This window comes from Zingiber officinale, chromosome 8A (assembly GCF_018446385.1).
Source record: "Zingiber officinale cultivar Zhangliang chromosome 8A, Zo_v1.1, whole genome shotgun sequence".
NCBI lineage: Eukaryota > Viridiplantae > Streptophyta > Magnoliopsida > Zingiberales > Zingiberaceae > Zingiber > Zingiber officinale.
This window is the reverse complement of record NC_056000.1, coordinates 22,653,000-22,725,088: the sequence shown is the minus strand read 5'-3', so window position 1 is coordinate 22,725,088 and position 72,089 is coordinate 22,653,000. Positions and strand designations below refer to the sequence as shown.

The 72,089-nt window shown below is 42.8% G+C and overlaps 2 protein-coding genes across 3 annotated transcripts; both read left to right on the top strand.

Annotated features, from left to right (window-relative positions):
- Positions 1–25,167: 25,167 nt before the first annotated feature.
- LOC122010602 lies at positions 25,168–30,528 on the top strand. The gene is made up of 3 exons (XM_042567120.1): positions 25,168–25,582; positions 28,627–29,441; positions 29,548–30,528. Exons 1-3 carry the CDS (start codon positions 25,168–25,170, stop codon positions 30,526–30,528), a joined length of 2,211 nt encoding a protein of 736 aa, XP_042423054.1.
- Positions 30,529–44,134: 13,606 nt separating this feature from the next.
- Positions 44,135–50,902, top strand: LOC122007970 (rop guanine nucleotide exchange factor 14-like). 2 transcript variants are annotated; one of them, XM_042563515.1, is made up of 8 exons: positions 44,135–44,453; positions 45,135–45,216; positions 48,308–48,721; positions 49,005–49,159; positions 49,238–49,312; positions 49,447–49,722; positions 49,840–50,187; positions 50,374–50,902. In XM_042563515.1, the coding sequence occupies exons 2-8, from the start codon at positions 45,150–45,152 to the stop codon at positions 50,680–50,682; spliced, it is 1,644 nt and encodes a 547-aa protein (XP_042419449.1). In that variant the 5' UTR covers positions 44,135–44,453; positions 45,135–45,149; the 3' UTR covers positions 50,683–50,902. The 2 variants fall into 2 exon arrangements, with proteins under 2 accessions (XP_042419449.1, XP_042419450.1); XM_042563516.1 differs by lacking the exons at positions 44,135–44,453; positions 45,135–45,216 and adding an exon at positions 46,422–46,510.
- The last annotated feature ends 21,187 nt before the right edge of the window (positions 50,903–72,089 follow it).

The window sequence follows — 72,089 nt, the reverse complement described above, 5'->3', positions numbered from 1 at the left end:
ATAACCTCAAGATAAACTTAGATATGATTTCTGGTTTGTCCAAAGATTGTTACAATTTATTGTAATAATGTTGGTGCAGTAGCAAACTTGAAGAAACCATAAGTCTATAAGGAAAGTAAACACAATAGAGCGCAAGTACCACCCAATACGAGAAATCGTATAAACGAGGAGAAGTTGTTGCTGCCTAGATTGCATCAGGTGATGACCTATAGATCCTTTCACTAAGGTCCTTAAGACAAGAGCTTTTGATGGGCATGTTGAAGGGTTGGGAATCAGATGTATGACAGCAGATATGACAGCTTAGTCTTTTAATATAAGTGGGAGATTGTTAGAGTATATATTAAAAGCCTAGCTTTTGGTATAAACATTTATCTAGAAATAAGAATCACATTGGTCAAATGTCTACATTTATGATAAATGTAGTTGCTCAATTAATTTATATTGTAGATAACATGGTGTGTGGTGTCACATACAGAAGATCATGTTATCGGTTCCTTATAAATTATAAACAGTAGCTCACGACCAAGATGGAAAGGAACAAACCATTGGAAGGTCGTAGTGTAATTAGGTATTAGTTTATCTTAACTATATAATTACACTAGTATACTTAGAGTGTATTGAGTAGGACCATTTGAGGTTGTTCCTTTTATACTGACTTTATAAAGGAACAAAGACCTCAGTTATTATGGAAGTGTGTGCTCTTAATCCTAATATAATAACAAGCACATATATTTGATATTTATTTCTTTAATTTATCAATGGGTGAGATTTAGTTCGATAAATCAATAAGCCCGATAAGTTGGGAAATGATATCACTTATAGTGTGTGTTGTTGATTATAGAAGGAAACTGTGTCCTAGTGATCTAGGTTGAGAATGTCCCCAAGAGGAGCTCATAAGGATTGTCATGTTAAACCCTGCAGGTGGACTTAGTCCGACATGACGATGAAGTTGAGTGGTACTACTCTTGGAGCTAGATATTAATTAAGCGAGTTGTCAGTAACTTACTTAATTAGTGGACATTTGTTATCTTAAACACAGGGAGACTAACACACTCATAATAAGAAGGAGCCCAAAATGTAATTTGGGATTGGTGCGGTAGTTCAATAATAGTTCTCTAGTGGAATGAATTATTATTGATAAAATTAAGTTGTGTGTTCAGGGCGAACACGGGATGTAATTTCATCCGGAGACCAAAACCAATTCCTCCTCTCGGTCCCTATCGTAGCCTCTAGTATATAGAGATTTATACCCACCGCATACCCACCTTCTTACCCATCCAATGGGGCCGGCCAAGCTAGGGCCGCCCAAGACCAAGTGGATGGGCCATGTAGGTGGCCGGCCAAAGCTTGGGTCCCAAGCTTAGGTGGCCGGCCACTAGAATATTAAAAAGGATTTTTATTAAAATTATTTCTTATGTGGATATCATGATTTTAAAAGAGAGTTTAAAAATTAAAAATTTCCTTTTATAGCTTTCTACAATAGATTAAGAGAAGAGATTAATCTCTTTCCTTATTTGTAGTTTAAAAGGATGGTTTTAATTTTTGGTAAAAACTTTCCTTATTTGTAAATCATCTACATGTTTAAAAGAGAGTTTAAAATTTGAAATCTTTCCTTATTTGTTGATTAAAGGAGGATTTTAAATTTTAAGAAAACTTTCCTTTTTAACCATGTTCATGATTTAAAAGAAAGTTTAAAAATTCTCTTTTATTAGTTTCTACAAAAGATTAAGAAAAGATTTGATATCTTTCCTTATTTGTAGATTAAGAGAGATTTTAATTTTTAGAGATAGCTTTCTTTTTATCCACATGTTTAAAAGAAAGATTTTAATTTATTAAATTTCCTTTTTATTAATCACCATGAAGGGAAAATTATTGGAGAAATTTTTTATAAATTTTTGGAGACAAATTAGGAAGTTTTAATTAATTAAAACTCTCCTTGTTTATAGCTTGATGGTGGCCGGCCATGTAAATTGAGAAAAGGAAAATTGTTTTTAATTAAATAAAATTTTCTTTTTCATGGCAAAAGAATTAAGGAAGTTTTTAATTAAATTTCCTTATTTGCCAAGACCAAGGATTATAAAAGAGGGGGTAGAGAAGGCTACATGGTGAACAACCTCTATTATTTCTCTCCCTCTTTTCCTTGATGTTGTGGCCGGCCAACCTCTCTTCCTCTCTTCCTCTTGGTTGTGGCCGAACCTTCTGTATTGGCTTGGAGCTCTTGTGGTGGCCGGATACTACTTGGAGAAGAAGAAGAAGAAGGAGAGAGAGCTTGTATCCCTTGGAGCTTGGTTGGTGTTTTGTTCTTCGTCCTTGGTGAAGCTTCTTTGTGTTGGCCGAACCTAGCTAGGAGGAGAAGAAGGTGCTTGGTGGTTTCTCATCTCAGAAGATTGTTGCCTACACAACGTCCGAGGTTAGAAAAGGAATACGGTAGAAGATCAAGAGGTCTTTCTAGAAGGTATAACTAGTAATTTTCTTTCCGCATCATGCTAGTTATTTATGGAAATAATACCAAATACAAGAGGCTTACGATTTTAGTATTTCGAATATGTTTTTCGAAGTTGTGTTCTTTTGTTTTATTTTTCCTTGTGATTTGATTGTTCTTTTCGGTTAACCTAAAGTTATTTTAGGAAATTAAATATTAGATTTCTATAAAAGGTTTTGTCTAGTCGGTGGTGGTTGCTCCCATATCCAAGAAGGCCATGTGCCTTGCCACGTCAGTACTGGGAACCAATTATAGAAATTAATATTTAATGGAATTAATAACTTAAGGTGATTTGGGTCGAACGTGTTAAGTTCCGCAGGAGATCCAAGTCAAAACCTAAAAGAACGAATAGATTAAGTTTTGGATCAAACGTGTTAAGTTCGCAGGCGATCCAAATTTAATTTAAAGAACACATGGTAGCTAGGAAAAGGTTCAGATCTTTGTACAAAATTTTTGTACAGTGGAACCTCTAGGTTTTCCGAGTAGCAACCAACAATTGGTATCAGAGCTAGGGTTTTGCCTCTGTGTATTTGGTATTAGTTTAATTATGCACATGTCATACATAATTAAGGCAGGTTAATAGTAGGATGTGCTAACTTTGTGGATGCAAGATCCAACTATTATGGCTTATAGTTATTATGTGTGTGATTGGACCCTTGGACATGTCAAGGGCATTTTATTGTGTGTGCATGATTGTATTATAAAATACAGCAGGAGCTGTATTTAGTTTTATTAGGATTTTATTTTTGATCTAGTTACATGAACATTCCTTTTATGGAATATAGGATCGATGGATGTAAATTTTATTTTATGTTCGATCTAGTTTACATGTACATTCCTTCGAGGAATATAGGATCAAAATATAAAATTCTATTTATGTCGCGGATCGAATCTTGCAAAGCGTGGAACCTTCTAAGGACCAGAGGCGCAACGGAACTAGGAGCAAGATGGATGCGACAGCTAGACCCGGTGGAAGTGGCCAAATATGGCAGCAGCTTGGGATGACAACACACGGAGGACAACAAGAGATAAAAGTCATAATAGTTAAAAATTAGATTTTCTATTTATTGCTTTTATATTGTGCTGTGTGTGCATGTTAGTTTACATATTTAGTAGGCTAGCATAGTTAAAATTCCTCATTTATAAATAACTAAGTGGGAGAGGGATTTTTAAGTAAATCCCATGGTCTCCATTACTGGTTTGTAAGTGATGCAAACAAGCTTGCGCGTTGGCTCTGAGTGCCTTCCTCCATAACGGATGAGCTTGTTTGTGGATCACTAGAACAGACTTCCATTTTTGGATGACTATAGGAAGTTAATTAAGAGCGTGTGATCTTCCCCAACGGAAGGGGCATAATCTTATTAATGGACTTAGTGTCAAGTAATGGTATACACTTAGACACATCTAATAGTATCCTCCCCATCGGAGTCATTGCTACTATTTGTGTGACCAAATGATACCAACTATTAATTTTATTTGTCAAAAAGTTAGGTTGACAAGATAATAAAATTAATGGGTTAAAACCCTTCTTTTACAAATGTTGAATTTGTATACGTCCACACTAACGTGGCATGCAAAATTCACGGTGTTTGAGGTGTTGGTGAATTTAAATAATATTGTTTGAGGAATCAATATTTTTTTTAAATTCAAAAGTTTTTGACCAAATATTTGATCAAAGACAGATCAACTATTAATTTTATTTGTCATAAAGTAAAGTTGACGAGATAATAAAATTAATGAATAAAATCTCCTCTTCGATTTTGTATACGTCCACACTATCGTGGCATACAAAATTCATGGAGATGTTTAAGGAGTTGATCTTGACCAAGTATTTTTGTGATTCTTAGGATTTAAAATATTTGTCAATCCTCTAGTAGTCATACTATAAGAAAGACTTAGTAATCCCAATTGTAATGATTGGAAATAGGACTTGGACATTAAGGTAGACTGTCTTCTTAAAACTAAGAACAATATAGGTGTATTTAATTCATTAGTTGAAACATGTTTAGTGGTGTTATCTACCAGAACCTGGAGTGTAGATACAGATGCCATTAATCATGTCCGCAATTCATTGCAGGGTTCCAGGAAACCCGGCAACTAAATGAAAATTAAAACATCGTCTACATGGGCACTACTGTAAAAATGGTAGCTGTTGCAGTGGGAGATGTTTATCTTTTGATAAGAATAAAACATGGATTTTTGAGTAATTGTCTTTACGCACCAAGTTTAGAAAGAACTAGTTTTCCGTTTCTAAACTATTCAAAGAACTTGATATTCTGCCTCTTTTAAATAACAAAGTTGTTATTAAGAAAAAGAGGGAAGTTATCTGCTCTGGTACGTTGGTTGGCAATTTATAAATCCAATAACTCTCACGATACAACAAATGGAAATTAGTAACACATCTTCTAACTTTAAGAGAAAGTAACCTTCGAAAATGAACCAATTATATCTTTGGCTTCTAAGGCTAGGTTATATTGACTTGAGTTGGATTCATTAGTAGTGGAAATCTTTCCAACCTACGAGTCTTACTTGGAAGGAAAAATAACCAAGAAGCTTTTAAGTCTAAGGGGTATGGAGTCAAAGATATATTGGAATTGGTTCATTCTGATTTGTGTGATCCTATGAGCATCCAGGCAAGAGGTTGTTTCAAATATTTCATCTATTTTATAGACAACTATTTGAGATACGGATATATTTACTTGATGTGCCGCAAGTCTAAGTGCTTTGATTAGTTCAAAGAGTACGAGGCTGATGTGGAGAAACGACAAAGTAAAAGTATCAAGACACTACGGTAAGATCGTAGTGGCAAGTACCTCTTGGGAGAATTTAGGAGTCATTTATCAGAAGTAGGGATTCAATCCCAACTAACTGCACCTGGTACACCCCAACAGAATGGTGTAGGAAAAGGAAGGTATAGGACTCTTATGGAAATAAGTAGATTGATGAGTTATTAAGAATATTATCAAAATCATTTTAAGGATATACTCTGGAAACGGAAGTGAATATAGTACCTTCTAAAGTCAGAACTCTCTACTCATATAGAATTGCTGAATAGGCGTAAGCCTATTTCGAAGCATATTCGGATTCGGGTAGTCCAGCACATATGCAGAAGAGAGATAATGATAAGTTGGACAGGAATTCACTTGTTTGTGGGTTATCCTAGTGAAATGAAAGTAGGTTTATAGTCTTAAAAATCAGAAGGTCATTGTTAGCATCAATGACCGATTTTTAGAAAAGGACTATGTAATAAACCATGTGCCCATAAGAAAATTTGTTCTTAAGGAAATAATAAAAGACATGTCTAATCTAGTACCAACTGTACAAGATGAGATACCATAAGAAAACTGCAACACGTATCACAAATGATACACAATTGAAGAAAGTGCCTTGTCGTAGTGGGAGGGTTGTTAGGCAACTTAAAAAGATTCATGTTTTGGGAGAGTTTTTTGACTCGATCCCTGGAGGACATGAACCTGATCTCCGGACATATGACGAAACACTCCAAGATAAAGATGCAACATCTTGGCAAAGAGTAATGAATAACAGAATTAGAATATATGTATTCTAATAAAATCTGGAAGCTTGTAGAACCACCAAATGGTGTAAAAGCCTTTGGGTGTAAAAAGGTCTATAATAGGAAAAGAGAGATAGACAGAAAGGTAGAAACTTTCAAAGCAAGGCTAAATGAAAAGGAAACTTTTCACCGGTAGCCATGCTTAAGTCTATCCGTATTCTTTTATCTATTTGGTAAGTGGATGTCAAGACAGCATTCCTTAATGGAAGTCTTGAAGAAAGCATCCATATAAAGCAACCAGAAGGGTTCATTGCAAAGGGCTAAGAGCATCTTGTGTGCAAGCTCAATCAGTCTATGGACTGATACAAAGCTTCAAGGTCTTGGAACATCCAGTTTATCAAAGTAATCCAGACCTTTGGATTCATTTAGTAACTGGATAAGTCTTGTGTATACAAAAGGTGTGATGGAAGCGTGGTGGTATTTCTTGTACTATACGTAGATAACATTTTTGGTAGTTGGAAACAATATCAAAATATTGTCAGAAGTAAGGGTATGGTTGTCCAAACAATTCGATATAAAGGACTTGGGAGAATGTATATATTCTTGAGATCAAAGTAATAAGGGATCGCAAGAAAAGAATATTTTACTTATTCTAAGCTTCATATATCGGAAAAATCCTTGCTCGTTTTAAGCATGCAAAACTCCAAGAAAGGTTTCTTACTTTTTTAGGATGGAGTAACTTTATCTAAAGATATGTCTCTGTAGACATCAAAGGAGATAAAGGAAATAAAGGCAATTCTTTATGCTTCGGCTATCGGAAGCCTAATATATGCTATGCACGAGATCAGAAATCTGTTTTGCCAAGGGCATAGTTAACAGATATCAAAGTAACCCTGGACAAGAACAGTGGACTGCAGTAAAACATATATTGAAGTACCTTAGAGGCACTAGAGATTATATGCTAGCTTACAAGACAGTTAATTTGGTCCTAGTGGGTTGCATGGATTTTGGCTTCCAATCGGATAGGGATAATAATAAGTCAACATCGGAGTTTTTGTGTTTACTTTAGGAGGTAAAGTCATAACTATGGAAGAGTGATAAGCATAGGTGTTTTTCTGGACTCCACCACAGAAGCTTAGTATATGGCAAGCCTCTGAGGTAGCCATAAAAGCTGAATGACTCAATAACCTCAAGATAGACTTAGATATGATTTCTGGTTTGTCCAAAGATTGTTACAATTTATTGTAATAATGTTGGTGCAGTAGCAAACTTGAAGAAACCATAAGTCTATAAGGCAAGTAAACACAATAGAGCGCAAGTACCACCCAATACGAGAAATCGTATAAACGAGGAGAAGTTGTTGCTGCCTAGATTGCATCAGGTGATGACCTATAGATCCTTTCACTAAGGTCCTTAAGACAAGAGCTTTTGATGGGCATGTTGAAGGGTTGGGAATCAGATGTATGACAGCAGATATGACAGCTTAGTCTTTTAATATAAGTGGGAGATTGTTAGAGTATATATTAAAAGCCTAGCTTTTGGTATAAACATTTATCTAGAAATAAGAATCACATTGGTCAAATGTCTACATTTATGATAAATGTAGTTGCTCAATTAATTTATATTGTAGATAACATGGTGTGTGGTGTCATATACAGAAGATCATGTTATCGGTTCCTTATAAATTATAAACAGTAGCTCACGACCAAGATGGAAAGGAACAAACCATTGGAAGGTCGTAGTGTAATTAGGTATTAGTTTATCTTAACTATATAATTACACTAGTATACTTAGAGTGTATTGAGTAGGACCATTTGAGGTTGTTCCTTTTATACTGACTTTATAAAGGAACAAAGACCTCAGTTATTATGGAAGTGTGTGCTCTTAATCCTAATATAATAACAAGCACATATATTTGATATTTATTTCTTTAATTTATCAATGGGTGAGATTTAGTTCGATAAATCAATAAGCCCGATAAGTTGGGAAATGATATCACTTATAGTGTGTTGTTGATTATAGAAGGAAACTGTGTCCTAGTGATCTAGGTTGAGAATGTCCCCAAGAGGAGCTCATAAGGATTGTCATGTTAAACCCTGCAGGTGGACTTAGTCCGACATGACGATGAAGTTGAGTGGTACTACTCTTGGAGCTAGATATTAATTAAGCGAGTTGTCAGTAACTTACTTAATTAGTGGACATTTGTTATCTTAAACATAGGGAGACTAACACACTCATAATAAGAAGGAGCCCAAAATGTAATTTGGGATTGGTGCGGTTGTTCAATAATAGTTTTTTAGTGGAATGAATTATTATTGATGAAATTAAGTTGTGTGTTCGGGGCGAACACGGGATGCTTAATTTCATCTGGAGACCAAAACCAATTCCTCCTCTCGGTCCCTATCGTAGCCTCTAGTATATAGAGATTTATACCCACCGCATACCCACCTTCTTACCCATCCAATGGGGCCGGCCAAGCTAGCTTGGAACCCAAGCTAGGGCCGGCCAAGGATGGGCCAAGTTAGTGGCCGGCCAAAGCTTGGGTCCCAAGCTTAGGTGGCCGGCCACTAGAATATTAAAAAGGATTTTTATTAAAATTATTTCTTATGTGGATATCATGATTTTAAAAGAGAGTTTAAAAATTAAAAATTTCCTTTTATAGCTTTCTACAATAGATTAAGAGAAGAGATTAATCTCTTTCCTTATTTGTAGTTTAAAAGGATGGTTTTAATTTTTTGGTAAAAACTTTCCTTATTTGTAAATCATCTACATGTTTAAAAGAGAGTTTAAAATTTGAAATCTTTCCTTATTTGTTGATTAAAGGAGGATTTTAAATTTTAAGAAAACTTTCCTTTTTAACCATGTTCATGATTTAAAAGAAAGTTTAAAAATTCTCTTTTATTAGTTTCTACAAAAGATTAAGAAAAGATTTGATATCTTTCCTTATTTGTAGATTAAGAGAGATTTTAATTTTTAGAGATAGCTTTCTTTTTATCCACATGTTTAAAAGAAAGATTTTAATTTATTAAATTTCCTTTTTATTAATCACCATGAAGGGAAAATTATTGGAGAAATTTTTTATAAATTTTTGGAGACAAATTAGGAAGTTTTAATTAATTAAAACTCTCCTTGTTTATAGCTTGATGGTGGCCGGCCATGTAAATTGAGAAAAGGAAAATTGTTTTTAATTAAATAAAATTTTCTTTTTCATGGCAAAAGAATTAAGGAAGTTTTTAATTAAATTTCCTTATTTGCCAAGACCAAGGATTATAAAAGAGGGGGTAGAGAAGGCTACATGGTGAACAACCTCTATTATTTCTCTCCCTCTTTTCCTTGATGTTGTGGCCGGCCAACCTCTCTTCCTCTCTTCCTCTTGGTTGTGGCCGAACCTTCTGTATTGGCTTGGAGCTCTTGTGGTGGCCGGATACTACTTGGAGAAGAAGAAGAAGAAGAAGAAGGAGAGAGAGCTTGTATCCCTTGGAGCTTGGTTGGTGTTTTGTTCTTCGTCCTTGGTGAAGCTTCTTTCTGTTAGCCGAACCTAGCTAGGAGGAGAAGAAGGTGCTTGGTGGTTTCTCATCTCGGAAGATTGTTGCCTACACAACGTCCGAGGTTAGAAAAGGAATACGGTAGAAGATCAAGAGGTCTTTCTAGAAGGTATAACTAGTAATTTTCTTTCCGCATCATGCTAGTTATTTATGGAAATAATACCAAATACAAGAGGCTTACGATTTTAGTATTTCGAATATGTTTTTCGAAGTTGTGTTCTTTTGTTTTATTTTTCCTTGTGATTTGATTGTTCTTTTCGGTTAACCTAAAGTTATTTTAGGAAATTAAATATTAGATTTCTATAAAAGGTTTTGTCTAGTCGGTGGTGGTTGCTCCCATATCCAAGAAGGCCATGTGCCTTGCCACGTCAGTACTGAGAACCAATTATAGAAATTAATATTTAATGGAATTAATAACTTAAGGTGATTTGGGTCGAACGTGTTAAGTTCCGCAGGAGATCCAAGTCAAAACCTAAAAGAACGAATAGATTAAGTTTTGGATCAAACGTGTTAAGTTCCGCAGGCGATCCAAAATTTAATTTAAAAGAACACATGGTAGCTAGGAAAAGGTTTAGATCTTTGTACAAAATTTTTGTACAGTGGAACCTCTAGGTTTTCCGAGTAGCTACCAACATTAACTTCTAGTTGACTTTTTGGTTCGGGTCTTCCGTTTCGGTCTCGCTCGCATTGGTCCAGATCTTCTGCTCTTGCTCTACTCGCTTAGATGATCTCGGCCATCTAGAATAGGGCTCACCCGAACCCAACTTCCGGCCTTCAAGCAATCTTTCGCTCTGGCTTCTTATCCCTCAGAAATGTCGCGTGCCTCCTACTTATCCACCCGCGTATTCTTCCGCAGCACCTCGTCCCTCAGACGCACCAAACTTATCGGCTCTCTTCCGTGTCGTCATTCTCGCTAGCTGTTTCTTTTGCTTGACTTCTTGTGCTCCTAAGTTTCTGTACACTTAGACACAATGGTTAAATACCAACAGGACCTAACCTGACTTAGTTGATCACATCAAAACTACCTTGAGGTACTTACATTCTCTAGCCTTGGAGGATTCCCCCTTGTCATTTATACTTGTAATCGTTGCATGTGACTTTCTTTTGGCCTTAGGGAACTCTACTATGACATACCCACCAAAGTGCTCTATGAGTAACTTCCCTTTACCCTTATTTGATGAAGATTGGTATCTCAAATCGGATCTATCACTATTGGGTCTTTGACTACCCATCATCATACCTAATCTCATAGATCAAACATTAAATCTTTCAAGGGATTTCTCTAACCGATCAAGCTTTTCCCTTAAAGCTTGATTCTTTACTTCTAGGTTCCTAATCCTAGAATTAATTTGTTCACCATAGACATTCTTAGACCTATCCTTCCTAGGCATGTGTCTCCCTTTCTTAGGATTAACACCTAGGTCTTTCACTACCTTCTTCTCCTCAGGCAAAGTGGATTATTTTTTGTTATGTCTAACCTTAGAGTATGATTTCCTAGGGTTATCCACCTTGTTAACCTTTTCCTATCATTATACCTAAATCTAAAATTATGCATGGATAAATAACCTACATTATTATCTCTCGTATGCATGTTCCTAAAATTTGAATTAATATTAGAATTAAAGATCAAGTTAGGAATTACCCTCCTACCTACCATTGGAGCTCCCCCTTGATATGAGAATTCACATAGCTTCATTCTTCTCCATTGCTTCAATTGCTCCATCTTGTTGAGCACTCCCTTCATTGGCCACTTTGTGTGGTAATATTCCCTTTCACTACACGTGAAGTAAATGATGTATCACTTCTTTTTCTTGGAACCACCCTTCTTATAGTTCGCATTAGATTCTAAATGAACTTTAGTGGATACAGGGGTTACCTCCTTTACCTTCTTGAGCGAAGGACATATACTCTTGTAGTGTCACATTTTCCCACACTTAAAGCACTTGATGTGGTTCTTCCCTCTCTTCCCAGTAGATGAAGTTGAGGGTTGAACTTCCATGACTACTTCTTCACTCACCTTGGATTCTTCTTCCTCTTTTGAAGACGTGGACGGTTCTACTTCTTCCCCCTCCGAAGTTGTGATCGATTCCACTTTTTCCTCCTCATCAGATGTTGAACACGTATCAACATCTGATTGCTCCTTCTCCTTCTCTTAGACCAATGAGCCCTTCCCCCTTAGGCTTCTCCACTTCTTGGACTTGTGTATGGTTTTCATGAAGAGTAACCACCTTGCTCCATAGGTCATGAGCACACTTGTACTTACCTACACACAATACCATATTAGAAGGCAATAAATTAATTAAAATCCTAGTTATCTCCTTGTCCGCCTCTAATTCCTCCCTTTGCTTCTCGATCTAATATCGAGGTCGAAGATGCTTCCCCTTCTTGTTCGTCGGAGCTTTGAACGGCTCCTCCAACACTATCCAATGGTTCCAATCCATTTGGAACCATGTCTCCAAGCACTTCCTCCAAGAATTGAAGTCTTCATGCTCATATGGAGGTGGGATCCGGATATCCCATCCTAGCAGTCTATCTGACTCCATCGTCTTCCTCTAACACTTGATTATATAGGCGGTTAATCTTTCAAGAGTGCTTCTCGCTCTGATATCAATTGTTGAGACCTTAATCACCGACTAGACAGAGGTGAATAGTCGATCATCCATTTTGTTCGCTTCCTATACTTGTTAGTGCAGTGAAAATACAAATAACAAGTACAAATATGAAAGCTAACCTAGAAACAATAAAGAAAGAAAGCAAACCACAATTACACATTTGTTTAACGTGGTTTAGAGATGATGTTCCTGTTGGTCCCCTATGGCCAGCAAGAGGGGGTGAATTGCTTTAAAATAAAAACTCAAACCTTTCTCGACTTATACTTGATTAATACAAACACTTGTACAAAAAGAAACTAATTAGCAAAAAGAACGTTTACTTGGTTTGCAATCAAGGGATTGCTAATCCAAAACGTTGAAAGCTCACTAACAAATCTCCTTTAGGTGGAGAAATCTTTTATAGCAATTAAAGCACTCGAATACAAAACTATACAGAAAGAAAATTATTTACAAGTGTTGTCACTAACTACTGAGATTGGGGTTGTATTTATAGTACTGATCTGGGAGCTTGAAAGGGTTTCAGGTGCCTAAGTGTGGATAGAATTTTATCCACGATGTAACGGATCGCAACAGGTGGCGTTTCGATAAGATTTCTGGTCCAAGTGCCTAGACCGGGTTGAGCCAGCTTTCGACCAAGGTGCGGCTCGGGGCGCACTGGCTGGCCTCGATGGTCCGGGCTAGCTCCGGTGGTTTGGGTGTCCGGACCAAAGTCACCTCTATGTTGACTTTTGGTCTGGGTCTTCTGCTCCGGCTTCGCTATCCAGAATAGGGCTCACCCGAACCCATTTTTCGGCATTCTCGAGCAACCTTCCGCTCTGACTTCTCGTCCCTTAGAACCACCGTGCGCTTCTTTCTTGTCTGCTGGTGTACTCTTTCGCAGTTCCTCGTCCCTTAGACGCACCGAGCTCGTCGACTCTCTCGTGTCGTCCTTCTCGCTAGCTGCATCTTTCGTTCGACCTCCTATGCTCCCAAGTTCCTACACACTCAGACACAGGGCATCAAACACATAACAAGACCTAACTTAACTTGGTAGATCACATCAAAACTACCATGGGGTACTTACAATCTCTCCCCTTTTGATGTGAGCAATCCAAATTAAGTTAGGGAAAATTAAAAACAAATAACAGGAAAATATCAAGTATAATTTTTGTAATTAAAAAAATATGCAAAAATCAAGATGATACCCTCCCCCTAGATTTACATCTACTTCTCCCCTTTTGATCACATTAAAAATAGGAGTATACCATGAAAGTAACTTGAAATAAATTTAAAACAAAGTCTAAGGGATAAAAAATATAGTGACTAATATCCAAAAAAATCAACAAGTTTAAATTTTGAAAATCTAGATTTTTACTATTTATAAACAATTTTTGAAAAAACTAATTTTAGAATTATGTTTATTTGATAAAAAATTTTGAAAATTTTTGAAACAGGAAAGTAGATATATTCAAAGCTATGATAAAATTTTCATGAAATTATGGATTTGATTTAATTAATAATAATTTATCTTTAAAAAAGTTTGAATTTATGAAAAAAAAATATTTAAAAATAGTTTCCAGGCTCAAAAAAATCGTGACACATTTTCTAAAAATATAATAGAGCATGTATTTTTACAAAAAATTATTTTTTAAAAATTAAATGAAAAATAATTTTTTAAATATTTAAAATATATTTTTTTAGAAAAAATCATAGAAAAATAATACAACGGTCAAAAAATTTATTTTTTTAATTGATAACATGATAAGAGTTCATAGAAAAATAAGTTTTGAAAAAATTACTTTGAGAATTATTTTTAAATTGACAAATATAATTTTTATTAAAAATTTATAAAAAATAATTTAACTGTTAGAAAAATTTGAAAACTTTCTTACAGATAAGAGATGAAATTATCTTTCTCAGAAAAATTAAATTCTAATTAATTTCTAACTAAAATCATACAAAGAAATTTATTTAGTCAATTCTAAGCAAACAATAAAAATTAAATCAATTAAAAGTATGACATGCATCAAAATTTAATTTAAGTATAATTTTAGAACCCAATAGAGGTTCCTTCTAACTGTTGGAGTGTATACTGAAAGCCTAAGCTTTGTAAACATTCATTATGAATAAAGAATCACATTTGGTCTAATTATCTACATTTGTTTGTAGTTGTTCATTTAATTTATATTGTAGATAACATAGTATGTGGTGTCACATACAGAAGATGATGTTATCAGTACCTTATAAATTATAAACAGTAGCTCACGACCAGAATGGAAAGGAACAAACCATTAGAAGGTCGTAGTGTAATTAGGTATTAGTTTATCTTGACTATATAATTACACTAGTACACTCAGAGTGTATTGAGTAGGACCATTTGAGGTCGTTCCTTTTATACTGACTTTATAAAGGAACAAAGACCTCAGTTATTATGGAAGTGTGTGCTCTTAATCCTAATATAATAACAAGCACATATGTTTGATATTTATTTCTTTAATTTATCAATGGGTGAGATTTAGTTCGATGAATCAATAAACCCAATAAATTGGGAAATGGTATCACTCATAGTGTGTGTTGTTGATTATAGAAGGAAACTGTGTCCTAGTGATACTAGGTTGATAATGTCCTCAAGAGGAGCTCATAAAGATTGTCATGTTAAACCCTGCAGGTGGACTTAGTCCGACATGATAATAAGGTTGAGTGGTACTACTCTTGGACTTAGATATTAATTAAATGAGTTGTCAGTAACTTACTTAATTAGTGGACATTCGATATCTTAAACACAGGGAGACTAACACACTCATAATAAGAAGGAGCCCAAAAAATGTAATTTGGGATTGGTGCGGTAGTTCAATGATAGTTCTCTAGTGGAATGAATTATCATTGATAAAATTAAGTTGTGTGTTAAGGCGAACACGGGATGCTTAATTTTATCGGAGACCAAAACCAATTCCTCCTCTCCCCTATCGTAGCCTCTTATTTATAGAGTTCTATACCCACTATACCCACCTTCATACCCACCTTAGGCGGCCAAGCTAGCTTGGGTACCAAGCTAGGGCCGCCTAGGTATAAAATTGGGTGGCGGCCTAGCTTGAACCCAAGCTAGTAGGGGCCGAATAAAATTAAAAATAAATTTAATTTTAATTTTTATTATAATGTGGAAGATATAATTTAAAGAGAATTAGAATTAAATATCTCTCTTGTAAAAGATTTACAAAAGATTAAAGAAAGAGATTAGATCTCTTTCCTTATTTGTAGATTGGAGAGATGTTTTATTTTCTCTTTAAAATTATTCACATGTTAATAAAATTAAAATTATAGATATTTCCTTTTATTAACCATGAAGAGATTTTAAAGAGAAATTTTATTTTTTAAAATTTCCGGAAACAAATTAGGAAGTTTTAATTGTTGATTAAAACTTGTCCTCTTTTGTTTCCAATGATGTGGCCGGCCATCTCAAGTTAATTGGGAAATTTTGTTTTATTTTTCTCAATTAATTCATGTCAAGAAAAATTAAGGAAGTTTTATTGTAATTAAATTTCCTAATTTGCCTAGGCCAAGGAATATAAAAGAAGGGGTAGGGGTGCCTTCATGAGACACAACCTCTATTGTTTTCTCTCCCTTTTTCCTTGGTGTTGTGGCCGGCCATTACCCTCTCCCTCTCTTCCTCTTGTGTGGTGGCCGAATACTCCATCTCTCTTGGAGTTCTTGCGGTGGCCGGATACTACTTGGAGAAGAAGAAGAAGAAGAAGGAGAGAAAGCTAGTATCTCTTGGAGCTTGGTTAGTATTTTGATTTTCTTCTTTGGTGAAGTTCTTCCTTTGTGGCCGAACCTTGCTTGGAGGAGAAGAAGGTGGTTGGTGGTTTCTCATCTTGGTAGATCGTTGCCCACACAACGTCCGAGGTTAGAAGAGGAATACGGTAGAAGATCAAGAGGTTTTTCTACAAGGTATAACTAGTAATTTCTATTTCCGCATCATGCTAGTTATTTATGGAAATAATACCAAATACAAGAGGCTTACGTTCTAGTATTTCGAATATGTTTTTTTCGAAGTTGTGTTCTTTTGTTTCTTTCTTTTCCTTGTGATTTGATTGTTCTCTTTGGTTAACCTAAAGTTATTTTAGGAAATTAAATATTAGCTTTCTATTAAAGGTTTTGTCTAGTCGGTGGTGGTTGCTCCCATATCCAAGAAGGCCATGTGCCTCGCCACGTCAGTACTGGGAACCTTTTATGGAAATTAATATTTAATGGAATTAATAACTTAAGGAGACTTGGGTCGAACGTGTTAAGTTCCGCAGGAGATCCAAGTCAAAACCTAAAAGAACAAATAGATTAAGTTTTGGATCAAACGTGTTAAGTTCCGCAGGCGATCCAAAATTTAATTTAAAAGAACACATGGTAGCTAGGAAAAGGTTCAGACCTTTGTACAAAATTTTTGTACAGTGGAACCTATAGGTTTTCCGAGTAGCAACCAACACTAACTGGGTTAATAAAAAATTTTCTAGGGATATATTTTGATGATAATTTTCTAATTTAGCTCTTATGATATTTAAGATGTCAATTAAGTCCTTGAAAATTTATAAAATTTGAAAGAATAACATTCGGACATGCAAAATTTTTTTATTTTTGCATTTGTTCTTTTAAATTTTCATTTTCTATTTTTAGTTTGTCGAAATCTTCTAATTGACAAAATGTTGCTAAAGTTCCTTTTAATTGATTATTTTCTTTTAATAACTTTTTATTATCTATTTCTAATTTATAGGAATTTTTTGATAAAATTTTAACAAATTTAAATAATTGGTCAGGAGATAGAGACCGTACTTGACTTACCTTGTCAATCTCTGATACTCCCCCTATAGAGATACTTTCTTCTATCGTTGCTCCCCCTTCTTCAATGTTTTCGATGCTCATTTCAGATGAGCTTGCTTCATCTTCTTCTTCTTGGTGACTTGTCATCAGCGCAAGTCTGGTGTGGGCTTCGATCTCCGACTTTGATGACATTTCGTCCCACATCGTCTTTAAGTGTATGAGCTTTGTTTGGGTTGGCTTCTTGTCCTTCTCCTTGTTCTTTAATTTTCGACAGTTGTCTTTAACGTACCCTTCTTCATTACAATGGTAGCATCTTATCTTTCTTTTCCTTCTTTTACTTTGCACTTGATTAAACTTATTATCCTTATTTTTTTTTAATTACCTTACCATGAACGTCGTTTCATTATCGTCAAGGGATATTTTGGACTCTGGTTCATCCATTTTTTTCTTCAGGGCAATGTTCTACATTGTCTTCATCTTTAGATTTGCATATCTAGATTCGTGAATTTCAAATGTCGAAAACAATTCCTCTAAATTACTTACCTCTAAGTCCCTAGAGATGAAATATGCATCTACTAGAGTTCACCATTCAGGAGTTCTAGGAAATGCTTTAAGCGCGTACCTTAACAATCTCAGTTGATTATCTTTTCTCTGAGATTTATGATTCTGGTGATGAGTTCTTTAATCCTTCAGTGGAGGTATGCGACGGTTTCACCTTCTTCTAATCAGAGGTTACTGATCTGGTTCTGGAGTAGGTCCCATCTTACGAGTTTTGTCTCCGAGGTCCCTTCATGTAGTTTCAGAAATTTCTCCCAAAGCTCCTTGGCTGACTTGTACGCTCTGATCCAGTTGACTTCTTGAGGGGGTAAGACGCTTAGCAGATGAAATTCTGCCTTGCCATTTGTCACAAAGTCAGCTTGCTCCTTTTTTATCCATTGATATTCTTCTTTGTCCTTTGGTGCTACAAAATCATACTGCATTATTATTAATAATTCAAAGTTAGTTTTAAAAAAATATCTCCATTTTTTTCTTCCAAATTGTGAACTCTCCCTCGTATTTAGGCAGGTAGATGCTTGGTCCGGCCATCTCTTATGCTTCAGTTGCCGGTTAGTCCTTCTGAAGCGTCCTTGCTCTGATACCACGTGTTGGTCCTTTGCGATAGGCAAGAGGGGGTGAATTGTCTGAAAAATAAAAACTCAAACCTTTCTCGACTTATAACTTGATTAATACAAATACTTGTAAAAAAGAAACTAATTAGCAAAAATAAAGAAGAGGCAGATTGGTTACTTGGTTTGCAATCAAGGGATTGCTAATCTAAGATATTGATAGCTCACTAACAAATCTCCTTCAGGTGGAAAGTCTCTTACAGTAGTTAAAGCACTCAAATACAAAATTAAACAGAAAGAGAATCGTTTATAAGTGTTGTCACTAACTACTGAGATCAGGGTTGTATTTATAGCACTGATCTGGACGCCTGGAAGGGTTCCAAGTGCTTGAGTGTGGATAGAATTTTATCCACAACACCACAGATCGCAACAGGTGACGTTTGATAAGATTTCTGGTCTAGGCGCCTAGACCAGGTTCAGGTGCCCGAACTAGGCTAAGCCAGCTTTTGATTAGGGTGCGGCCCAAGGCACCCTGGTTGGCCCCGGTGGTCTGGGCGCCCGGACTAGAGTCAACTCCATGTCGACTTTTGGTCTGGGTCTTCCGCTCTGGCTCCGCTCATTTGGGTGATTTCGACCATCCGGAATAGGGCTCACCCGAGCCTATTTCTGGCCTTGTCGAGCAACCTTCTGCTCTAGCATCTCATCCCTCAGAACCGCTGCGCACTTCCTTCTCGTCCACCAGCGTACTCTTCTACAACACCTCGTCCCTCGGACGCACCGAGCCCGTCGACTCTCTCCCGTGCAGTCCTTCTCGCTGGCTACATCTTTCGCTCGACCTCCTATACTCCTAAGTTCCTGCACACTCAGACACAGGGCATCAAGGCATAATAGGACCTAGCTTGACTTGGTTGATCACATCAAAACTACTATCAGGTACTTACAGTTCCTACTCCATGACATGTCTGTAAGGTGGATGATCCCTATGATCCTTTGGTGGATCAAGCCCTGACAACCTCTAGCTAGTCGAGTTCCTTCTCAGTGGAGTAAACCTGCACAACCTTGATCAATATACCACACTCTGATCATAGCTCAAGGTAGACTACTAACAGGGATTTTCCACTCCTGTTTCGTCAACCATAATCAAGCTCCAAAGGCTTGATTATATAGGCCACAGGCTGGAATTCCTAATTGGTTTTTTGCTTACTAGTCAACTGGTATTATCATCAATCGACTAGTGTTACAATTGGACACAATCAATGGGCCTCCACTGAATCTACGATTCTGTTCAACGACTCTTTACCAGTCGACTAGTATTTCACAGTCGTTAGGCAAAAAAATATTCTATACATTGGACTAGTCGACTGGTAAATCCTAATACTAGGGTTTTAATCTCGAGTATAATCACTCATGTACTCGTCCTCACCCGTACAACCTCGACCTTGCTTTCTAGCCTCTTCCATTAGTCTTGCATCCCTTAGATGCTTCCCTTGCCTTCACGCCTTACCTTCAAGAGCTTCCTTCGGCCTTGTCCTTTGTTGTCAGGTCTTCCATTTCCAAGTCACACTTGGACTTACGTTACCAAGGCTATATACTTGGACTTACACCGCCAAGAGCCATGCTCTGGGACTTCATCCTTGCCAAGTCACATTTGGACTTTGCCTTGTTGTACCTGCATCCTACACACTCACAAGTGCATATCAAATATAATAATAATCTAACTTAAACCTTTGTCCAAACATCAAAACCTAGGGTTATACTGATTGTTCCAATAAATACTTATTACAAAAGTAAAAGTATCGACATAAAATCATCTACTAAATAAATCATAACCAACAACGTAATTCTTTACTGATATGCTCAACCATGAATAACCAATAAATTGGGAGTATATATAGTATATCCCAAAATTACCTGCATAAACTCAGCACATAATTAGTATATAACAAACATATAACAAGTCATGAGTGTACGCAATAACATACTACCACGAATGGGTCTCGTGTGCAGTCAGAGTATCCACTATATATGGGCGACAATACATGCTATCACCATATGGTCCAGTGGGCAAATAGGACGACGTAGCTATCTAGCTTCTCAATTACTAACTGCGGGTGAAAATACATGCTACCACCAACTGGTCCAGTGGGTAATTAGAGCACATAAATGTCACTGTCTGCGGGTGACAATATACGTTACCACTACCTGGTCTAGTGGGTAGACAGGATGTGTAGCTATCTAACTATGGACTACGGGCGACAATGCACGTAAAGCTATCAGATGGGTCAACCCTTGGCAGGGCGGGTCGATTCATGACAGGCCGGCCATTTGGCGAGGTGGGGAGGGCCGACCCATCATCTTGGCGTGTTGGGAAGTCCCCAACTTAACCCAATTAAGGCAGGTTGTGGGTTAGGCGGGTCAACCCGCAGGTCGATAAAAAATTGAAAAAAATAAAAAAAGTTTCATATCTTTAACGTTTGACTTCAAAAATATTTTATCAATCAAATATATCCAGAAAAAGATATTTTAAAGATAAACGGACACAAACGAGTATACATGTTCAATAAAAATACTATTTTTATTTCAAAATCATAATAAAGAAAGATAATAAATTAACATAAAACTTAACTTACATATATTTTTCAACCTACGGGCCAACCCAAGCCCGTCGCGGGCCGACCTACGGGGTCGTAGACTTGCGCGGGTTGGCCCGTGAATGACTTGGGTTGATAAAATTCCAACTCAGCCCATTTAAATTATTTGGCAGGGTGAGCTAATCCGACGAATTTAACCCAAATTAACGACTATAAATACACGCTGTCACTATCTTGTCTAGTGAGCTAGCCCAGAAGTAAATGTATACACACAATAATAATCAAACTCACTAAAATAATCACATCCAAATGTAAAGCTCTACAAGCTACACTATGATATCACAAACATAACGACACAAGTATAAATAGCAATAAATTACATGGATAACAACGAGATTGTATGAATATCAAATAGACAAAAATGTAAGGATAAGAAATAAAATCTCAATTTAAGAAGTAAATAGAGTAGAGTCAAGGTAAACAGTAATTGTTGTCTAATCAATAAATGATAATAAATAATCATGTATTAAGATCAAAAAAATTAAAGAGGTCAAATCAGGAAGTATCCATCTTAACTGTAGAATATGCTGACAATCTTCCAGTAAAAAGATCTATCTCAAGCTTGTATCTACAAATAAAAGATACGAAGAACCTAAGAGTCTATTAATCAATAATCAAACCATATTGATTAATTAATTCAACTTATTAATTTGTTCACCCATCCATCTATTAATTAATTTATCTACATTAATTAGAGGATAGTGACTTAATCAATTACAGACAATTCAAATACTTATTTAATTACGATTAGCTAATCAACATCACCTAGTTATTGCGCTTATTTAATTGGTCCCCGGGGCATGGTGTCGCGGTAGGACATTCAGGTTGTCACCCAGGCATCCGCGGTTCGATCCCCAGCTACGACGTATTTGTAGGAATTTTCCTCCAAATGGAGAGCGCAATCAAAGGATGCTGGACATCTGGGTTGACTGCCGCGCGCGCTTCCCGATTTTAATACTCAAAATTGCTCATATAATAATTAATTAATCAAATAATCAAATTTCATTCATGAAATTAATCAAAATTCTAACAAACTTATTACCTGACTTAAGTTATCAAACCAATTAGTTAATTAATCAGCATTGTAATTAACCAATTAAATCCTTTTTCTAAATAAATTACAATTAACCTGATATACTAACCAAATCAAATTGTTAACTAATCCTTTAACTAATTAATTAACCCAAACCATACTAACAATGATTAATTAATTAAATCATGGATAAAATTGTTACCCTACTTCGTCTTCTCCTTCTTCTTCTCTTGCAGCACAGTGGGATGAGGTAGGCGACGGAGGGTCGACGTGGCGGCTAATCAGACGGAGCAATGGTCGGTGAGGCAAGGACAAAGACGACGGATGAGCGACGATCGCGCTGTCGGAATGAGGAGGCAGCTTCGGTTGTGGTCGTCAGGTCACGACCAGACACCGACGATGACAACGATGGAGCGGTTGATCGGCGACGGTGGTCGAGATTAGTAGAATCTCGAGCATTGTACTCTGAGTTGAGGATTTTTGTCTTGTTCGCTTAAATAGAATGGTTGCTTGCGACGCCTGGCGACAGCGGTCTGCGATGCCAGGCGACAGTGTCTAGGAGGCGAGGGATACAGCAGCATCATCGAAGCTCGTTGGGATGGCTGTGAAGGCAGCGTGTGGGCGGTGATTCTTGTGACAGACGCGAACATTAATCAAAACTTTAGATTTTGATAATCAAAACAGAGGTTCATGTTCAACCAACTTCTCCTTTAAATAAGTATGGTATCCCTTTATTCCTATAAAATCTAAATGACTTATTTAAAATCTAGATTTTTTTAAAAAAAAATCTATTAATTCATATAAACTTACTTATCCATTATTTATCAATTTTTATATTTTTATTATATATATATATATATATATATAGGTCAAGGTTTATCATATGCTAGATAACAAGGAAGTTTTGACAGAGCAATCTTCCGAAAGACAATTTTTGACTCGAACATTAGAGCTAGATGATTAGTAAGGTAAAAAATAATCATTTTGTAGGTTTAAACGGTCGAATTCGATGGCAATCGATTTGTGAAGTCTATTAATCGATTAGTTGGCAAAAATCAACCTAGATAACATCCTTATAAAGAGGATTTCATGAGGATTTTCAGTGCCAATTATCGGAGGTTTTAGAGGAAATGTTGATGCATTTACAACCATTAAGATACATTTGAAAGTGACAAAGAAGCAAACGATGCAAAATGCTTATTGTAAAGTTGTTTTATTTTTCATTTGTATTTATTTTTTTTGTATTTGCTTATTGTGTTCTTATAAGAATAAGGTGTATGAGATTTTTTCACCTTTGAAAGGTATTTGAAAACCAGAAGTTCATAGTAGAGGAGATCACTAGGAGTAGACTTTGGATTAGTTACCGAAGAAACAGATACAAAGTAAAATCTCGAAATTATGCATTTGCTATTAAATTTAATTCAAGTTTCCACTGCATATTTAAACGACAAGTACAAAATTAAAATGAAGTGATTGAAGTTATTCATCCTCTCTAACTCGTTATGATAGTTACTTGGCTCTAATAATTATTTACGATGATAAAGTGGTGTGATCTAGGAAGTCAAGCTAAGAGCATCCACATCACTACATCAATTACCCTATCTGATCCTGTCCGAAAGCTGAGTCGGACGGAGGCTGGTCGTGGTGGCCTGGTTGTTGACGGAAAGTCGTGGGTGATTCGGCTCCCACGGGCGGCTGACGATGCTGCAGGACCCTGCACACACTCAGACGATCTCCCCCTCACGTTAGAGACCAGAACCCAGGGAAAAAGTCCCCGGATCATGCCCTTCGACGCTCAAGTCAGGTCCTTTTTCCCCAGAAAAAGCAGAGAGATTGAAAATGAAAAGTTGTGGAAAAAGTGACGAGAGAGCGCGTACCCACGTACGAGGAATCCCCTCCTTTTTATGCACCCGCCTTGCTTCCAGAACCTGCAACCCTCTCAGAAAACGTTAGACGCTGGGCTTTGTCGTATCTCCCGGACACCTGTTGTGCTGCAATTGGTCGTGAAGGCATCTTCTTGTTTAGGAACCTCTGCCTTTACACATGGGTTTTGTCTTGTAGCGAAGGACATCTGTCAGACTACTATTGGTTATGAGAGCATCTTCTCCTTTAGAAACCTCTGCCTTCGCACATCTCACTGGTATGTAATGATTACCCTTGACGGACAATTGTGATCCTTCAACTCCTGCACAGCTTGGCTCATCCTATTTATCGCGGTCGGCATCTACCTCACACTCCTCGACCAGATCCCGCCTCTAAGCGTTACTTGTTAGTCGGGCTAACCCTGAACAGCCCTGTCGATCACGGTCTGTATTCGGTACCCTGCATTTGCCACAGCTCTGCCGCTTCCGACCTGTGAGTTGTGACTTGCACTTCCGGATCTTCGAGTCGCAGACCTGCAGATCGAGCCGTCTCTACACAGCCCTGCCGCTTCCGACCTTTGATTTGTGGCTTGCACTTCCGGGCCTTCGAGTCGCAGACATGCAGACCGAGCCGTCTCTACACAGCCCTGCCGCTTCCGACCTTTGATTTGTGGCTTGCACTTTCGGGCCTTCGAGTCGCAGACCTGCAGACCGAGCCGTCTCTACGCAGCCCTGCCGCTTCCGACCTTTGATTTGTGGCTTGCACTTCCGGGCCTTTGAGTAGCAAACCTGTAAACCGAGCCGTCTCTACACAGCCCTGTCGCTTCTGACCTTTGATTTGTGGCTTGCACTTCTGGGCCTTCGAGTCGCAGACCTGCAGACCGAGTCGTCTCTACACAGCCCTATCGCTTCCGACCTGTGATTGTTTCCTGTCCCTCGACCATAGGCCTGCAGCTCGAGCTGCCTCTACCCAGCTCTGCCGATCCCGACCTGTACCCCAGGTTCCGCCTGTCGTCTTCCTTTGTTTTCCAACGGCTTCGCCTCCTTGAACAACACGTCTGCCTGACCTTTGCCTATTCCATATGCTAGCCTTTTGACTGCCTAGTCAGCTTGACTATTGACCGCCACGTCCTCTTGACTTTTGACCGCTATATGGCCTTGACCCTTCTCACCCTTTCCTCTGGGGCCCCTCCATTGCCAACCATATCACAAGCCTCCCTCACAAGTCTAGTCGAAGGAGGACGAAAGTCTGACTGACTAGACCTCAGCACATCTCTAAGATCTCAGCATATCTCTGTGACCTCAGCCTATCTCTGTATCTCTACCTCAGCATATCTCTGCGCGTTCTGCTTCTTGCCTTACGCATCAACCTTTGTGTCGCGTCGCCTGGGATACCATGCCTCCTTAATTGCTTCGCCAGTCGCTTGGGGTATCGTGCCCACGTAGTTGCTTTGACTTGGCCACTCATCCTCTTTATAAAGAGCCTTACGGTCGTTTCTTTATTCTATCTTCTCCTGTCACGCCTTCCCACTTTCTTTTGCTAACCCGCGTTACACCAGCTTCTTCCCCACGCGATGCATTCTCCTTTTTCTGAGGAGGTTGATCAACCACCTTCCCAAACGCGGATAGACCAGCTCACCTTACAACTTGCCGAGAAAGAACGTGAACTGGAGCGCGTATCCAAGGATCGAGCTCGTCAGCTAGCTGCCCTGCGCTCCATGGAAGCGCAATATCGTGTCGCGAAGTCTTGTGTGCATGCTGAGAAGGCAAGGAAAGAGGAATGCCAGGCTCGCTTGCAGCGCCAACTCAACCTTCAGGAACGCTTGAAACAAGAGCATGAAACGGAGCTATCTCTCCTCCGTGCGTATCTCGACGACAAGCAAGACACGATCGCCCGGCAACAAACAGTCATCAACTCCCTACACGCGCAGCTGGCTCGAGCCTTGAACGCCCCAGGGGCTCCTGAGTCCCCAGACATTTCTTCACACGGTAGTGCTCATTCTCCATGACCAATCCTTTCCCCAAGTTAAAACTAGTTCAGGCCATAGTTGTCTCAGTGGCTCTTTTGCCGCAAAACGTTCCCTCTTGTAGCCTTGGCTGTATCGCCTGCTTATTGAATTGTGCTGCTGTACTTGTATACCCGTCCTTTTCTGGCATAGTCTCTCCTGCTCAATTTTCATCTAGCAAGCATTTTTAGAAACTGACCCGTATGTAGGAGCCAAGAGTTGCCTCATGACTCATTTTTATGTATGAATTTTGGATAGTAAAACCAGCATAGTGCTTGAAAATTAAAACTGTACTGAACGTGCAAAACCTGATTCCGCAGTTAGTATTGATGCTTAAGGGATAGGATGGATGGCCTCCCGTACTCCGTACCTTGCTTGTTTGCTGCATATTTGCAATTTGCATAAAGGAGCTAAAATGAAGCCAGATGTAGCTGACCTGATTATTTGAAAACGCTTCGCACAATGTGAGGCATATCCCTCTGAGAGGTAGTTAGGCATGGGCACCGAGTTCACTTATGATTTTCGCAAGGGGGTTGATTTTTGATTCCCGCATGGGGGCCGACCTGAAAGGTCGTTGGGCGTGAGGACAGAGCTCACTTTTGATTCTCACATGGGAGCCGACCTGAAAGGTCGTTGGGCGTGAGAACAGAGCTCACTTATAACTCGCACTGGGGCGAGAGTCTGGGACTACCGACCTAAAAGGTCGTTGGGCGTGAGCACAAGGCTCACTTTTAATTCTCGCATGGGAGCCGACCTGAAAGGTCGTTGGGCGTGAGAACAGAGCTCACTTATAACTCGCACTGGGGCGAGAGTCTGGGATTACCGACCTAAAAGGTCGTTGGGCGTGAGCACAAGGCTCACTTTTAATTCTCACATGGGAGCCGACCTGAAAGGTCGTTGGGCGTGAGAACAGAACTCACTTATAACTCGCACTGGGGCGAGAGTCTGGGACTACCGACCTAAAAGGTCGTTAGGCGTGAGCAAAAGGCTCACTTTTAATTCTCGCATGGGAGCCGACCCGAAAGGTCGTTGGGCGTGAGAACAGAGCTCACTTATAACTCGCACTGGGGCGAGAGTCTGGGACTACCGACCTAAAAGGTCGTTGGGCGTGAGCACAAGGCTCACTTTTAATTCTCGCATGGGAGCCGACCTGAAAGGTCGTTGGGCGTGAGAACAGAGCTCACTTATAACTCGTACTGGGGCGAGAGTCTGGGATTACCGACCTAAAAGGTCGTTGGGCGTGAGCACAAGGCTCACTTTTAATTCTCGCATGGGAGCCGACCTGAAAGGTCGTTGGGCGTGAGAACAGAGCTCACTTATAACTCGCACTGGGGAGAGAGTCTGGGATACTCCGGTCCGAGACCGGTGGCGATGGCGCTGGTCTGAGACCAGTAATGATACTGCAAACGGCGAAGGCATAGACGCATTGCTCTTCTCCGCCTTCATCCGTCTCGCCTATACCGACCTCATTGCTGCGGTTGATCTGGTCGTTATTGCTAGCTTTGGGCTTACTCATTTGCGTCGCGTTTCTCCCTGCAATTGCATTATGTACGGTATAGAATTAAGAATAGAGGAGGGAGCGTAAAAACCATTACTCAACCCCTGGGCCATAGTGCCATTGCAGCTTATGATGACCCCGCAGTTCTCGCGACGCGCTTGGTTAGCTGCTCAGATCAGGGGCTGTCTACGCAGAGCTACTTGCCCGGATGGTCCGAGCAAGCAATACCCCCACAGGCCCGCTTGATACTCTGATCTGACATTCACTTCTGCTGACCTGCCTTGTCTCGTTCGCGACCCTTTTGAATTGCCTGGCTTCTGTAGTTTTATGAAACTTCTCGCCAAGCCTCGGGCCTTTTATGAAGAATGTCCCCCCTTTTTTGGGGCCATGCCCCTTCATGATTACCCCGCCATGTCAATATTAATGCGCTCCCTCTCGCAGTGACACCTGTCCGGCGCCTTTATTGCTCACGCCTCCTGACGCTAGCTTTCGACCCTTTTTCGCACCCTCTGGCGCTTACTTCCCATCTGACGGCGCTGGGGCGTATTACCCAAAAAGATACTTGGCTCGACTCTCGATGTTTCCTAGGAATGAATGGGCTTTATAAACCCTAAGAGCAGTCCACCGTCTTCACTTTGACGCTTCACTATCCTCTTCCTCTCGTTCGTGACTGTCTCTGGTAGTGCAGCTTCTCGTCCTCCGGCTTGCGCCCGAAGCTTCTCGCCTTCCTGTTTGCGCCTGACCTGTGACCCCTCTTGTCTTCAACCTCCTCACTTGCTTACTCCTCGTAGTCATGGATGGTAAGGAACTCTTCTGGTATTCACGATATATCTCTGATTTAGACCATCACGACCTGTCTTCACTGCAATCCAACTTGGGGCTAGGCGCCGCATATGAGTTTCGACTTCCCTCGCCCGACGAACATCCCTCTTCTCCTCCCGAAGGGTTTATCACTGTTTTTAGGGATCAAATCTTAGGTGGTCTTCGCTTTCCTTTACATCATTTTTTCTCCGAGTTGAGTCAGTATTGCGGTATTGGTATCTCTCAGTTCGCCCCCAATGTATTCCGAGCCGTCTGCGGAACCATCATCTTGTGCAGCATTTATCACATTCCCTTGACCGCTCGATTATTCCATCATTTCTATTCCTTCCGGCGGGCCGAGGCGGGGGTATTCAACGTTCAGGCCAAGCCGGGCCATAAGTTTTTTGATGACCTACCTTCTTCCAATAAAGGTTGGAGATCTCGCTTTTTCTTCCTCAAGCCCCCCGTCCCCTTAGCCGGGCCTTCCCAATGACGTCCCATCCTTGCTTCAGACTTCCCCTAGCACGCTCATGAGTCTGCCTGCTCCGCAGTTGTGGCCAAGCTGAGCGGTGTTGTTGTTCACTTGTCTGTATTGATGCTAGAAGGCATTCTGTACGCTTTTGGTCTTAGTCCTGTCTCCACAGAAATCGGAGCTCCTTTTGGTAAGTTGTTACTTTTTATATGCCGCTCTTCGCTAACTGAGGTGCTTTTTCCTCTTATTCTTGTAGTGGCCGCCATCCTCCGCTCTTTTGCCAATCAAGAGATACCTTCGGTGGCCGTTCTGCAAGCTCTGAACGAGGAGCTAACACAAGGCCTATCTTCTGCTCCCGCTGCTTCCGCTGGTCCACAGCCTTCGGGACCCCAACCCTCAGAGACGGTAGTCGCCTCAGCGTTTATTGAGCCACCTGCCCCCAGCCCTGCAGACTCAGTCATACCCCGCATCTCTGATCAACCTGCACCTGAGTCGTCGCCAGCAGGGCAAGTGCCTTCGCTCCCTCCTACTATGAAGCTGCGCCTTACGCGCAAGGGCAAGAGAACGGCCCCAGTCACCGCAACTTCTCCTCCACCTCCTCGCCGTCAACGCGTAGTGAGCATCTCTTCCCCCTCCAGGTCCTCGGATACGAGCTCGACCCAGGAGACAAGCTTGGCCCGGGAGAAGGCCTCTGATTTGGAGGTGGCAGACCCGTCATTGGACCTGACAGCTCTGGTACCAATCCAGGGTGTATCACTTCCCCTGCCTTCGTCCTCTGGTGATCAGCCTCTGGGCTTGCTGACTCCCCCAGCCTCTCCTCTTCTTGCGCCCATGAGCTCAGCCATGCCGACTCTGAACCTGCCTCCCGCAGACCTAGCTTTCGAGGCTTCCTGGAGACTTCCTTCAGAGATCGACCCGTCTCACGCGCCTGCTGCCGACCTGTCTTCTATCTTTAGTAGGGTCGACTTCTATGGGGATTTGGCCACCGCCTGGCAATCAGCTAACCGCCAATTCTGGGAGAGCAGTTCCCCTTTGGAGGGGTTTGATCAGATTGCTCGTTCCTTAGTAGCGGTAAGCTCCTCTTCTTCCTCTACTGGGTATTCATATGCTTCTATAACCCCCTTTCCCGTCCTATGGCCACCTGCAGACTTGTTCCGCGAGTCTAAGTGCCGTTCAGCGAGCGGCCGAGCTTCAACGAGAGAACGCGTTGCTCAAGGCACGTCTTCAGGAACTAGAGCCCCCTGCGGCTTCCTCAGCTCCTCCTGAGCCTTCTCTCGGAAGCTTGGATGCTTATTTGCGTGCTGTCGGGGAATCTGCGGCCTCTGCTCGAGCCATTTCCCATGCCGCCTTCGATAAACTTCAAAAGTTGGAGGCAGCTTTAAAGACAAGTGAGTCTTCCTTGGCTTCTGAAGCGGATCGTCATCAAGCGACAGTTTCTGAGCTGAAAGACAAAGAGGCAGAGCTGCTCTCCCGATCGGCGGATTTGAGTTCGCTACGGCAAAGTCAGGAGCTCCTGCAAATGGGATTGGCCGATGCCCAGGCCCTGGCTAGTGCTGCCGCTAGCCGGGAAGCAACCATGCGGACTCAGTGGGAAGCTTGCCAAGCCACTCTCCAATCCTTGCAAGCGGAGTTATCGAAGGCCCAGGAAGCAGTGTCTCAGGGCCAGAGCGATTTATCCGTGGCCCGCGCCGAGGTTGCCGAGAACAAGAACAGTTTGGAAGCATACCGATCTGGCGAATCAGAGCGGCTGAAGGCGTACAGACTGGCCTATGTCCGCTCTTCCTTCTTCCTCCAAAAGCTGGGACGCTGGATGGTCTTGTTGCTCTGTCATGGGGCCGCTAGTGGGGTTAGACAGGCCTTCGAGCAAGGTTTCCTACGTTCGGCACCTCCTGCCACCTTTCTGGACACAGCTCGCCTATCTAGGGAATTGCCGCAAGAAACTTTCCCTTCCTTCGAAGCGGATGATGGACTTTTCCTCTTGGAGGCTCCTCCCCCTGCGGCCGATCTGGCTCCCGTGGATATCTCTGCCCAGGCCCTTCCTGCTGCTGCTCCTGAAACGTCCGCTGACCCTGCGTCTTCCGCCATAGTGCTGGCTGATCCCATGCTCCTTCCGTTGGCCTATATTGATCCTGCGCCCTCTTCTTCAGATGTTGTGTAGTCGGAACCATATTGTAATGTTTACCTTTTATGTGTTGATGCTGAACCTTCCCTGATTGTACTTATTCGTATGGTCGTATTGAACTTTGGATAATTGTATCGCTTCCCCTTCATGCATCCTTAGCTTGTTTCTTTTCTTAGTAGGTCGTCTGTGGCTTTGGTAGATCTCTGCTAATCCGCTCGCCCTTGCTTATTTTGCTCGTTTTGTTCGGCTACGTCGCTCTTCCTCCGATAGTTGCCTTTATACCTAGCCCGGCCAGGGCCAGACTTTACCTTGCATGTCCATGAAGCCTGCTGATCTGATCTACCCGTCTTCCCAATGGCTCTTCCGTACACTTTTGTCCTGGTTGGAGCGACCACCTTAGGAGGCGCTTCGTATCTCGAGCCCCTGCCTTTCCTATAATGCCCCCCGGTTATACTTCCGAGGATCATCACAAGGCGTTCCCTGTCTATTTCCGCCCCTGCATCAACCGTCCATTGTCAACTTACGAAAACGTACTTCCTCCGCAATACCTATAAGTATCTTCTTGCTGCTTCCCTTCCCTTATGATTCGCCGCCACCACGGAGCACCCAAGCATCGCTGCCGCTGACTGACTTTCTCCAAGACCTTGCCGCGATCCTTCCTCTTCTCCAAGCCTCTTCTTTTCGTTTGTTCTTTCTATCACCTGAGATAATCTCTTTCGCAATGACTTCTCCTTCTTGGATCTCCTTGTTAGCGGAGCACTTCCCAAACGCTTCGACTTTTGCTGAGTTGGATTGGGATGACCTACGGTACACTTATGAAATCCCTACTAGCTTCCACCCCATCATCCCTACTGGTGTGAACCTGTACTTCGATCCTCCGCCAGGTTCTTGTACTTTCTTTACTGAACAATTTGTATCTAGCCTCCATTTACCCCCACATCCTTTTTTGTCTGGAGTGTGCCGCTACTTCAAGGTCCCCCTAGGTCAGCTAACTCCCAATTCCATAAAGATTTTATGTGGCTTCGTAATACTCTGCGAAGTTTGTGAGGTTTCCTGGTCAGCTCCCCTTTTTCACTGCTTCTTTGCTCTTGCTCGGCACGCCGACGATCTTTTTTATTTCCAAGCTCGCAGTCACACTGCTTTCTTCTCTCCTCTCCCTCCTTCCAGTGCTAACTGGAGGAAAAAATTCTTTTTTCTCCGGTTTCCAGAGGAAACAGACTGGCCCATGCACTGGCAACCTGCTCTGCCTCTACCCCCGGCATTGGAAGAGTTCCATATGGATCTCCACTTTAATATGGTTGCAACCCAGATGGAGGATTGGCGCCTGAATCTAACAAGACTGCTATCTGGCGACCTACTTTCTTATTTCAGGCTGAGCCCTCCCTCTCCTGAAACACCGCACTGCCTAGGTAAGTTTGTGCTGAGCTCCCCCTTTCGCTCATTTACTGTTAGACTGACCCTTCGCGTTGGTGCCTACAGCTGAGGTTTTGCGTCGCGCATCAGAGGTTCTGCCTTTGCCCCTTAGTGATCTGGAAATAGTGCGGCGTGGTCGGGTGATCTTGGAGAGGTGGCTATGTTGGTTGCTACTCGGAAAACCTAGAGGTTCCACTGTACAAAAATTTGTACAAAGGTCTAAACCTTTTCCTAGCTACCTTGTGTTCTTTTAAATTAAATTTTGGATCGCCTGCGGAAGTTAACACGTTTGATCCAAAACTTAATCTATTCGTTCTTTTAGGTTTTGACTTGGGTCTCCTGCAGAACTTAACACGTTCGACCCAAATCACCTTAAGTTATTAATTCCATTAAATATTAATTTCCATAATTGGTTCCTAGTACTGACGTGGCGAGGCACATGGCCTTCTTGGATATGGGAGCAACCACCACCGACTAGACAAAACCTTTTATGGAAAGCTAATATTTAATTTCCTAAAATAACTTTAGGTTAACCGAAAAGAACAATCAAATCACAAGGGGAAAAAAAATAAAAGAACACAACATCGAAAAATATATTCGAAATACTAGAATCGCATGCCTCTTGTATTTGGTATTATTTCCAAAAATAACTAGTATGATGCGGAAAGAAAAATTACTAGTTATACCTTTTAGAAAGACCTCTTGATCTTCTATCGTATTCCTCTTCTAACCTCGGACGTTGTGTGGGCAATGATCTTCCGAGATGAGAACCACCAAGCACCTTCTTCTTCCTTGCAAATTTCGGCCATCAAAACTTCTTATAGGATGAAGAGGTTCGGCCACCACCACCATGCTCCAAGGGATGCTAGAAAAGAGGCTTCTTTTCTCTCCTTCTTCTCCTTCTTAAATCCGGCCACCAAAGCTATCTCCACCATGAGAAAGTTTCGACCACACAAAGGAGAGGAGAGAAAACAAAGGGCCGGCCACACCCAAGGAAGAAAAGAGGAAGAAAAATAGAATAGAGTCGTTAGCCTTGAAGCCTCCTCTACCCCCTCTTTTATAATCCTTGGTCTTGGCAAATAAGGAAAATTTAATAAAAACTTCCTTAATTCTTTTGTCAATGAAAAGGAAAATTTATTTAATTAAAACAATTTTTCCTTTTCAAATTTCAATGGCCGGCCACAACAATAAACTTCCAAGCAAATAAAATTTTAAACACCAATTAAAACTTCCTTATTTGCTTCCGGAAATTTATAAAATTTCTCCAATAATTTTATCCCTTCATGATTGGTTTATAAAAAGGAAATTTAATAAATTAAAATCTTTCTTTTAACATGTGGATAAAAAGAAAGTTATCTCTAAAAATTAAAATCTCTTTTAATCTACAAATAAGGAAAGATATCAAATCTTTTCTTAATCTTTTGTAGAAACTTATAAAAGAGAATATTTAATTTTAAACTCTCTTTTAAATCATGAACATGGTTAAAAAGGAAAGTTTTCTTAAAATTTAAAATCCTCCTTTAAACAACAAATAAGGAAAGATTTCAAATTTTAAACTCTCTTTTAAACATGTAGATAATTTACAAATAAGGAAAGTTTTTACCAAAAATTAAAACCATCCTTTTAAACTACAAATAAGGAAAGAGATTAATCTCTTCTCTTAATCTTTTGTAGAAAGCTATAAAAGGAAATTTTTAATTTTTTAAACTCTCTTTTAAAATCATGATATCCACATAAGAAATAATTTTAATAAAAATCCTTTTTAATATTCTAGTGGCCGGCCACCTAAGCTTGGGACCCAAGCTTTGGCCGGCCACCTACATGACTCATCCACTTGGTCTTGGCCGGCCCTAGCTTGGGTTCCAAGCTAGCTTGGCCGGCCCCATTGGATGGGTAAGAAGGTGGGTATGCGGTGGGTATAAATCTCTATATACTAGAGGCTATGATAGGGACCGAGAGGAGGAATTGGTTTTGGTCTCCCGATGAAATTAAGCATCCCGTGTTCGCCCCGAACACACAACTTAATTTCATCAATAATAATTCATTCCACTAAAGAACTATTATTGAACTACCGCACCAATCCCAAATTATATTTTGGGCTCCTTCTTATTATGAGTGTGTTAGTCTCCCTGTGTTTAAGATAACAAATGTCCACTAATTAAGTAAGTTACTGACAACTCACTTAATTAATATCTAGCTCCAAGAGTAGTACCACTCAACTTCATCGTCATGTCGGACTAAGTCCACCTGCAGGGTTTAACATGACAATCCTTATGAGCTCCTCTTGGGGACATTCTCAACCTAGATCACTAGGACACAGTTTCATTCTATAATCAACAACACACACTATAAGTGATATCATTTCCCAACTTATCGGGCTTATTGATTTATCGAACTAAATCTCACTCATTGATAAATTAAAGAAATAAATATCAAATATATGTGCTTGTTATTATATTAGGATTAAGAGCACACACTTCCATAATAACTGAGGTCTTTGTTCCTTCATAAAGTCAGTATAAAAGGAACGACCTCAAATGGTCCTACTCAATACACTCTAAGTGTACTAGTGTAATTATATAGTTAAGATAGACTAATACCTAATTACACTACGACCTTCCAATGGTTTGTTCCTTTCCATCTTGGTCGTGAGCTACTGTTTATAATTTATAAAGAACCGATAACATGATCTTCTGTGTGTGACACCACATACCATGTTATCTACAATATAAATTAATTGAGCAACTACATTTATCATAAATGTAGACATTTGACCAATGTGATTCTTATTTCTAGATAAATGTTTATACCAAAAGCTAGAATTTTAGTATACACTCTAACAGGCTACTCCCTCATTTTGGATCCACCTCATTTGGGGCAGCGCCTCAGCCTACTTCCAACCCTGCCTCACACAACGCTTCTCCTTCACCCGCCGCCCCGAGCTGAGGTCGGGGTCGTAATCCAGCCGGCCGTCTGGCCAGACGCGTCTTCCGAGGAGCCCCCCGGGCCTCCAGACGTGGTCGCGCAGCCCTTCATCACGCAGGTCAAAGCTCGTCCGGTCGGGGAGCCATAGACAGGGGTGCTGCAGCCTCTTCACAGGGTCAGCCTCGCTCTGATGACTCTGACTCTGATAACCAGCCCCTGCTTCACAGGCGGCGCCGAAGACCAGGTCCGACTTTATAAACGCTTAATCCTGTTCCTTTTACTGCCATATTGCCCCCCCGCGGCCATCGTTGCTGACTCTGACCCCACTCCCTTCTTCATTTTTGTTTCGTTTATCTGGCAGCCTCTCCCAACCCTACAGGGGAAGACCAGCTGCATTCCGCTCTGCCCCCGCTCCTGTAGAGGAAGACAGCCCAGGCGATCGTCATGACCCCGTGCCAACTGAGCCCGTTCCCGAGCCACCTCCTGCTCCTCCTGGTTCTGACGCCGGCCCTTCTCAACCTTCCTCCTCCTCCCGCCATCATTACAGGACCACTATCCCCTCTGAAGCTGCTCTAGCTCGACGACACGACGCCCCCACAAGCATTCTGATGATGTGAGGCTGCCTCGGCAGTTTGTGGGCGGAGAGCATGAGTCAGATGGACAGCGCGTCGCCATTAGCTCAGATGGATAAGTTCTCGAAGTCCTGGGCTAAAGTAAGTACGCTTCACCTTGCACTTGGTATTAGTTTGCCTTAACTGGGGGTTATATCTTCCATCCAGACTCATGCAGAATCTTTGGTGCTGAACCAATCCTTCCACGCCCTCCATCACGAAAGCAAAGAGCTCCGAGAGAGAGTCTTCGAATTAGAGCTGCAACTGAATGACCCCGCCCAAGCCAGTTACGCATTGCGTGCAGAAGTCCAAGCCTTAACCAACCAAACCAATCGGCAGAAAAGGTCCCTGGTGCAGGTCAAAAATGAGCTCCAAGCTTTGAAGGAGGAGAGAACTATCTTTGAGGAGGGGTATCAACAACAACTGGCCCATTAGGCTCAGGAAATACAGTCCAAGGATACCCTTCTGCAGGAGAGGAACAAGAAATTGGAGGTTCAGGCAGCTCAACTGGAAACTCAAGCAGCTGAACTGAGGGCTCTGAAAGCAGAACTATCCTAGTCTCGAGCGGCTCTGACGGGAGTATCCACTGCCTTGGCGGTCTATCAGTAAGGAGAGAGTGATCGTTGCCTTCAAAGTCGAATGTCATATCTGAGCTCTCCTGAGTTTTTATCCCAAGCCGGGGCACGTTTCTCTGCAACCGTACCCTACAAGGCGGCTGGAGTTATCCGACAGCTTCACGCGCAGAATTTCTTGAACTCCATCCCTCCTGCAAACTTCTTGGATCAGGACAAGATCATCTAAGGTTTTCCGGATGAGATCTTTGCTCCTTTCAAATGATTTGTTCCAACTGCTTAAAACTGATGAGATTTTTACATATACATGAGTATCTTCGAATTTTTACTTGACTATCCTACCGTCTCCGGAACCCTCGGCCGACCTGGCTTATACCCATAGAGTTGGCGCCCTTCAAACTCGATAGGGCCGTAGGTAGTTAGCACTCTAAGGTCGGTCTAGCTTCCTTCCTTGAGCATCCTGCAAATAATAGGCCCCTGATGCCAGTTTTTTGATGACTTTGTATGGTTCGTCCCATTGTGGCGCCAGCTTTGTCACTTCCCCTAAGGGCTTCACCTGCTTCCAGACTAGGTCTCCTTCTCCGAAGAAACGAGGGATCACCCTTCTGTTATAGTTCTGTCTCATCCTCTGTCTATAGGCTTCCAGCCTGGCAGCTGTTTGCTCACGAATTTCGCTGATGAAATCCAGTTCGGCCAGCCGTCGCTCTGTGTTCTCTTGGTCGTACATCATTCTTCTCACGGATGGTATCCCGACCTCCAGAGGTACTACTGCTTCATTACCATACACTAAATGGAAGGGTGTCAGACCTGTACTTTCTCGGGGTGTCGTACGATAGGCCCATAAAATGCTCGGCAGCTCGTCCACCCAACTGCCTCCCGTGTGATCCAGCTTGACCTTGAGCCCTCGCACTATTTCTCGATTGATCACCTCTGTCTGACCATTGCTCTGAGCATGCGCCACCGAAGTAAAGGCCTGAGTTATGCCGAACCCCTTGCACCAATTCTGTATCTTGCGTCCTTGAAATTGTCTGCCGTTATCCGACACTAACTTATGAGGTAAGTCAAATCTGCAAAAGATATTCTTCCACAAGAACTGGATCACCGCATCTTCAGTGATTTTGGCCAAGGCTTCCACTTCCACCCACTTGGAAAAGTAATCCACTGCTACCAGCAAGAAACGCCTTTGCCCCGTAGCCATCGGGAAAGGTCCTACGATATCCATACCCCATTGGTCAAATGGGTAAGACACTATAGAAGTTCTCAGCAACTCTGTGGGTCGGTGCGTCAGGTTCTGATACCTCTGGCATGACAAACAAGTATTCACCAGCTTCTGTGCGTCCTTCTGCAGGGTAGGCCAGAAATACCCGTCCAATAGTACTTTTCGGGCCAGCGTTCTTCCATCCGCGTGGTTGCCACAGCATCCCAAATGTATCTCCCGCAAGACCTGATCCACTTCTTCTATATTCAAGCACTTGAGCAACGGTCTGGAGAAAGACTTTTTGTACAATTGATCTCCGATCATAACATAAGAATGGGCCTGTCTCCTGAGCATACGCGCCTCTTCTAAGTTGGTAGGTACAATTCCTTGTTGGAGGAAGCTTATTATGGGTGCCCTCCAATCAATTACTTCTTCCAGGTTATTTTGTAGATCTATCTAAGCTACAAGGAAGGTCTGTGCTATAGATCTGTCAAACGTCCAAGTGGTCAGGGAGCTGGCCATTTTAGCTAGTTCATCCGCTCTTTCATTTTCAGCCCTGGGAATCTTAGTGACTGTGACTTCTTTAAACTCTTCCCTCATCTTTTCATAGGCTTCCTTATAAACTCCCATCTTTTCATTGTTTACCTCAAAATGCCCGGTCACCTGCTGAGTTACTAGCTGGGAATCTGAATATATTATGACTCGACTGGCCCCTACATGCCGAGCTGCTTGCAGACCTGTTAATAAGGCTTCATATTCCGCCTCATTGTTGGTAGCTCTGAAATTTAGCCGTACAGTCAGCTGCATAATGTCTCCCTTCGGAGATATTAGAAGTGCACCTACACCACTTCCATGACGGGTAGCCGACCCGTCTACATAAATTTTTCAGACCTCCTCCGAGTCTGCTTGATAAACCTCTGTCATGAAATCCGCCAGAGCCTGTGCTTTGATCGCGGTTCGGGGCTGATACTGTATATCATATTCCCCTAGCTCGGTTGCCCATTTGATAAGCCGACCTGCTACCTCCACCTTGGTGAGAGCTTGACCCATTGTACTGTTTGTCAGGACGGTGATGGGATGCACAAAAAAATACGGTCGGAGGCGTCGAGCCATGAGAACAAGTCCGTAAACCAACTTTTCCAGGGCCGAATACCGAGACTCAGCCCCCTTCAATAGATGGCTGAAAAAATACACTGGCCATTGTACATTGTCCTGCTCTTTAACCAGCACGGCCCCCACGGCCTCGGGGGTGGCTGACAAGTAGACCCAAAGGGGCTCTCCCACAACAGGCTTAAACAGCGATGGCAAAGACTCCAGGTATTGCTTTAGCTCCTTAAAGGCCTGTGTGCATTCTTCCGTCCACTGAAACTTGGCCTCTTTCCTGAGCACTTTGAAGAAGGGCGCAGCTCGATCTGCAGATCTGGAGATGAATCGGGACAGTGCTGTTATCCTGCCGACCAGCTTCTGCGTTTCCTTCAGATTCTGAGGGATCTGCATGTTTCGAAGTGCTTGAACCTTCTCAGGGTTGGCTTCTATCCCTCGTTCAGTCACCAGATACCCCAAAAACTTCCCTCCTTTGGCCCCGAACAAGCATTTTAGAGGATTCAGCTTTACCCCATATTGCCTTAGAGTCCCACAGGTTTCCTCTACATCTCTTATGAGATTGGACGCCAGGGGGGATTTGATTAGGATGTCATCAACATACACTTCGACGTTCCGCCCAATCTGACTTCGAAAGACTTTGTCCATCATCCTTTGGCAGGTAGCCCCAGCATTCTTGAGTCCAAATGGCATGACCGTATAACAGAAAGTACTGTCAGCCGTTATGAAGCTAACTTTCTCCTGATCCTCCCTAGCTAAGGGTATCTGATGATATCCTTGATAAGCGTCCAGCATGCATATCCTCTCACAGCCAGCAGTTGAATCCACCATCTGATCGATCCGCGGGAGAGGATAACAGTCTTTGAGGGTGGCTTTGTTAAGGTCGCGAAAGTCTATGCACACCCTCCATTTGTTGTTAGGCTTTTTTACCAATACGACGTTAGAAAGCCAGGACGGGAATTGCACCTCTCGAACAAGTCCTGCCCTCCTGAGCTGATCCACTTCAGCTCGGATAATTTTATTCTGGTCGGCCGAGAAGTTTCTCTTCTTCTGCTTGACGGGCTTGGCTTCGGGCATTAAATGCAGCTTGTGCTCGGCTACCCCTGGTTTGACTCCGAGTAGCTCTTCCGGTGACCAAGCAAAAACGTCCTTATTACGGCTCAGACACCGTATCAGCTCCGACCTAAGTTCCGGCGGTAAGTCGCTGGCAATGCGAGTGATGCTCTCCGCTCTGTCAGGGTGCAACTGGATCTCTTCCCAAGGGATAGGCTCCTCGGCAATAGGCAGAAGCTCCTCTTGGATAGCGTGTACACCACCATCCTAGGTCCTCCGGCTTTTGCGTGCCTCCACCCGGACCATGTCAATGTAGCAGCTGCGAGACATCTTCTGCTCTCCCTTGACTTCCCCGACCCGCTCGCCGACCGGGAACTTGATCTTCTGGTGAAAAGTGGAGACAGTAGCCTGGAACTCATGCAGAGCTGGCCTTCCCAGGATGACGTTGTATGAGGAAGGCGAATCCACCACTATAAAGGTGCTCCTCCGGGTGCGCACCAGTGGCTCGGTGCCCATGGAGATGGCCAGCTTGATCTGACCCATGGGCTTGACTTCGTTGCCTGTGAACCCGTACAGAGAAGTGGTTACGGGTTGGAGCTCAGCGGCATCAATCTGCATCTCCTCGAACGCAGCTCTAAACAAAATATTGACCAAGCTCCCGGTATCCACAAATACCCGGGCCACTCGGCTGTTAGCGATAACGACCTTGATTATGAGAGCATCGTCGTGGGGTAGTTCCAGACCCTCTAAATCTTGTGGCCCAAAGCTGATGACATGGCCAGACGCTTGCTCGTGGCTGCATCCCATGGTTCCCACATATAACCGCCGACCATGTGACTTACGGGCTCGGCCTGAGTCCCCGTCAGTGGGCCCTATCTTCCCTGGGACCGGCTTGGTTAGAAGGACCGGCTAGGTCGGGTTGGGTCTGACGAGCACGTCCAGCCGCGGCCCGTTCTTCCTCCATTCTCTGTATTTGGGGCGCTAACTCCGGGGGGGCTCGCTTGGAATCACGAGCGAATTGGAAGCAGTTGCTGAGATCATGCGTCCTGGACCGATGGTATGTGCAATATGGTGCTCCCCTTGGTCCAGGCCTGGGCGCGTGTATGACAGCAACTCGTGGGGCTGGTCTGACTCCCTGAGCGGGCTGAGGGGCAGGCCTGGGTTGAACGCGCTGAAAGGGCTGAGCTGCTTGGGGTGCTCTCCTTTCAGGTCGGTTGCCAGGAGTCACCGTCTTTTCAGCCTTCCTCCTAGCGGCCTGAGCTTCCTCCACCTTGATGTAGCAAGAAGCTTTCTCCACCATATCGTCAAAACTCCGTGCGGGATTTTTGATGAGGTCCCTAAAGAATTCTCCTTCTCGTAATCCGTGGGAGAAGGCGCTCATCAATATTTCTGAGGTGGCGGAGGGGACGTCATTGGCCACCTGACTGAACCGGTTGATGTAGTTTCACAGAGGCTCGGTCGACTCCTGTTTAAGAGCGAAAAGGCAATGGTCGATTTTTTGATACTTACGACTGCTGGCAAAACGACGTAGGAAGGCCATTTTGAAATCCATGAAGCGGTTGATGGATTCTGGGGGCAATCCATCGAACCACTTCTGCGCCGACCCAGATAGGGTATGTAGGAAGACTCGGCATTTGACAGCATCGCTGTATTGATACAACATAGCCGCATTCTTGAACTTCCGTAGATGCTCTTCCGGGTCCTTGCTTCCATCATATTCTCCGATGTTTGGGGCTCTATAACCCCTTGGCAGGCTTTCCCTCAAGATCTGAGCCGAGAAGGGTACCTTATCATCCGGATCTTCAGGCAGATCTCTGGCAGAGATTATAGCCTTCCCCTTTCCTGAATCCTGGGGTGGATGCAAAGAGCTCTCCGCCACCAACGCCGGCGGCTCTTCTTTCTTCGGACTATGCTCTCGAGGTTCAGCTCGATGATAGTTGCGGCGAGGCTCTCGGAATGAAGTACGAGGGAGTTCTTCCGGTTGCTTTCTCTTTGAGCTCCTGTCGGAAACAGGAGCTGGTTCTTTGGATGCTTCAGGTGCTAGGTGAGGTCGTGAAACCGTGCCTTGTTTTTCAGAGGCAGCTCGCTTTCTGACCTCCTTGAAGAGATCGTACTCCCCCGCGGTCATGGTAACATTAATCCTCCTGCTGGAGCTTCGACCAGAGTCCTCCATCTTCACGCTTCGGATCAGGCTGTTGTGTTTCCCACAGACGGCGCCAAATTTGATCCTGTCCGAAAGCTGAGTCGGACGGAGGCTGGTCTTGGTGGCCTGGTTGTTGACAGAAAGTCGTGGGCGATTCGGCTCCCACGGGCGGCTGACGATGCTGCAGGACCCTGCACACACTCAGACGATCTCCCCCTCACGTTAGAGACCGGAACCCAGGGAAAAAGTCCCCGGATCAGGCCCTCCGACGCTCAAGTCAGGTCCTTTTTCCCCAAAAAAAGCAGAGAGACTGAAAATGAAAAGTTGTGGAAAAAGTGACGAGAGAGCGCGTACTCGCGTACGAGGAATCCCCTCCTTTTTATGCACCCGCCTTGCTTCCAGAACCTGCAACCCTCTCAGAAAACGTTAGACGCTGGACTTTATCGTATCTCCCGGACACCTGTCGTGCTGCTATTGGTCGTGAAGGCATCTTCTTGTTTAGGAACCTCTGCCTTTACACATGGGTTTTGTCTTGTAGCGAAGGACATCTGTCAGGCTACTATTGGTTATGAGAGCATCTTCTCCTTTAGAAACCTCTGCCTTCGCACATCTCACTGGTATGTAATGATTACCCTTGATGGACAATTGTGATCCTTCAACTCCTGCACAGCTTGGCTCATCCTATTTATCGCGGTTGGCATCTACCTCACACCCCTCGACCAGACCCACCTCTAAGCGTTACTTGTTAGTCGGGTTAACCCTGAACAGCCCTGTCGATCATGGTCTGTATTCGGTACCCTGCATTTGCTGGCCCTCGACTGTAAGCCCGTAGATCGGGCTGTCTTTACACAGCTCTGCCGCTTCCGACCTGTGGGTTGTGACTTGCACTTCTGGATCTTCGAGTCGCAGACCTGCAGATCGAGCCGTCTCTACATAGCCCTGCCGCTTCCGACCTTTGATTTGTGGCTTGCACTTCCGGGCCTTCGAGTCGCAGACCTGCAGACCGAGCTGTCTCTACACAGCCCTGCCGCTTCCGACCTTTGATTTGTGGCTTGCACTTCCGGGCCTTCGAGTCGCAAACCTGCAGACCGAGCCGTCTCTGCACAGCCCTGCCGCTTCCGACCTTTGATTTGTGGCTTGCACTTCCGGGCCTTCGAGTCGCAGACCTGCAGACCGAGCCGTCTCTACACAGCCCTATCGCTTCCGACCTGTGATTGTTTCCTGTCCCTCGACCATAGGCCTGCAGCTCGAGCTGCCTCTGCCCAGCTCTGCCGATCCCGACCTGTACCCCAGGTTCCGCCTGCCGTCCTCCTTTGTTTTCCAACGGCTTCGCCTCCTTGAACAACACGTCTGCCTGATCTCTGCCTATTCCATATGCTAACCTTTTGACTGCCTAGTCAGCTTGACTATTGACCGCCACGTTCTCTTGACTTTTGACCGCTATATGGCCTTGATCCTTCTCACCCTTTCCTCTGGGGCCCCTTCATTGCCAACCGTATCACTATCCAAAAATTTTACCCTAAATTTTAGATAGGGTAGCTAAAAAACCTTTGCATCAATTACCCTATTCATTCCCTAAATTTAGATTTGATGAATAGTAATTCTCTAAATTTAGGGAATGAAATCTCTACCTTAAAAATAAAATAATATTTTTTTTAATATCTCTCATTCCACTCATTTTTTTCAATCTATTTCATTCCACTCATTTCATAAATATAATAATAAAAAAATAGATAAAAGAGAAGAATATAATAAAAAACTAAGGTTGATAGAAATTTTAGAATAATTGATATAGTATATAATAAAAAATGATTGTTTAAATTTAATAAAGTGTATTGTTTCTCTTAAATTTTAGATATATTAATAAAGAAGTGATGCGATGCTTTCAAGCGTCAAACAAAAATGAAAGTGATAATTAATGAGGTCAACTTTTCCCATATAAATAAGTTAATTAGTGATATTTCTAACATATCTAAATCTTTAGTTAAGGCTAAAAATAAATCACTTATAAAATAATTTAAAACCCTTGTAGCCTAAAATAATTTACTTATTTTATGATAATACTAATGGACATGATGTCGTGAGGACGGGGATTTCCCCTTAGAAGAAAATGAACCGTCTTTAGGTTGAAAAGTTGTTAAAATCGAACAATTAAAATCCTAAGGCCGATGAAAATCCTAAAAAAAAAAAATCACACATGGTTCTAATTATTTCAACAGGATTATAAATAGCCCAAAAGTAAATTATAGTAAAATATTTTTCAAAATTAAATCACTTCTAAATATAGCTTTTCTAAAAACGACTTTCCAAATCCTTTCGACAAAGAGATATACAAGACAAATAACAAAAAAAAACTTACATATTTACAATATATAATAATACATTTTTCCCCCTAACAATCATAGGCCGAGCTTGGCCCACCACATAGGAGACGAGCAGATCGGGTCCATGGACACCCTAATACGGATCGATTTTCTGATGTTTTTATCACAGGGACCATCAATCGGTGATGCTAACTGAATTGTCATTTTTATATTAAAAAAATAAAGAAAAATCATAATTATTTACGAGGCAAACGGCATTTTCTGAAAGACAGTGGGCTTTTATGATTATATATTATAATATTGTAAGAGGGAAATGGAATTTGTGGCAGAAGAGGTGTGCTTTGTTTTCTTCGATATCCGAGAGGCCATGGCAGAGACTGCAACTACTCCTAGTGCCGCACTGGCGCGGCCTCCGCCGCTTCTGCTCGTCTCGCTGTTCTTTTATTCTTCCCGAAATTTGTAACGAAAAACTACACAAATCCCACAAAATCTCCATTCTTCACCACCATCGCTTACCGCTCCTTCGGTCGTCGTCGTCGTCGTCGTCGTCGTCCACTCCACGCTCGGCAGCGCTGTAGCACAACTTCACGAGCAGTGCATTGCCGACTGGCACGAGTTCAGGTTAGTTTCCCTCTCGGATTCGACTTTAGATCTTCATCTGCGAGTTTTCGTTACTCGTTTTGTTGTTGTGATTGCTCCTGTGGTGCGGATCTGGCCTCCATCTTCGAATAGTAGGCGTAGAAGTTATTCCTCCGCGCAGTCTCTTTCTCTGGGTAAATGTTTATCTTCTCTTCGCCGATCGTTGACATGGCTTCTTTCTGGAATGCAAATACTATCATTTGAAGTGATTCGGTTCTCAAGTTCTCTGCTTCACTTTTTTGCTTCCGTATTTTTGAAATATTTTCGTCTCTTTTCAGGTTTTTTTTTTCTTTCTGTTTTTTAACTTTAACCTTTTGAAATGTGGTGTTGTCTTCATCTGTTCCTCCTGAAAAGTACTCGTGTCCGATTCAAGTTTCAAAATTCCTGGACTGCTACCTTTTGTTTACTTTTTAAAGCGATTGGGCGAATTGTTTTATTATTTTTATGAGCAAATCCCACAATAGGAAGGCGATAGTAGCACAAGCAAGATATTAAGATAAAAAGTAATAAATTGCTTCAGATTCAAGGTGGAGCCCTCTTCAATTGTTTTGCGATCATTGCTTACCTCTTAGGGAAGTGATATTAAGTTGCGGCACCTTGCTTGGACCTATCACTTGTTTTAGAATCTTGTTCATAATGTTTGCCCATTTTCCGCTGAAGCAGGGAATAATAAATACCATGAAGAGATTAGCTTGTTGTCGCCGTCGCACCAAAGATATCAGCCTTGATTTCGAGGAGCAAGACCGTATGTTCCTATTCTTCTTGTTTTCGTTGCTCATTTGTATGTTTCAGTACCAGCAAAACTTGATTTTTTTTTTCCTGAGGGACATTTTCTTCCTTAGGTCCGGATATGTTCATCACAGTTGTGAATCTTACCAAGAAATTAGAAATTTGTGATCTGCAATTTTCAAATAGTTATCTTTTTCTTTCCCCTTTCTTTTCTAATCTATGAGGGGGTAGGGTAACCAATTAATGGCTGTGCGAAGCAAAGTGCGTCCGGTTGTCTGGAAGGCAACTGCTATGTCCTTGGTAACTACTGCTAAGTGGAATAGAAAGGGGAAAAAGCACCGACCGAGGGGAGATGATGCGCGCATTGAATGAATGAGAGCGGACTCCTTTACTCACTCCGCCTTACGCAGTAAATGCAGGTTCATCTTACGATGGACTAAAGGCTTCTCTTAGAGTTCTATACAAGTTTTTTTATCCTAATATGTCATATCATGACTTACGCAGTAGATGCAGGTTCATCTATGGACTAAAGGCTTCTATATATAAGTTTCCCTTTTTTATCCTAATATGTCATATCATGCCACTTTAATATTTTAAAATCATATTGATATCAATTAATTTTTATAGGGTACAATTTATAACATATAATTATATGGTTATATATATATTATATCAATTTCAAAATAAAAAACAGTTTTGAAATTACTCTTTAACTATAAACTTCAAATCTTATATTCATAATGGTTAAAACTTTTTTCTTTTTTATTTCACAAATTTCTTCAAAAATCTTACCTTTCAGGGTAAGTTGGCCTTTGAAATTTAGTGCGCGAGCCAATGTTTTTTTTTTTCCCTTCTCCTTTTCCTGCACCCATCACGTGGATGAAGCAGTGTGCTGTGCAAGTGAAAAGTCAGTGTGGGAACCCTGTCTACTGTGCCCACTGCCTATCATTCCCTGTTTCACTGGAAGACGACTTCTCAGGCATCATCTATTTTGTTAATTAATTGCGGTTCGTTCATAATTGAACCAGTGCCCTGGTTGACATGACTTTTATACACAGCAATAGTCTGTTGGTCACGTGATTGGCAGTACTTGGCCACTTCTATTATGCTCCAATTGCTCTTCAGATCTGTATGATTCTTTATGACCGAAACTGCCAACACAGGCTAAGCTAATATGTCTCAGTTTTGTCCTTGATCAGCAGACTGTAGGTTTGTGTGTTTTGCCCTGTAGATCTGCAAGTTATAGCCAATGCGATCCATACAGATCTTGCATCTCAATCTATACCTTCTTGCATCTCAGTCAATGTGTGGTTTGTGTGGTTTAGGGTTTAGGGTTTGAGTAATTATTGTTTGCTGTTAAACAAAAGAACCGTATTTGATATGGATATGTGCTCTATATTGATTATTTGACTGTTTTTTTTTGTGATTTTGCTCCACTTATAAATCTTTCTATTGTTGATATCCACCTTTTGTCAGTATATTTCATACATACCTAGCACTATTCTCTAGAAATAAAAATGAATTGCAATTCCTAAGATGATTTTCTTAGGAAATTCAAAAGGTATCTTATTTTCAAAATCATTGACTTGATGTTTTTTTTAGTTGACATATCTAGTTCTTTGAACGGACTAATCCTAGGATTATCGGCCCAGCCCCATGCAAATTTTTCACTGGCCAGGATAAATCGGGAAGTGCTAATGGAGACTTATCCAGACAGCAAATATTCTTAGACCCGTTTCTCACCGAATGCTTCTATTTTGATTAGTGTCAAAGGGCACACCGTTACAATTAATATGTCCGTAATACACTGAAAAGTGACTTTTCTCACTGATCGAATTTTACTAATTTAAAGTAAAAAATCATTCTAATTTCTCCTGTAACTCTTGACTTTCTACTAGAGAATATTCATAATGGAGTGATATGATTTGTTAAACTAATAAAAATGAATAATTTCAGTGAAGTTAGCCACTTTTTGCTAATTTGAGGCAAAAGTCATCATAACTCCGCATGGAATGATTAGCCAGGATAAATCGGGAAGTGCTAATGGAGACTTATCCAGACAGCCAATATTCTTAGACCCGTTTCTCACCGAATGCTTCTATTTTGATTAGTGTCAAAGGGCACACCGTTACAATTAATATGTCCGTAATACACTGAAAAGTGACTTTTCTCACTGATCGAATTTTACTAATTTAAAGTAAAAAATCATTCTAATTTCTCCTGTAACTCTTGACTTTCTACTAGAGAATATTCATAATGGAGTGATATGATTTGTTAAACTAATAAAAATGAATAATTTCAGTGAAGTTAGCCACTTTTTGCTAATTTGAGGCAAAAGTCATCATAACTCCGCATGGAATGATTAGCAAATTTGAAACTAAAATTACATTATATTTTAATTGGAATTAGGATGAGTTTACCTCAAACTAGCAAAAGTGAATCAACCGTTCTCTTTTCAATAAATCAGGATAAATAGTACTATGATGGACATATTAGAAATAACAAGGATAAAGAAAATAGGACTTTCCCTTTTAATGGTTTTGAAAATCAAGGAGCTCTTTAGGGTTTTGGCCATTTTTTTCTATTTGAAGGCAGCTGATGGATTTACTTACTCTACAAATTGTGTTATCTATATCCACTTCAATTTTTGCTCAGAATATAGACAACAGTATGTTACAGAAACTTCATCTCTACATCACCTTAGGTTGGTTCTGTAGCGCTAGTAGAACTTTTCACAAACTCAATGTAACTATGTGAGCCTTATTTACAACATCATCATCTCTTGTTTTCATATTTCACACAGGTAAATAAGAATTGGAGGCTGATATATTGAACAATTATATGACTTTTACACATCTCCATAATCAAGGCAATTTAAAGAATTCTAACCTTGCTCTTCTATATGATTATCATTCTCTCGTCCATTTGCCATTTGTTAGTTCTTTCTTAAAAAACTTTTAAAATCATAAACTGACCAATCAAAATGATAACTCCTTGCTTTATGTCTCTTGTGTCAATTTATTTTTTACCCTAGCTTCAAGTATAGCTCTGTCAAAATTAAACTCCCAATGAAATATGAACCGTGAAGGATGAATGCATTTCTGTAGGGGTGACAACATATAATGGCCTAGAGAGCTGCATCCTCAACAGCTGCTCCTATGACAATGAGAGTGCTGGTGGTACCACAAGTGGTGCTGATGGATTTGTAACCACGGACTCCCTTGATGAAGATGCTTCCAGCTGTTCTTCCAGCAAAGATGGTTTTGGCTCTTCCTTCTCTTCGCAATGCTTGTCCTCAAGCAAACAGGAAGATCATTCGCTTGATGATTGGGATACTTTTAACAGTTTGCATCATTTGTGCATCAAAGGGAAGGCACCTATTATGTGTTCAATGGACATATCCGATGTTGAAGCTATGAAGGAAAAGTTTGCAAAGCTACTTCTTGGTGAAGATGTTTCAGGGGGAACCAAAGGGATAAGTACTGCTCTTGCATTGTCCCATGCCATTACCAATCTCGCAGGTACTGATGTTCTTCCCCTGACATTCTTTGATTTCATAAATTATGGAAATTTTAGATTGCTGCATCTCTTGTATTTTGTGAAAGTGTCATGGTGTCTTAGTTCTTTAACTTACAGGCACTCTGAAAGTATTTAAGAGTATAGTGTATGTACAAATGTCAATTCTAGGCTATGAGATTGTTGCATGAATTCAGATGGGTTGGCTGAAAGAAAAATCTAGTGTTCTGAAGCAACGTTTAGAAATATCTGCTGGTTCTGATTTATTTAGTGATGTTATATTATTAGCATCAATATACGGAGAGCTATGGAAATTGGAGCCATTATCTGAAGAAAGGAAAAACAGATGGCACAGAGAAATGGACTGGCTGCTTTCCCCCACTAGCTACATGGTTGAGTTGGTTCCTGCAAAGCAGAGTGGTGCTAATGGCCGGATATTCGAGGTGCAATGTTGATGACCAACTCCTTTTAGATTTATGCATTGAAATCAACAGATTTCATTCTCTCTGTACCTCTTTCAGATAATGATTCCAAAATCTCGATCTGATGTTGATTTGACTCTTCCCGCCCTCAAGAAATTAGATTCAATGCTGATTGTAAGCTACCTCTTGTTCATTTTATTATCAGACATTTGGAATTTGCAAGTACATATATAAGATCACTCAAGCTTTTTTTTCCCCTTCCAAACTATACTTTCTTGTTTTCTGAATGAAGCATGACATACTTGCAGGAAATGTTGGATTCAATGGTGAACACTGAGTTTTGGTATGCTGAATTAGGTAGCAGATCTAACGGAGATGGCAGTAATAATGGGACAAGAAATAGCAAGAAATGGTGGATTCCATCTCCTTGCACTCCAGAGTCTGGACTTTCCCCTTCTGAGAGGAGAAAACTTGGTTTCCTGGGTAAATTTGTCTACCAAGTCCTCAAGGCTGCCAAAGACATTAATGAACAGGTTTTGACTCAAATGCCAATTCCCCCTTCGGTAAAAGACGCTCTTCCAAAGGCAAGCAAACATTTTTAGTTATTTTCACTGCCAGTTGTATAACGATGCTCTGGTTTATCATTTTTTAATTGTTGTGTAATTTTGTGTATTTTGCTTATGGAATTTCTATTAAAGCAGTCAGGAAAAGCTAGTTTGGGTGTCGACATCTACTATGGTATAGCGGCAGAGTCTATTCCTGTTGAGGAAATATTTGTTTCTCTAAATATGGAGACTGAGCACTTTGTACTTGACACAATAAACCGTTTAGAAGGGGCAATCTTTGTCTGGAAACATCAAATGTCATATGAAACTGTGAAAAAATCACCAATGCGATTCCCATGGTCCTTTGTCAAAGAACATGGATCTGAAATTGAGAAGATTGCAGTCTATCTGGAGAGGACTGAAGCACTTTTGCGCCTTTTGAAGATCAGATTTCCAAACCTCCCTCGATCCTTTATTGATGTCACCAAGGTTCAATACAACAAGGTGATAAGATTTTGTATCACTTAATTTACTGCATGGGATTTCTTTGTGCACTTGGAAGACCCTTCAATCTTATCATCTTCTTGGGATATGATCAAACTAGACTTCTTATTTTTATTCTATTTATGCTGTGAAATACTCGTGATCAAAAATTCTTTTCGTGTTTTTAATTCTTCCTTTTCATGGCAGGATATTGGGCATGCAATTGTGGAAGCCTACTCGAGGGTTCTTGTCAGTTTATCATTCAATATTTTATCTAGGATAGGAGATATCCTACAGGAGGACGATTTGAAGAAGCCTGTGGGAATCACTGAAACACCTCCTGGTCGTATCAAACGGTCTCTAATTCAGCAGATGAATATGGCAGACAGTCGTTGCAATGACTCCTACTTAAAGAAGGCCTCAGTAGATCAGCTTGTAAATTTCAAGGCTAATGGAAGCACAATCGTCACAGTTTGTCCACCGAAATGTGTGGTTTCAGAAGTGCAGTCCCGGTGACCCATTGACATTGTATAATGTGCAAGCTTCTTAATGTAAGTTTTAAAAGTTATGAGGAAATATAATCAGGTATATCAAAAACAGCCCATGAATCCAATTTCAATGAAGTTGACATTGTAAGATGGTTTCGATGTTTCAATTTCAGTGTACGTTTATAGTGTTTTAGTACATATTTTGTCTACTTTTTCTATGGAAAATAACACAGATTTATTGCAGGTTAGTGTTAATTTGCAAAAATACATGGACTTGTAGATTTAATATTTGTATTGTTAACTCTCAAGGTTACATCTTCTCGTTTATATTAAATTTGTATTCATAATCAAATTTTCTTTTAAAAAAATGTGTTAACCAGTAGTAAAATTCATATGTTAAGCTCTCAACAACTCCAGATACAAAAACTTTAGCCATTTGTTTCTTGTAATAGACCTGACGGAACCGACGATTCGATGGTGCCGAACCGACGGTTCGACGATTCTAAACTGACGGTTCCGAATCGACGGTTCGATAGTTCTGAACTGACGATTTCAAGTAGGTCGATCTTTAACATTAACTGTTCAAGACGATTATGGTTCATAGTTCGAAACCGTCGGTTCACGATTCACTACAGTTTAAGATTATTATGTTAAAAAAATTAAAAAATAAAAATTACAAATTTAAATTTATTGTAAAAAAAGGACTTGTATTTATTTAAGTTGTCTACGTATTCCCTTATAGTATAGGGAAATCAAAGTCTACGTAATTCTTTTACATTTTTATCCTTTACATTATCACTCACTTCCATTTCCCGTTCCTATCATATTCGTTCCTTCAGTATCAACATCTTTAACTTCGTCATCTTAAAGTTGTATTTCTTGGATTATTTTCTCTGCCCTGGTCCAATCGTCCAATAATACTTGAGCTTTTAATGAGTCGGGAGACAAAGTTGATCTTCGTTCATCTAATATGTTACCTCCGACACTAAATGTCTACTCCATAATAACAATTGACACTGAACAAGCTAAAATTTCTTTGGCGATCACGAAGAGGACGAGAAAGCTTTGAGTCTTATGTGACCACCACTTTAAGATATCGAAATTTTTGCTATCTATTTCATTAAAATCAAAAGAAGTTGTAAAATAATTCTCAAGTTCATGTGTCAGTAACAGTGTCAAAAATGAACCCGACCCGACGACCCAACCCGAGTCGACCCAAAAAAAATCAGGTTCAGGTTGGGCATTTTCGGGTTTGGGTTGGAGGGTTGGAGAGTTAAAAGTTTTCGGGTTGGGTCGGATTGGGTTCGGATTGATCCGGGTTGACCCAGGTTGAGTCAAATATAGGGTTTAGTGGGTTTTTTGGGGGTTAAATAGAATTTTATTTTGAAAATTAAGATATTTTTATGTATATTAATATTATGTTTGTATGATAATGATAGAGTATTGAGATAAAAGTGAAGAATTATAGAAAAAATAACCCAAAAAAGCCATTTTGAATCGATTTTTCGTGTTATCAGGGTTGGGTTCGGGTTGGTCGGGTTAAGGTTCGGGTTTAGGTGTTTTGGGTTGAACTCGGGTTCGGGTCGGGTTCAGGTTGTGTTAAAAAAAAACTCAACTCGATCCAACCCGGCCCGACCCACCCGAATTGACACCCTTACCTGTGTGGAACTTGAGAATCCTCGTGGACGTTTTGTTCGTTCTTTTAATAAAAATTATGTTTTTGTAAGTTTTAAATTACTACTAGTAATTTGTTGTATTTCAGAAATATTAATTTGTATTTCATATTTTGTATAATATTAATTATAAATATCATATAAATAAATTCTAACATTATATATAATATTAACTAAATCTAGAGAAAAGGAATTTTTAATTGAAATTAAAACGTTATAATATAAAGTTAACATTTCTGGTAAAATTTCTAATTTAAATCAAGATCTAAAGCAAATGCAATTAAATAATTTTTTTTTCTATTTAATTTTCATAGCTAAGATGGAAGGAGATAAATATTCATTATTAATATATTCATTTAAAACTAATACTATATTAGAAAAATTTTCTAAACTAATTGAGCTGTAGGATAATAAAAAAAATTGTTGGGTTGTATCATTAAATACTTTTAAAATTTCACAAATACTACTACAAATATTTGATTAGTGTGAAAATAAATATATATTAGTATTTGTATTTTGTGAAAAAAATGAACATAATAATTCTTTATATTGAAATGAATCTTGTAATAATTAGTATTTTGAATTCCATACATTATGTGTAAATTTTTTAAGTTTCATTCCATTAGTTTTACAAAACCTACCTTATTGTTTCATTATAGATAGATGAGACCATAAATAAGAAAATACAATTCTGGTTTAATATAACTTTCTAAAAAATTTAATTCATCTTAAATACATAAATTTAAAACATGACATACACAACAAATATGAAAAAATAAACCGTCAATAATAGGTTGACAAATAAATTTTAGATCATCTATACAAGCGATATTGGAACTAACATTATCTAATGATATTGAAAATATTTTATGAGTTAAGTCATATTCTTCTAAAATTAAACATAATAATTGTGCGATGTTATAAGCATTATGTGATTCATCAAAAACTCTATAAGCTAACAATCTTTTTTTTTTGAGGTTCCAAGAGTTATCGATCCAATAGCAAGTTACACCCATATACGAATGTGTTTGCTAATGATCACTCCAAATATCGGAATATAAAGAAATTTTATTATCTAATTTACTGAATTCATAAATTAAAATTTTTTTTGTTTTACTAATTTTTTAATTGTACAAGTAAGTGTAGTAGGAGCACGTTTAGCACATGGATTAAGAGATTCTTTACAAAAATCTTCAAATGTTCATTTAGATCCAAAACTAAAAGAAAGATATTTTACGGAAACAAATTTAGCTAATGATTCTCTTAATTTATTATCCGAATATAAAAATAAACCGGAATCAGTACTACCGCTAGTTAAAGAAAATCTTGATAATTGTGTTTAAGAACAGTCGAATCCATATTCCATCGGGTACTTCGTTTCTACATATCGTTTCAACGACCTATAGCCGCCGCCGGCTTAGAATTTGTAGAAAGCATTGCAGTGCTTATATTTTGCACGCATTTCTCCTGACAGAAGAGTGACATTCTCAAAATATTTAGTAAAAATAGAAAACTTTAGAGGAGGAAATTTCTGAACCTTAGAAATAATTGCATCGATACTTCCTTGTGTTTCGAGTGTCGGATTCGAAAGGTGCTCGATCTCATCATCGGTGGATTGAATGTTGGGGGGGTCCTCCTCCCGCGGATTCATTATTTCCTTTTTCTTCCGAGCTCGAGTTGATGCACCTCCACGACCTCCTTCCATTGTAATTGAAACTTGGAAACGAAAGCGTATAAAGAATACAAAATTTAGATTAAGAGTAGAGAAGATGTGTGTGAAAATGATGAAATGAACTCTCTATTTATAGAGTTTGGATAGTAACGGACACTAAATCATAGCCATTAATAAAAAAACGATCAAATGATCCTAACCATTGAAAAAAATACCCAGCCCCCACCCTCCCTAACGGCTAGGAATTACTGATTAACTGGCGGTTCCAATGGCTAGGAATCGCCGGTTAATTGACGGTTCAAACTGTAAAAAAACAAAATGGTTGAACCGACTTGCCGAACCGGCAATTAACCGGCGGTCCGCTGGGTTTTCATCAAAGGAATGGGAATCAGCCCGACAACTTGCAGGACCGGTTCCGATTCAATCCGATGAATCAGGTCAACGAGCAACTGACTCGTTAACCTGATTACGAATCCGGGTCGGATCCATACCAGACTCAGCCCGGAATCTGATCTACTTGTATAATCTAATGGCACATACATCGGCTTAAACTTCTTGCATGCATATTCATCTAGAAGTAGGAGCACAATCCATAGTTAATAAATATGTAAAATATCATTAGTGGTTTATCTGTCTCTATCTAACTGTTAGACCGACAATCCTGATAATTCTGAGCCGTTTGACAAGTGATATTTTCTTTACTTTAATAATTTATTATTCGTTGAACTGAGAATTGACTTTATTTGTTATTTGATAATTTCAAACTTAAACACACAACTATTGAGATAAATTTTATAGTATGAGAAAAAAGTTATACGTACTCAATTTTTCTCTTATATTGCGTGCAGGCATTTGGTAAAATATGAACCTTGTATCTTTCAATTTAAATATCAATTACGCGATTTTGAAAATTTATTTGTTCCCCATTTCTTTATGTACCTATAGAACAATAATTAATTCTCTAACATTTTTTAGCTGTCTTGCATTATCATTGTTAAAAGTTACCCTTTTCAAATATATATAGAGATGACATATGTCTTATTTTCCTTTGAATCTAATTACTTCTAAGTTGCTTAACTTTAAGAGTTTAAGTATTAAATTAATTATAGCAAATAATTAATTTGACTTTGTAAAATTAATGACGGGAGAACCTAATTGAATTCATATTGTTTTAATTAAATTTCATTTATGGTGACGATGAATTTTAAAAGCCCTAAAATTGATTCTAAGAAGTTCATTTAAATATGAAAAAAATTTAAAATAATTTCTACATTTATTTTGTAATTTTAAAAGGATTGGAATTTTCTAAACAGATTTTTTTTATATAAATTATTCTAAAATTTTAATTAAAAATTTACTTAAAATTAAATTTTATTAATTTAAAAATATGCCTTTAAAATATATTCAAAATTAAATCCCAATATTGTAGAATTAAATTGATTATGATTGGTCAATGTGTATACATTCAATTTGATATTGTTGAATCTAATCAATGGGATTAGAGAGAAGTTTAATTTGATCGAATATTCAGTAAGTTTTGAATGGCGCTACCGCATTGGCGAAGATGGTTGCCACAATGCACATTGCATCCGACGTAAGAGAATCTGGACTTGTTAGTGCTCTGTATAAGGTTTTGTGCATGTTAATTATTGACCCGCCAATATTATTATTTTTAAGATGAAAGAGAAGTTTGAAATTTTGCTGTTGAACTATAACTAGAGACAATCCTATAGGAGAGTTGAGATCCTTTGTTCTAAATATAATTTGTCATATGTCTCCTTATCGATCGAATGAATTAAATCATATCTCAAAGATACAATACATATCAAGAGGATATCATGACCATCCAATTAACAAGGAGAGATGGGGACACATTATTTTTAGGACAGAAGATCTCAACTAGTCCTAGGATGATCAAGATAAGGCCATCGCACATGGTCCCACCTCCGATGGAGCCTCATTTTTTTAGTATTTTTTTTAAATAAATAAATAAGACTAAATCTCCATATTCCTCAAACATTTTTTTAACCATCTGTGTAGAAGAGGGACAACAACATTTTCTTCTTCACCAAATGACAAACTCATCAATATCACTTTCACTAGACTTCTTCACCGAACAAGAAAAGTAAGATACTTGTTCTTCGATCACACATTTATTTAGGTTTGTTACTAATTCAACTTGCAATTGAAGTTATTATTATTATTATTATCATTAATATTAATATTATTAATATTATTAATATTATTTTTTTTAGTAGGAATTGGGAAGTATGATTCTATGGTTCCACACTTCCACTTGTCCTAATATCTGAATAAACAAAGAGGTCGCATTCGTAGAAAGAAATTTTTATAATTTGAAATTGTTGAAATCTTATTTGAGATTAATCATGACATAAATAAGGTTGAATACGTTAACTATAATTTCTATTAAGAATGAGTTTTTAGAAAAATTTAATTATGAAAATTTGATGGATGACTTTACAAATAAAAACACAAGAAGATAAATATTTTATAGTTAATTGTCATATTCCCCCCCCCCCCTTTTTTTTTTTTGATGTAGTAATACTAATTATTAATAATGTGGATTATAATATTTTTTATTATTATAAATTTCATTTTACATGTTAAAATATTTTTATATTATTAATTTTATTTTTTTTTATATGAACATCTATTTATTTATTTAACATTTGATCCTTCGACATTTAGGCCGGCCACAAACCTCAAACCTTATCTTCGGAGATGCTTTGGTAGCTTCGAACGTGGACAAGCACTGCTGGCCTCGCGCCGGCGCTCTGCGCACACATGCACATGGGCAACGCACAGCCAACATGCATGCGTCGAGACATAGTCATGCGCAACGCACCATGTGTCGCTTGCTAGCCACAGAGCCACGCGCAGAGATCGGACAGTCGTGGGCAACGCACCACGTGTTGCTAGCTAGCCGCGGAGCCAAGCGTCGACGGTCGAGACAGTATTGTTGGCTGGGGCTTGCAGCCACATCGCGCAGCGCAAAACGTGTGCCACCGCTTGCATGCCACTGGTTGGACGTCGCGGTTCGTGAGTTGTCCCCCGCAAACCAACTCTGATTCTGGAAAGTGGAAACAGGCCAAGCAATGCTGTTGGGCTGAAACCGGTCGCCTGTCGCGTGCAGCCGCGTTGCCGGCTCCCCATGCGACAGGCCACATGTGCAGACAGTGAGCATTTCTGTGTGTGATTATAAACACTGCGTGATGACGTGCTTGAACATTGCGACTTGCATTCATGGTGAGGCTAGCTGCTGAGCAAATGTTCCTGCTGCAAGTGATATCCATGCCATGAGTGACGAGTTCTAAATGCTTGATAGTGTGAGTTGCGGTCCGAACATAGTGGAGTCGGTTATCGTATATAGTAAATTTAAAGAATTTAGCAAGGATCAATTTTTAATAAAGCCACTGAAATACCTCAATAATGTGAGGTTGTCGTGAGACCGTTAGAATGATGAATTCCACCTTCTGCACCATCGAAATTATGCTACCTGTTCCACGAAATTACTCTATGGAGGAATCAATAGTTTAAAAAAGTTGTAAATGCTGAATTAACAACAATATAAGCCATGATACTATTTTCACCGAGTTAAAAGAGTTGTGTAAGTAGGATCAATATTCATTCTGACAATATAAAGTAGATGAGATGACATAATTAAGTTACATGACCAATGCTACACCCTCACAAAGAAGCATCAACTAGGGATCAATTTCTTTTTATGACTTAATTTAGGTATGAGTACCGATATGGTGATAAAGGGGGTCATCAAGTATGGGTCAAATGCAAAGACAATAGTCGATGTGGAAGTAAAAGTTGAGACGGTCAATGTGATCAATGGTCCCACCGAAGTTGGCCGAGCAAAAATCGACTCTAACCGCTGATCGGGTCCGAAGTGTCCGATCTACCAAGAGGCTTGTTTGAGTGGACCACCTGTCTGACCAGGAGCACTATGGTAAGAATATCAGACACTCATTCCGGATCGGAGGAACACTAAGGAGATCGGAGCGCTGGTCTGGTTGGGTGGAAACAATTAACTGAGCTAAGGGATTAAGGAGAAGAATGACTGAGGTCGACCCGGCAGGGATCCCCGGGCGAGTGGCTCCCCCACTCGACCATAGTGGGACTCCTCTCATATCTCTTAATATCCCTTTGGGATATAATGCTGCTGACAACAAGACATGGTCAACAGGCGGATTGTACGACGGAAGTTTCTATTATCTCGTTAGAGATTTGCATGACTTGTTAAGATATGATGCCAGAGAAACTTTTTTGATATGTCCTTTCATAGGACAGTTTGGAGAATGTACTCACATCTTGAGGAACGTGCATGTCATCCATTGTAGTACTATATAAAGGGAGGTCAATGCACCAGCGGAGTTATGCGTTATTCACTATTCACGCTTGTGCTTTCACTGCTGCTCAGCTTTCTTCTACTATTCCGGTGACTGACTTAAGCGTCGGAGGGCCAACACCGGGGACTCCTTCCCTGGCCCAACACTGATGTTTCTTGTGTTGCAAAGTGAAGCGAAGTCTATACGCGGTCAACCAAGAAGTCACATCCCCAGTCAGCGTTCTTTATGATTTTCAGACAAGATTATATTGATGTCGTCTGTGGAAACGTAGTTTGCATCCGAGACATGGAGATGGAGGGCGCTGAATGACTCACGACGGTGAGGCTGACCAAGGAGGAATTAGATATGCTGATACAAGCCAAAACAACAAAAATGGTGGAACAACAACGACAGCATACGCTGGCCGAGCGCTAGGTACATGAGCCCACGACATCAGCAGCGGGGCAGCAGGCCGGATATAGAGATCGAGCGAAACATGTATCCTTTCGGGGGCAGAATAAGAAGTCGCCCGACACATACGGGGATGTGCCCAATGAGCTGATCCCCTTTCATTGTGCACTGTTCCACACTCCTTCAGAGGAACAGGGCCGAACGGATAGAGAGCTAGGGTCATCCTCGGACGACGTGCCTATCCATGACTAACGGAAGAGAAAGGTGCCCTGGGTCAATGATTCACCCGAACAGATCAACGGACAATTCTCTCAAGGGATTCTGGATGATCCATTGCCACGACACTATACCCAACTAACGATCGGAGAAAACAATGGGACGACTGATCCAAAGGATCATCTGACTAGATTTGACAACACAGCCACACTCCATCGGTACACCAATGGAGTGAAATGTCGAGTCTTCTTCACCACCATTTCAATATTAATGCAACGTTGGTTCAGGCGACTGTCGATCGGATTAATCCACAACTTCAAGGACTTCCGAGCGACATTCTTGCAGCATTTTGCTAACAGTCATTATCACCAAAAGACGAGCGTTAATTTATTCGTAGTAAATCAAGGACCAAAGGAGGCACTAAGAGTCTACATCAAGCGGTCCAACTAGGTGGCCATGGTAAGTGTCTTCTCCCAGGGACTTACCGAAGGAGAATTCTTCCGCTCACTCATTCGGAGGCCACCAAGAGACTTCGATCACCTGCTCAGGCGTGCCACCGAATACATAAACATAGAGGAAGCCCAAGCGACGCATAGGAAGGAAGTGTCTACCGAGCATACTGCTCCTCCAGAACGGAGGCTGACCACTAATCATGAACCACCAAAAGGCCCCCGATCGGGAGTAGCATAGTCACACGAGGAGCAAAGAAGACATGTCGTGCTGTATGTAGCAACAGGTCGACCCAAAGCTGCAAAAGGCAAGACTTGGATGCCATTGTTTTGCTCGTTCCATCAATTGACGATGCACAACACTCGAGACTACTACGACATGAGGTTGATTTCCATCCGACCGGCTCCTCCACGATACCGACGTTGCTCACCAACTCCCGATCGGTGACATCAACACCAGTCAGACCGACATAGAGAAGAAGAGAGAGTCGCGGATGAGCAGCGCCATCGCCAGCCTCAGTGAAGGGATAATGCAAGTCCCACCCAAGCTTCGACTGAGCGGACCAGATCCTCGTCTCGAGAGGAGGAAAACTGAAGCAACGCCGCTCGGGGCAAAATCGGAATGATTACCAGGGGGTTGACTGACGGTGATTCCAACCGAGTAAGGAAGTCGTACGCTCGGTGATTAGAGATACATGATGTGTGATGTAGCAAAGAGAAGGCCAAGGGACTAGAGATCAATTTTGGCCTTCAGGACCTAGAGGGAGTGGAGATCCCTCTATTGAACCTCGTGGTAGTTTTGATGTGATCAACCAAGTTGGTTAGGTCCTGCGTTTTGTCTGATCCCTGTGTCTGAGTGTGCAGGAACTTAGGAGCACAGGAAGTCGAGCGGAAGACGCAGCTGGCGAGAAGGACGGCACGGGAAGTGAGCCGACGGGCTCGGTGCGTTTGAAGGACGAGAGAGCTGCGGAAGAGTACACCCGATGGGCGAGAAGAACGTGCGCGGCGTTCGAGGGACGTAAAGCCGGGGAGGAAGCCTGCTCGAGGAGAAGGCCGGGAATTGGGTTCGGGTGAGCCCTATTCCGGTAGGCCGCAATCACCCAAGGAGCCGAACTGGAACAAGTCAACTGGAAGTTGACTTGTCAATGGTTCGGTCGACCGAACCCCTTGATCGGTCGACCGAACCCCTCTGTATCCGAAGCCAGCTGTTGGTGACACGTCAGAAGCCACGTCAAGCAGCCAACCGTTGGGGAGTTGATCGGTCGACCGAACTTTCTGATCGGTCGATTGAACCTTCTGATCGGTCGACCGAACCGAAGTCTATCTAGAGACCAAGTCGAGCAATCTGATCGGGCCAACTCAGCAGAAGACCGTTGGCAGATCGGTCGACCGAACAAAAGGATCGGTTGACCGAACCCAAGCTCGATGCACAGAGACTGCAGTTGGACGCGAAGCTGGGCAGGTACAGCAGGTTCGGTCTACCGAACCTGGGGATCGGTCAACCGATCCCTCTCGAGTCAAACTTGATCCCGAAGGATCAGGTGGACTGATAAGCTCGAGAACCCCTATATAAAGAGGGTCTCGGGTAGCTCTTAGTGACAACGAATACAAACGATTTCGAAATACAACTCCTGTACTCTCATTTCCTAAGCAATAGTTCTGTGCTCTTCAAGTGTAAAAGGCTACTCCGCCTTCAGAGAAGGAGACTTCTTTTAGTGCACTCTCTTACTGCCTTGGATTAACAACCTTTTTGGTTGTAACCAAGTAAATAGCTGAGTCATCTATTTCTGTTTATTTTAGTTTTGTTGAATTTCATAACTGTTGCTTTATTATTTAAGTTGAAAGCCTTGAGGAGGGTTTAGTTTTTATTCGCAGGCAATTCACCCCCCTCTTGCCGGTCTCCGCTGCACCAACAAGTGGTATCAGAGCCCAACAGCCTCAGAGGGACTAATCGCCATCTGAAGCACAAAGATCAGAACAATGGCCGGCGCGAACATCCATCCCTCGAAGTTCGACGGAGATTTCGCTACATGGAAGCGAAAAATGGAGGTATTCTTTAAAATAGACTTTGATATTTTAATTACTATGAAATATGGTTTTGCAGCGCTGAAAGATAAAGAAGAAAACACATGGAGCAAGAAGGAGCAAGCCGACTTCGTCGCCAACGGAAAGGCTGAGTTCCATCTACTTAGTGTACTGCCACCTCAGGAAGTAAATCGGGTCGGAAGTTACTCCTCTGCGAAAGATCTCTGGGAGAAATTCCTGGAGCTCCACGAAGGTACATCCGAAGCGAAGCTAGCTAGGCGCGACATCCTCCGGAACCAGTTGACGAACCTCCGGATGAACCAAGGCGAGAAGGTAGCGCAGCTCCAAGCAAGGATCAAAGAACTGATCACGCAACTAACCAACCTTGGAGAAGAAGTAACGAACCGAGATTCCATCCGATACGCGCTCAACGCCTTCCCGAGGACTCCAGAATGGGCATCCTTAGTAGATGCGTACTACATCTCTAAGGATCTTGAGGTAAGTAGTTTAGAAATTTGTTTTCAACTTTTGAACTTCATGAATCTTGAATTATAGAAAATCAAGTAGAAAAGTCGAACCTCAACATTGCCCTACGAGCTGAAAAGGATGATCCCGACTCCGAAGCGACGGTTGACGAAAACGAAGTTGCGTTAATGGTAAAATGATTTAACAAGTTTTTTAAATCTAACCAATTTAGATCGCAGTCAAGTAAACATCGTCAAAAGAAAAGGACAGTCCGTTGCTACAATTGCAACGAAGAAGGGCACATCAAGGAGGACTGCCCAAAATTGAAGTGCAAATAAAAGGAGAAGACAAAGACCAATTACAAGAAACCAAATTCCTCCAAGCACAAAAATTTGAAGGCGACATGGGACGACTCTTCATCCTCCGAGTCAGAAGTCGAAGAATTCTCGGGACTAGCATTGGTGGCCAACCACCTCTTTGAAGATAACTCAGACTCAGAGATGAGCATTGATCAAGGGGGAGAGACAGAAGAGGAAAGCTGCGATGAAGGGGGAGCTACCGACAAACAGGTAAGTAAGGTACGTGCCCTAAACCCTAAACAGTCTTTTGAGTTTATTAACGCTTTGTCTAAAGATCTATTCAAATCAGAAAAAGAAATTGCCAATTTAAAAATAAGTTTGGAAAATTTAAATTTGGAAAATGAGATTTTGCAATTAGAAAATACAAAATTAAAAAATGAAATTGAAAAATTGAAAAGTGATGCATGCTTAAAGAAATTTCCAAGTTCAAAAATTAGGATTTATGGAAAATTAAATTAGTACATTAGAAACCATCAGGGTCAACTTAGAAAAGTACCAAGAAACTATATACCCCCTAAGTATCTGACTAACCCAGTGATCCTGTCTGAACTAGGAGTCAACGGACGCTGGGGACGTGGCGCTCCCTGCTGGATCCTTGAGTGCTCCGGCGAACCTGCAACAAGACCGAGCCGGGGGGGGGGGGGTGTCCCGGCGACGGCCCTCCGACGCTCAAGTCAGGCGAGGAAATAGCAAAGAAGTGGCTTCAGAGATCCAAACGCGCGTACCTCCGGTGAAGAAATGGAGGCCTTATATAGAGCTATCGAAAGAGCCCAGGCACGTCGATCGAAGCAGTCATCTGCTTCAGACCATACCCAAGTATGGGCCTGTCAGAAGAGCATATATGAGGCCATACTGCTACTGTATCCACCTCTCCCTGATGTGACGACGGGAGCTTCCATCGTGCAATCTCGGGTACGGCCTTATCATCAGACGTGCCTTCTCTGACATCCCATATCTCGAGACAAGCGCATAGGCCGCTCGGCTACCTTTGTACCCTCGCCCTTATCTTGGCCGAGCGGACCACCTGCTCGGCCCTTAGGTCCCAGCCGAGCGGACTCCTGCTCGGCCCTTAGGTCCCAGCCGAGCGGACTCCTGCTCGGCCCTTAGATCCTCCTGCCTTGGCGTCAGAAACCCAAGCCCATGGATGGGTTATCTATAGCTCCGCTCGGACCATTATCCGCTGGGCCAGCCCTCCATCCGTCCTTAGGCTGGGACCCTTCGGAGGGTGGGCCCCCCATTCTTACCGCCGGATCACTTGCCTTCCCTTCAAGTCTAGTCGAAGGAGGCAGTGAGTCCGACTGACTGGACTATGTGTCCGAGCGGGCGATCGTCGCCTTTCCGTCGCTTATAGTGTCCGTGGGGCCGTTCGGCCCTTCCTCCAAATTCAGCCGTTCGGCTCTTCATTCCGGTTGTCTTGTCGCTCAACATGGATGTTTGCTTGTCTAGATCTTCTCGAAAATCACGCAAATCCTTTTCATTAAGTCGAAGCATGCGCGGTATGGGCGCATTAATTGTGCCTGGCGACAGAGCGCCACGTGGCTCCTCTTGCGTGGCGGTGATGATCCGTACGATGGGACGCTGGTTATTTCGAAACGGACGGCTAGATGATGACTTCGTCTTCCGTGACCTGCATCCAACGGACGAGGCCGACCAGCCTCGTTCGTATAAAGCCCTCGTCTTCGCCTTTTTACGCCGCATTCTCTGTTTCATCGCGAATTTTCAGTCGAAGGTGCCCGCTGCTGCTGCATCATTCCGGCCGTCCCAGCTTTCGCCTCTCGGTGGTCTTCGGCTCTTTGGTGATCCTTTCTGTCTACCTTCCCTCAGTAAGCTTTTCCCCTCCCCTTATAAGGCCCTCCCAACTTGTTCTACCTTCTTTGCTCCCATTCCTTCGATTTCTCGCTGTCTTTTTGCTCCTTCGAGATGGCAAGCTCCTCTGAACCCGCTGTTGGAGTTCAGGGCCCTTGGTACCTGACTATGGAGAGCCGATTTGATGAGGAGGGCGCTCGGCGCCTTGTTCGGACGTACGGGATTCCCGATGACTATGAAATAGTTGTAGCCGACCCGTCTGATCGGCCCCATGACCCGCCGATCGGCACCATTTGTTTTTTTATGGACCAATTCCAGGGCGGCCTTAGATTTCCTACCCATCCCTTTATTTTAGAGGTTTGTAACTATTTTCGCATCCCGCTCGGCCAACTTGTGCCGAATTCCTTTAGGCTGCTGGGCGGGGTGGTCGTCCTCTTTAAGCTGCACAGTATCCCTCTTGACCCCAAAATATTCCACTTCTTTTTCTACCCTAAACAATCCGAGCCGGGCACTTTTATCTTCCAAAGTAGAATAGGCTTTAGATTTTTTGATAATATGCCGACCTCCAACAAACACTGGAAGGAGTTTTTCTTCTATATCCGACTTCCCGAGCGGCCAGCATTCCGAACCAAATGGCAGACCGCTGTGCCGACTCAGCCGGAGCTCGGCAAGTTCAGAAGCAACCCAGCCTATCTTCATGCGGCGAACTGGTTATCCGGTCAGCGATACAAGATCGACCAGTTGCTTCTCAAGGGGGTGTTGTATATTTTCGGATTGTCTCCCGTTCGGGCAACCCTCCCCCTCCGCATGAGTAAGGATTCTTTACTCTTAGTCTTTTTGTCTAATTGATTTTAATTTCTTTTCTGCGGTGAAGTCATGTGGCGCTCAAGGCCACCGATCATCGAAGTTGAAGTCCGTGGAAATTGAGCGGCGACTAAAGAGAACTTCGGCGGGGTCTTATCCCAGCCCGGCGGCTACGGAGAGGGGACACGGTCGGCTCTGAAGCGAAGTCACCTCGGTAGCTTCAGCGGAGGTTGGGCGGATCTATTCTCTGCTCGGTGAGGAGTCCCAGTCGGGACCCCCACTGGAAGTTCGGCGGAAGCGTCGAAGAGACCCCACCTTCCGACTCAGGCGAACCACAAGTGCCGATCGGGTAGATTCGCCGGACCGCACACCGCCGCAGATCGGGACCCCTGTGTCTTCGCCTACCGCACGGCCCTCGGGCTCTCCTCCCCAAACTCGTCGCCGCTTACGTCGGTTGGGCGAAACTTCCACCATGGGGAGTCCTCGCATCAGGCGGCCGCGACTGAAGAAGCGCCGTCCGGCCATCCGACCATCAAAACTACCCCCCGATTCCCGTCGGAGTAATATTTACTGTCTTCTGATCGGCCTTCAAGCTCTGTCCGCGAAATAACCCGGGCGGGCCCGCTCGCCAAGCTGTTCGAGGACGCTCAGATTCAAGTGGCCCTCATGACGCCCAAGCAGCTCGGCGATAACAACATGCAGCAACTCAGGTAAATTCATTTTCTTTCTGTGCTATGCTACCGTCCGGTTCCTCATTTTATTATTTCCCTTGCTTGGTGAGCAAATCGCCACTAGCCATCGGCTGGCCGTGGAGGATCTCTTGGAGAAACTCCAAGTGTCGGGGTCCATCGGCCGGGCGGGAGAAACAAACCCTCGAGGCCGAACAAAAGAACGCCGACTTGGCGGCAAGGTGGCTCGACTTGAAGGCCTGGTCAAGACGTGAAGCGCGCCAGCGGCCGGAAGAAGCGGGCGATTGCTGATCTGGACAAAATGAAAGTTGAAGTCCGAGCCCTAGATCGACAATCTAAGAACTCGAAGCCCAACTAGGCTGCGAGCAGGAAGGCGCTCGGTGACGCACCAGCGGAGGTGGACACGAAAGTTCTTCAAGATTGATTTCCGCGGCGCTCGAGACAATATAAGGAGGAGAGTCGAGTCGCCTAGCGGCAGCTGCCAAGAATACCTCCGCTCGGAGCGGTTTGGCGCAAAATTCGGTGGCAACGTCTCCTCAACTTTCCTCGAGGCGGTCAAGGTCACCATGGCGTACTTGAAGAAGGGTGGCCACCTTCCCGAGGAAATGCACATTCCAGCCTCCGACCTAGCGGCCATGATTGATGATATCCCGGACGCCTTCTTTAATTTTGAAGACCCAGAGTAAGGCGAGTTGTTTCAAGTGCTTTCTGTATTTCATCCGCTCAGCGGATGCAAAAATTTCTGTACGTGCCGTTCGGCCTCCTTATGTTTCTTTGCTTGCATTTTTTTGTTTGCCCTTCATTGTCTCGTTTTAGCGTGTTGCTGCATATTCGTAGCATCAGTTGGACTCCCCTAGCTTCCTACTAAACGGCCGATCGGGTTAACCAATTGACTTATTTCCTCAGAATCGTTTAGCGCTCGGCTATAATAATTGCCTTCAGTGAATGCGAAGTGTTGGCAAACCGACGGCCGATCGGGTCAATCAATCTGGTACTTGCGAACAATCATGATCGGTGGGGCTCTCGATCTTTAACGACGGTGCTCGTCGGAGCGATTATTTATAGCCGATCGGCGCGGCTCCCGATGTTTAACGACGGTGCTCGTCGATCTTCCGCTCGGGGATTTATAGACGCCGGCTCGTCTCGATTTTTAACGTCGGTGCTCGACGGCGCGGATATTTATAGCCGGTCGGCGCGGCTCTCGATTTTTAACGTCGGTGCTCGACGACCTTCCGCTCGGGGATTTATAGACGCCGGCTCGTCTCTCGATTTTTAACGTCGGTGCTCGACGGCGCGGATATTTATAGCCGGTCGGCGCGGCTCTCGATTTTTAACGTCGGTGCTCGACGGCGCGGATATTTATAGCCGGTCGGCGCGGCTCTCGATGTTTAACGACGGTGCTCGTCGACCCTCCGGAGGTTTATAACGGCGGCTCGTCTCTCGATTTTAACGTCGGTGCTCGACGGCGCGGATATTATAGCCGGTCGGTGCGGCTCTCGATTTTAACGATGGTGCTCGTCGACCTCCTGCTCGGAGGGTTTATAGGCCGGCTCGTCTCGATATTTACGTCGGTGCTCGGCGGCGGATATTATAGCGGTCGGTAGCGGCTCTCGATTTTAACGCGGTGCTCGTCGGCCTTCGCTCGAGGATTTATAGGCGGCTCGTCTCTCGATTTTTAACGTCGGTGCTCGTGGAGCGGATATTATAGCGGTCGGTGCGGCTCTCGATTTTTACGGCGGTGCTCGTCGGTCTTCCGTCGAGGATTTATAGGCGCCGGCTCGTCTCGATTTTTACGTCGGTGCTCGTGGTAGCGGATATTATAGCGGTCGGTAGCGGCTCTCGATTTTAACGGCGGTGCTCGTCGGCGCGGATATTTATAGCCGGTCGGCGTGGCTCTCGATTTTTACGGCGGTGCTCGTCGGCCTTCCGCTCGAGGATTTATAGGCGGCTCGTCTCTCGATTTTAACGTCGGTGCTCGGCGGATCTTATTATAGCCGGTCGGTGCGGCTCTCGATTTTAACGGCGGTGCTCGTCGGCCTTCCGCTCGAGGATTTATAGGCGGCTCGTCTCTCGATTTTTAACGTCGGTGCTCGGCGGGCAGATATTTATAGCGGTCGGCGCGGCTTTCGATTTTAACGGCGGTGCTCGTCGGTGCGGATATTTATAGCCGGTCGTCGCGGCTCTCGATTTTTAATGACGGTGCTCGTCGGCCTTCCGCTCGAGGATTTATAGACGGCTCGTCTCGATTTTAACGTCGGTGCTCGGCGGGTAGCGCGGATATTTATAGCGGCTCTCGATTTTTAACGGCGGTGCTCGTCGGCGCGGATATTATAGCCGGTCGGGCGACTCTCGATTTTAACGTCGGTGCTCGGCGACCCTCGGAGGGTTATAGACGGCGGCTCGCTCTCGATTTTTAACGTCGGTGCTCGGCGGGCGGATATTATATAGCGGCTCTCGATTTTTAACGGCGGTGCTCGTCGGTCTTCCGCTCGGATTTTAGACGCCGGCTCGTCTCTCGATTTTTAACGTCGGTTGCTCGATGGCGCGGATATTTATAGCCGGTCGGTGCGGCTCTCGATTTTAACGGCGGTGCTCGTCGGCCTTCCGCTCGAGGATTTATAGCGCCGGCTCGTCTCTCGATTTTAACGTCGGTGCTCGACGGCGCGGATATTAGCCGATCGGCGCGGCTCTCGATTTTAACGACGGTGCTCGTCGGCCTTCCGCTCGAGGATTTATAGACGCCGGCTCGTCTCGATTTTTAACGTCGGTGCTCGGCGGCGGATATTATAGCCGGTCGGGCGGCTCTCGATTTTGCAGCGGTGCTCGTCGGCCTTCGCTCGAGGATTTATAGGCCGGCTCGTCTCGATTTTTAACGTCGGTGCTCGGCGCGGATATTTATAGCCGGTCGGTGCGGCTCTCGATTTTAAGCGGTGCTCGTCGGTAGCGGATATTATAGCGGTCGGTGCGGCTCTCGATTTTAATGGCGGTGCTCGTCGGCCTTCCGCTCGAGGATTTATAGACGGCGCTCGTCTCTCGATTTTAACGTCGGTGCTCGACGCGCGGATATTTATAGCGGTCGGCGCGGCTCGATTTTAACGGCGGTGCTCGTCGGCGCGGATATTTATAGCCGGTCGGGCGGCTCTCGATTTTTAACGTCGGTGCTCGGCGACCCTCCGCTCGGAGGATTTATAGACGCCGGCTCGTCTCGATTTTTAACGTCGGTGCTCGGCGGCGCGGATGCCGGTCGGCGCGGCTCTCGATTTTAACGGCGGTGCTCGTCGACCTCACCTTTCGGAGGGTATATGAGCCGGCTCGTCTCGATATTTACGTCGGTGCTCGGCGGTAGCGGATATTATAGCGGTCGGTAGCGGCTCGATTTTAGCGGTGCTCGTCGGCCTTCGCTCGGATTTATAGGCGGCTCGTCTCTCGATTTTTAACGTCGGTGCTCGGCGGATATTCCGCTCGGAAGCGCGGCTCTCGATTTTAACGACGGTGCTCGTCGGCCTTCCGCTCGGGGATTTATAGGCGCCGGCTCGTCTCTCGATTTTAACGTCGGTGCTCGGCGCGGATATTATAGCGGTCGGTGCGACTCTCGATTTTAACAACGGTGCTCGTCGGTAGCGGATATTTATAGCCGGTCGGTGCGCGCTCTCGATTTTTAACGACGGTGCTCGTCGGCCTTCCGCCGAGGATTTATAGACGCGGCTCGTCTCTCGATTTTTAACGTCGGTTGCTCGACGGCGCGGATATTTATAGCGGTCGGTGCGGCTCTCGATTTTTAAGCGGTGCTCGTCGGCCTTCGCTCGAGGATTTATAGGCCGGCTCTTCTCTCGATTTTTAACGTCGGTGCTCGAGGTAGCGGATATTATAGCGGTCGGTAGCGCTCTCGATTTTTAAGCGGTGCTCGTCGGTAGCGGATATTTATAGCGGTCGGTAGCGGCTCTCGATTTTAACGACGGTGCTCGTCGGCCTTCCGCTCGGGGATTTATAGACGCCGGCTCGTCTCTCGATTTTTAACGTCGGTGCTCGACGGCGCGGATATTTATAGCCGGTCGGCGCGGCTCTCGATGTTTAACGACGGTGCTCGTCGGCGCGGATATTTATAGCCGGTCGGCGCGGCTCTCGATTTTTAACGACGGTGCTCGTCGGCGCGGATATTTATAGCCGGTCGGCGCGGCTCTCGATTTTTAACGACGGTGCTCGTCGACCTTCCGCTCGGGGATTTATAGACGCCGGCTCGTCTCTCGATTTTTAACGTCGGTGCTCGACGGCGCGGATATTTATAGCCGGTCGGCGCGGCTCTCGATGTTTAACGACGGTGCTCGTCGGCCTTTAAGGCTAACTCCTTACTAGGTCAAGCGACCTTGGCCTTCATTTCAAGTCTAGCTTGGATAATTACCCCCTGGCCGAACGGCTCAGGGTCCACTTCATCAAGTATCTTGGCTCGGATAATATACCCCCTTTCGAATGGTACGGGGCCTCCGTTTTTAGAGCGCTTGTCGCCAATTTGATCCGTATACCACCGGCCGAGCGGCTCGGGGCCTTCGTTGTCGAGCGCTTGGCTCGGAAAACCATATACCCGGCTGACCGGCTCAGGCCTCCACATCGAGCGCGTGCCTCGTAAATAATCCTCTCCGAGGTAGCCTCGGCTAAAATGTACCTGGCCGAGCGGCTCAGGCCTTCGCTCCAGGTAATAACGAACGATGCTTATATTCTCGGCCGATCGGCTGGGGTCTTCGGGTCACGATGATAATGCCTTATATTCGCTCTTTTGACTTTTCATCTCTGCATTTCAAGTATTTGGTCTAAAAATGAAATACACGGTGATTTACAGTGATACACCTTTCACCCCGCCCGGTAAGGCTGGAGGTGGTTCGCGCTCCACGGCCTATCTAGCTGCCGTCCGTCCTCGTCCTCCAAATAATAGGCGGTTTTTCGATGATTTTGAAAGGGCCCGCCCATGGAGCTTCAAGCTTGCCGACCTCTCCAACCGGCTTGACTTTCTTCCGGACAAGATCGCCGACTTGGAACGATCCGGGAATTACGCCGCGGTTGTAGTTTTGCTTCATCCGTGACGGTATGCCATCAGCCGAACGGACGCCTTTGCCCTCTCTTCTTCTACCAAGTCCGACTCCATGTTTCTTCGTTCGTTGTCATCATCATAGCCGGACGGACTCAACGCCGACTTCGACCGGTATGACAACCTCACCGCCATATACCAAATGGAACGTGTGACTCCATCCCTTCTTTTGGCGTCGTTCGGATGGCCCACAAGGCCTCGGCACTTCATCCGGCCAACTCCCTCCCAAATGGTCGAGTCGAGCGCGCAGAATTCGGAGAATTTACAACCGTTGCTCTGAGGATAGGCCACGGACGTGAAATGTTGCTCAATCGTAGCTTTTGCACCAATCCTCTAACATTTTCCTGTGAACCGCCGCCGTTGTCGGACACTAGTCGGCGAGGATACCGAACCGACAAATGATGTGTTGCCGGATGAATTTTTTAACCATTTGTTCGGTGATCTTTGCCGGCTCGGCCTCCACCCACTTGGAAAGTCATCCACCGAAAAATTTCCTTTGCCGGTCGCCATCGGAAATGGACCCACAATATCCATTCCCCATTGATCGAGCGGGCATGAAATGGTTGATGCCTTCATCTCCTCTGCGGTCGGTGGGAGAAGTTGTGATACTCTGGCATGAAATGTAGATACTGTCCAAGCGGCATCTGTTTGTAAAGTTGGCCAAAGTATCCGGCCAAGAGGATCTTCTTGGAGCGTCCGCCCGGATGACCCCGCATGATCCTTGATGTACTTCGGAGGATGTAAGCTGCGTCCTCCGAGCTTACATATTTCAGCAAGCGAGAAAGCTTTCTTGTAAAGTCGATCTCCGATGAGTGTAAACCGACCGGCTCTTCTTCCGAGGAGCCGGCTGCATATTCATCGGACGGTGTGGTGCCCACGGAGGAATTCTATAATAGGTGTCCTCAATCACTTGGAAAGCGAGGCCTTGCATCCGGTCGACATGCGCCACCAGCAGTATGCTGGATGGCGACCGGCGTTATTGAGCTCGCGAGTTTGGCTAACTCGTCGGCGCACGGTTCTCCGTTCGTGGGATCTTGAATAAGCACCTCTCGGAAAGTAGCTTGGAGTTTTCAAAGGCCTCAGCGGAGAGTTTGAGCCGAACACAGTTGATTTCAAAGGTGTCGGAAAGTTGCTGACCAACTGTGAATTAGAATAGAGTGTCACCCGCCCGGCTCCCACATGCCGTGCTGCAATCCGGCTATGAGGGCCTCATACTCTGCTTCATTGTTAGTAGCTTTGTAATCTAGCCGGACGGATAGGTGCATCTTTTCTTCCTGAGGTGAGAGTAGTAATATTCCGATCCCACTTCCGAGCCGAGTGGAGGATCCATCCACATATATTCTCCACATAGCTTCCGGCTCTGGCCTTTGCACTTCGGTCACAAAATTAGCCAAGGATTGGGCTTTAATCGCCGAGCGGGGCTGATAT

What these genes read in the sequence shown, in the direction of transcription:
- LOC122010602 (XM_042567120.1), top strand. Translation starts at nt 25,168, where the DNA reads ATGCATTCTCCTTTTTCTGAGGAGGTTGATCAACCACCTTCCCAAACG. An exon ending in CCCAGACATTTCTTCACACG is followed by an intron (nt 25,583 to 28,626) that starts GTAGTGCTCATT and finishes TTATTCTTGTAG; the next exon opens with TGGCCGCCATCCTCCGCTCT. An exon ending in TTGCTCGTTCCTTAGTAGCG is followed by an intron (nt 29,442 to 29,547) that starts GTAAGCTCCTCT and finishes AGTGCCGTTCAG; the next exon opens with CGAGCGGCCGAGCTTCAACG.
- LOC122007970 (XM_042563515.1), top strand. Translation starts at nt 45,150, where the DNA reads ATGAAGAGATTAGCTTGTTGTCGCCGTCGCACCAAAGATATCAGCCTT. An exon ending in TGATTTCGAGGAGCAAGACC is followed by an intron (nt 45,217 to 48,307) that starts GTATGTTCCTAT and finishes GCATTTCTGTAG; the next exon opens with GGGTGACAACATATAATGGC. An exon ending in TGCCATTACCAATCTCGCAG is followed by an intron (nt 48,722 to 49,004) that starts GTACTGATGTTC and finishes TTATATTATTAG; the next exon opens with CATCAATATACGGAGAGCTA.